The sequence below is a fragment of the Mesoplodon bidens genome, assembly GCF_964165515.1.
Source record: "Mesoplodon bidens genome assembly, chromosome: 1".
Lineage (NCBI taxonomy): Eukaryota > Metazoa > Chordata > Mammalia > Artiodactyla > Ziphiidae > Mesoplodon > Mesoplodon bidens.
The window spans coordinates 106,588,675-106,649,622 of record NC_138176.1 but is presented as its reverse complement, the minus strand read 5'-3'; the positions used below and the strand labels follow the sequence as shown (position 1 = coordinate 106,649,622).

At 57.4% G+C, this 60,948-nt stretch overlaps 3 protein-coding genes across 5 annotated transcripts; 1 reads left to right on the top strand and 2 right to left on the bottom strand.

The window, feature by feature from the left end:
* The first annotated feature begins 791 nt into the window (after nt 1-791).
* On the top strand, nt 792-26,353 carry UVSSA (UV stimulated scaffold protein A). 3 transcript variants are annotated; one of them, XM_081244430.1, is made up of 14 exons: nt 792-857; nt 1,834-1,941; nt 3,099-3,429; nt 4,753-4,873; nt 5,693-5,983; nt 6,769-6,881; nt 6,974-7,102; nt 14,949-15,066; nt 20,247-20,391; nt 20,800-20,925; nt 21,648-21,831; nt 22,258-22,369; nt 24,939-25,104; nt 26,132-26,353. In XM_081244430.1, the coding sequence occupies exons 2-14, from the start codon at nt 1,844-1,846 to the stop codon at nt 26,223-26,225; spliced, it is 2,028 nt and encodes a 675-aa protein (XP_081100556.1). In that variant the 5' UTR covers nt 792-857; nt 1,834-1,843; the 3' UTR covers nt 26,226-26,353. The 3 variants fall into 3 exon arrangements, with proteins under 3 accessions (XP_081100556.1, XP_081100555.1, XP_081100557.1); XM_081244429.1 differs by having other exon boundaries at nt 836-882; XM_081244431.1 differs by lacking the exon at nt 792-857 and adding an exon at nt 1,168-1,356.
* Nucleotides 26,354-26,951: 598 nt separating this feature from the next.
* Nucleotides 26,952-34,000, bottom strand: LOC308622821 (TRAF3-interacting JNK-activating modulator-like). The gene has a single exon (XM_081244460.1). The coding sequence runs from the start codon at nt 29,365-29,367 to the stop codon at nt 28,513-28,515; it is 855 nt and encodes a 284-aa protein (XP_081100586.1). The 5' UTR covers nt 29,368-34,000; the 3' UTR covers nt 26,952-28,512.
* A 6,216-nt stretch (nt 34,001-40,216) lies between these two features.
* NKX1-1 (NK1 homeobox 1) lies at nt 40,217-43,756 on the bottom strand (the record flags this gene model as incomplete). The annotated part of the gene is made up of 2 exons (XM_081243373.1): nt 40,217-41,070; nt 43,306-43,756. The coding sequence occupies 2 exons, from the start codon at nt 43,754-43,756 to the stop codon at nt 40,217-40,219; spliced, it is 1,305 nt and encodes a 434-aa protein (XP_081099499.1).
* Between the last annotated feature and the right edge of the window lie 17,192 nt (nt 43,757-60,948).

Sequence of the window (60,948 nt, the reverse complement as noted above, 5' to 3'; positions counted from 1 at the left end):
GGGGCCACCTGGCTGGGGGTGTCATCTGGCACCTGGGGTCCCCGGCCGCGTGAGGACCCAACGCCCAGCCCGGGGAGTCCCCGCCTCCGGGACGTTCGGCCACCGAGCGGGCGGGAGACGAACCAGGGAGGGTCTGCCGGGGAGGGTCCCCCGGACACGGCTCCCAGCGCTGCCATCGGACCCGGGAAGTGTAGCCGCCCAGGCGAGGCTAGGGCCGACAGCGGGGGGGCCACTCCTTGGGGAGGGTTGGGGGGGTCATCTGCCGAGGCCCCCAGCCCCGGGGAGCCCGCGCCCCCTCCCAGGCCCTCCGAGTGGCGCCTGGGGAAGGTCTCCGGCGCTCCCGGAGAAACGCGCAGCGGCGCCCACCCGGGCGTCCCGTCGCAGGGGCGGGGCCGGGCCGGGGGACCGCAGTCCTCCCGGCGGCAACGCCGTGAACGCCGAGCTCGCACCCCTCAGCCCGGCCCCGCCCCGGCCCCGCCCCGTCCCCCGCGCACGCGGCTCCTTTAAGAACTTGCTGCGCCCGCCCGCCTCCTTTTTCTCGCGCGTCGCCCTCTCCGGCCGCCCCGCCCCTGCCGGGAGCGCGCCGGCGTCACTGCGCAGACCTCAGCCCTGACCCCACGTCCGCGCCTCGGAGGTCAGGGCGAGCCATTGCTTGCCGAGCTCGGGGACGCGTGACAGGAGGTGGGCGGGGCCTCCTCCGGAAGGGGCGGGCTAACTTGAGAGCAGCCGCGTCGCGGCGTAGATGCTATCTTGGCCGGGCCGACCTTAGCCCCCGCGCCGCCCGGGCCAGGGCGAGCCAATGACTGTCGCGATCTGGGGCATGTGACAGGGGGCGGGTCCTTCGCCGGAAGGGTGAGGTGAGGCGAGCGGCCGGGTCGGGCGGTAGGTACTGTGGTGTTGCGCCGCCCGGCAGGGGCGACGGGGCGGGGGCGGGGGGCCGGAGGGCGAGCCCTCTCTCGGGGACGCTCCCTGCGTCCCCCCGTGATGCCCCTACCTCACTCCTCCCCGGACGCCCCCTCCTCAGTCCGGCCGCTCCCCGGACTTCAAGACGGGGGCGGAGTTGGCCCTGACAAGGCCGTGGGCAGCCGGGTGCTGGCGTGTGCTCTGGAGAGCGGCTCCCGCCCCGACCGCCGAGGGTCGGCGACGATAAACGTTACTGTTGGCGGGCGCGACGGGAGAGGCTGCGCCCACCTTCCCGGCCCTTCGTTCCACTGATGAAGCCGAGCCCTGCAGCCAGCCAGGCGTCCTCGGTGCCCCAGGCTCAGGGCGACCCCGGCCCCTTCCTTCCTGCGCAAGTGCTGCGCGGGCGCCCCGGCCTCCTCCGCACCCGGCTTCCAGGCGGCTCCCCGCGCGCAGGTCGAGTCGCAGCAGCTCGCTCCGGGTGTAGAGGCCGCCTTGTGGCCTTTGGATGGATAGTCGTGTTGGCGAGGGAAGAGGGGCGGCGGCGGTCCTGTGGGGAAGCTAATTTAATTAAGTGCATCTTAGACCGTTCTGATCCTTGTCTTACCGCAGTGCGTGGGCAGAGGCGGAGAACAGCCGGGGCTGCAGCCTCTGCCGCGCTGGTGGGGTCGGACCGTAGATCTCCAGAGCTCACGTGCTGTTGTTGCTCTTTTCCTAATTTCCACCAAAAAGGTTTTGTTGGTCTGATTTGGAACGTCAGCTTGAATTGTTGTATTTCAGCATCGGGGGTCACCTCCCCGAGGCCAGGGAGCGAGGACCCAGCCTTGCGCCCACACCCCGATTCCCAGCGCACAGTGGAGCCCAGCAAACATTTGCTGCTGAAACCCAGAGCCCTGAAGTACTAGGTGGTCATTTCGCGTGTCTGCGTTCCAGGTTTCTACATATGGATCAGAAACTTTCAGAGTTGGTGGAAGAGCTCACAACTTCAGGAGAGCCCCAAGTGAATCCCGAGAAAATGAAGGAGCTGAAGAAAATTTGCAAGTACGTCATAAGCGTTCACGTTTTAGGTGACGGCTGTCTCAGCAAGCCCGTGACAGCCCTGGGAGATTGTGGGACTCCCCCGGGGTCCACCCTCCCCTGCCTGTCCCCACGATCGACCCTCTGCCAGGAAAGAAGCAGCAAAGGGACACGCCCGGGACGTCTCCCCAGGGCCCTGCAGCGCCTGGTCGTGTTCTGGGTAGCGGTCCCAGGTGGGGCTGTGTGGCATGGGGGAGAACACAGCAGGGCTATGGTTGGTGTCTGTTTACTCTCGTGTGTGTGTGTGTGTGTGTGTGTGTATGTGTGTGTGTCCTTGAGCGCACGTGTGTGACTTATGGATTAGTTACTGTTGGAACAAAGGATGGGAGGAAGGTTAGAGGTCATAGCAGGCGGGCTCTGCAGGACCTGTTTTTCAGCACCACCCCTTCTTTTCTCCCACTGCCGAGGGCCTCTCAGATGCTGGGAACGTAAGCCGAGGAGATTTACTGATCATTCTTATCCTGTGTTTACAAAACAGGAGAACTTAAGTGATCGTGTTAGTGATTTATGTTTTGATAAAAAATAGTGTCTCAGTTCAGGTTTTGCCGCACACCCCAGAATCCCCCCAAACAGCAGGGTGTGTGGAGGGGCGGGGATAGCCGGGAGGAGGAGCAACGAGGGGTCAGGGTGTGTGCCGGCCCCGCCAGGGCGGCTCCCAGAGGCCCACAGAGCTTTCTGGGGGTGCTGGGACGTGTGGTCTCCCCTTGGGGTGGGGTCTCTGCTACGCGAGTGCAGGGCCGGCAGACCTCTACCCGCGGGCCAGCCGGGCGGGGAGTCCTTCAGGCTCCGCAGGCAGTCAAGTCTGCTATGGGCACTGGGCTGTGGACGGGCGGTCAGCCGCTGAATGAATGAATGAGCCTGGCTGGGTCCCAATAAAACTGGGCACCCACGTTGAATCTCACACATCAGGAAGTGTTACTCTTTTGACTTGTCTTAACCAATAAAAGGAAAAACTGTTCTTGGCTTGTGGGCTATGCAGAAATAGACAGGGGCTGGGTTTGGCCCACGGGCAGTAGTTTGTCCACTTTGCTCTGGAGGAAGGGCAGAGGGCTGTGGGAGGGCCCGCGTCCCTGCCACCTGTGGGTGCGTCAGGCGCCTGCTGAGGATGGCTGTGTCCTCAGGTCTTCAGAGGAGCAGCTTGGCCACACCTACCACCTGCTGATGGCCCAGCTGAGCCAGGAGCACGCCGAGGTCCGCCTCTCCGCTTTCCAGGTCCTGGACCAGCTCTTTGCCAGGTCTCACCATTTCAGGATGCTAGTCGTTTCCAACTTCCAGGAGTTCCTGGAGCTCACACTGGGCACCGACCATGAGCGGCCCCTGCCTCCCCCCAGGGAGGTGGCACAGAAGCTGAGGCAGGCCGCCACCCGGGCCATCCGCGGCTGGAATGAGAAGTATGGCACAGCCTATAAGAAGCTGGCCCTGGGCTTCCACTTCTTAATGCACAACAAACAGGTAGGCAGGCCCCAAGCTGCACCGCCCCTCCCCGCGGGGAGCCCTCCCTGGCCCCCGGGGGTACTGAAAGGGGCGGGCCTCAGGGGCTCCCAAGACAGGAGGAGCAGCTTTGGGGGAAGAGCCGCAGCTCGTCCCCACGTGTAGGTGGTGCTGAGCCTTTGGACCTGGTTTCTAGGAAAGAAGAAAAGGAGGAGGGAGATTCAGCTGTTCAGACGTAGCCCTTTTCTGTGCTGGGCTCTGCGCTTGGGCTGTCCCCCGCTTTCACTGTGAGTTGCTGCCTGGGCTGCCACAGGCTCTGGCCGGCCCGGCTGGGTGGTACCTACGAGTACCGGTAGTGCCAGCCTCTCCCGTGCCCGTGCTCCCGGCCTGTGGCTGCTGCCTTTCCTGCCGCTCCCTAGGGGTCCACTCGAGCGTTGTTCTCAGGTCCCTCGGTCCAGCCAGCAGCCTTCCTTCCCACTAATTGGAGCGAGCTTGCTGCCTGCCTGCCTGCAGCACGCGTGGGGCTGCAAGTCTTTTACGTCTTATTTTACTAGGAGACGCCGCTGGCTGTGTTCTTCCTGGGGCTTAAGTATCGCAGCTGAGCGTGTCGCTGTGTGTGTTAAAAGAGCGCATGTGAGGGCCTCCCTGGTGGCGTAGTGGTTGGGAGTCCGCCTGCCGATGCAGGGGATACGGGTTCGTGCCCCGGTCTGGGAGGATCCCATGTGCCGCGGAGCGGCTGGGCCCGTGAGCCATGGCCGCTGGGCCTGCGCGTCCGGAGCCTGTGCTCCGCAACGGGAGAGGCCACAGCAGTGAGAGGCCCGCATACCGCAAAAAGAAAAAAAAAAAAAAAAAAAAAAAGAGCGCATGTGAGCTTGAGATCCGTAGAGCTCATGGCTGTAGCTGGCGCGGCTGCGTCTTCCCTAACGCCAGTTTTTTTTTAATTTAGTTATTTTATTTATCTTTGGTTGTGTTGGGTCTTCGTTGTTGCGCGCGGGCTTTTCTCTAGTTGCGGTGACGGGGGCTACTCTTCGTTGCGGTCCGTGGGCTTCTCTTGCTGTGGAGCACGGGCTCTAGGCTTGCAGGCTTCAGTAGTTGTAGCACGCGTGCTTAGTGGTTGTGGCCTCACGAGTTCTAGAGCACAGGCTCAGTAGTTGTGACGTACAGGCTTAGTTACTCTGCGGCATGTGGGATCCTCCCAGACCAGGGCTTGAACCCGTGTGCCCTGCATTGGCAGGCGGATTCTTAATCTCTGCGCCACCAGGGAAGTCCCCTTAGGGCCGTTTTTTATTCTTGTTTTACTTGGGTTCATCACGGGCAGATCTGACCTTTACCTCAACTTCTCAGGTAGATTTCCAAGATGTGGACGCTAGGACTCTGGCAGAGAGAAAGCGAGCAGATGAGAAACAGAAGCGCTTGGATAGAATCTACAAGGAGAGGTCTGAGCAGGCTGCGCGGGAGATGGAAGGTGAGCTGTGGGGACCGGGGGTGCCCCCGTGCCCACCCGCTGCACCTTCCCAGGAGGTCTCGGGTCTCCGCCTAGCTCTCTGTTCTCCTGTCCCAGGGCCTGGTCCCCAACAGGGTGGGGGGGTGGGTGGAGGCAAGTGGGCAGGCTGGCTGGGCGGAGCTGGCTCAGGTTGAGGGCTGGGGGAGGCACTCAGCGACAGACCCTAGCCTTCCCCTCTGGAGGCCGGGCAGCAGGAGGCACCCTGCAGGCCACCCACGCCTCCCCCGCGGCCCCGGCGGCCGTGCTTGAGACGTGTACCCTGCGGTGGTCTGCGCACCCCATGCGTTTGACGCTCCCCTACCCCCCAGCTGTGGTCTTGCCGGCCTTCTCCCCAGATCTCCACCATTGGCCAGCCCTTCCCGTGAAGGGCAGCCAGGGTGGGAGCACCTGGGCAGGAGGCCTGGCCTCAGGACAGCCGCAGAGCAGGGAGAGGTGGTCGGCCCCGAGGGAGATGCCGGGAGGGTGGGGGGTGGCCAGAGTGGGACGGTGGCGGTGTGCCCCCTCGGCTGGCTGCTGTCTTCCAGAAGTACTGGCCACAGAGGCTCTCGCTGGGTGTCCATAGACGCCGCCAGGCGCCGTCGCAGCATGAGTCAGGGCTGAGGGTGGTACCCGGGACGTCCTGAAGTATGGCCTTGCCGCGGCCGGCCGGGTGGTCTCTGGAGCAGGGCGCCTGTCTGCCCCTGTGGAGGAAGTGGGGGGCGGGGCGGGCAGCTGGCTGCATCCCCACCCTCGACGGCAAAGTCCTGATGGGACCCAGCGAGCCCCGTCTCGTCCTCCCAGAAATGTCTGGGGAGATCCGGAGCTGCCTCATGGAGCTGGAGAGCTGCTTCCGACTGCTGGTGCCCTTTGACCTTGACCCGACCCCGGGGGCTGCCTTGCCCGCCACGGCCAAAGAGGGTGGCAGGGACGAGGAGCAGCCCTGCTGCAGCAAGACTCTGGCCACCTGCGCCCGCTGCCCGGGAGCCGCGGGGGCGGAGGGGCTGCCCTCGGAGGACAGCGACCCAGAGGGGTTTGTGCGGCACCACGGCCTGGGCTCCCGCGAGTACACGCTCGAGGTGGAGTTCTCCTCAGGTACGGGCTGCGCTCACGCCCGGCCGCCTTGGCCACGGCCCCGGCGCGTCCCAGAGCTTGGGCTTTTCAAGCTGTGGGGTCAGGGGTGACTCAGGCTTGTGGGTCCTGTGGCCCCCACCCCGCGGCCCTCATTGCGACACGCAGGCCCGACGGTGAGGGTGGGCCTGACGCGCCAGTGATGGGGCACCTCTGCGGAGGGGTCGGAGGGTGGCTGGGAGAAAGAAGTCATTGAGAAACAGCTTGTCACCACGTTTGTGATAACACAGGTGGTGACAGGCTGGCCTCACGTGGCTCCTGCTTTCCAGCCACCGGTGGGGCAGGGGCACTGACCCCCTGTCCGACCCCATGTGGCCCAGGCCCCTCGGGCGGGGCTGGAGGATAGCCGGGCTGCAGGAAGAGCCCTGCAAGCCCCAAGGAACCGACGCCCTCTGGCCGGGGCCATGGAGGCAGGGGCGTGCTGGAGGTTGGGGTGCCTGGCTGAGGCTTGTAGGCGTGGCAGAGCTCAGAGGGAGGACCTTGGGGCCCAGGGGCGGGTGCAGCCTCCATCCTGCGAGTAGTGTGGGGAGGGGTGTCCCGACCGCCTGGCGCGGAGGGAGGCATTGGGGTCAGGCTGAATCCATCGTGGCCGAGATCACAAGGCAGTGAGTCTCCTTAGGGAGTCAGGTTTGGGGTCCCGGGTGATGCGTGGCTGGGGCAGGGTGGGTGGCAGTGCAGGTGGCCCGTCTGGGGTGCCCAGTGACCTGCCCGGACGGTGGTCCCTCTGATGACCCGTGTGCTTGCTGCAGACAGCCTGAAGGTGCATGAGGACGAGGACAACTTGGTTATCATCCACGTGGTCCGGGACACGCTCAGGCTCATCCAGAACAAGTTCCTGCCGGCCGTGTGCTCCTGGGTCCAGGTGGGCCAGGCGTGTGGGCAGAGGCTGCCAGGGCGACCCCAGGGGAGGGAGGGAGGGTGCCTGGCCTGCTGAGTGATTCCCCGTCCTCGCAGCTGTTCACCCGCGCAGGGTTGCACGGCGGGCACTTGGAGGGTGCTATCGACCTGAAGGCCGAGCTGGAAACTGCCCTGAGGCGATCTCGGGAGCTGGACGTCATGCCCGAGGAGGGCTGCAGGAGGGAGGTGAGTGCCCCCGGCCCGTCCACCCATGAGGATAGCCAGGGGACCTTCCTCTGATACCAGCTCGGCCTCCTAAGCAAGCAAGCATCCCTGGGGCCCCAGCGTTGTTCCTTCTCTTCCTCTCTGGGAACCGACTTCCTGGAGCGGGAGCCCTGGACTGAGCACCAGAGGCCACAGCCAGGCCTTTGCCACACGTGGAGGGACTGGGACCGGGTCTTGGCAGAAGGGCGAGGGAGGTGGGCTGGGCAGCGGGCCGAAGGCTCTAGTTGGGGAGGGGACTCCCAGGGCCCAGGCAGGGATGTGCGGGAGGCGGCCTCGCCGAGACTAGGCTGCCGCCCTGCCCGAACACCTAGTAGGCCCCTTCCCGTGAACTCGGTAGCAACTTCCAGCCTCGGGCGTTTCTCCCGTCTGTGCACTGGAGCCGAGGGTGGCTGCAGGACCCGGAAAACCAGGATGTCTCTTAACGTACAGAGCAGTGTCCCAGCCTAGGGCAGCCAAGTGGGGTGGATGTGGGGACTGGTGCCCGGTTTTGGGAGGGTGCTCAAGGCCCGCCATCTGCTGGGCATATGGCGCCACCTCCCAGGTGCCATGTGGTTCAGGAGCGGGGAGCTGATCTTCGATGGCTGTGTCCCCAGCAAGGCTTGTGGGGCGGGGTCAGGTGTGTGGCCCTGGTCCAGGGGCCCTAGGGACTGGGCAGGGGTAAAACCACCTGCTTCCGGACACCAGGCCCCCGTGTGGTGACCCCGAGCCTCAGAGGTGGTGGCGTCCAGGCCCCCTCCCGTGAGCTTGCACCAGGAGCTGGACCTTCGTGCCTGAAAGGGATCGAGAGAGCTGGGTCCTCTGAGGGTGTCCCAGGGGGCCGTGGGGGGGCAGGGAGCCACTACAGCTGGAGGGTGTGTGTCGGGGGAGGTGACAGCCACAGCTGGACGTCGTCAGCGGTCAGAGCCAAGAAGCCTCTGGTCAGAACCAACGAGAAAACAGGCAGCAGAGTGCACTGCGCCCCAGGGGCACCCAGAGCCCGAACCCCACAGGGTTGAGCCGTGGCACCTGAAGGGGGAGGGAACGGGCGGGGGCAGGTCCCTCTCCCGTTTCCTGAGGAAGCCCTGGGGTGGGGAGAGTGCTGTTCCTTGCTGAGGAAAAGGTCAAGTTTGAAGCCCCTCAGACTTAGAGGGGAGAGGGACCAGCACCCTGGGCCTTGGTGCCTCGTCCTTGCCCCCAGGGGCCCGCGGGGATGGGCCCTGCAAGAGTTTCTGAGAGTTTCCGAGCTGAGGGCCGTCGTCTGCCCTCCTCTTTGCGGGTGTGCAGCCCCCGGGGACCGGCAGAGGGCGATCTTGACCTTCTCCCGCGACACGTGGGCATGAGGCCTGGTCGTCAGCTGGGGGCCTGGCTCTGCTTCCGTGGCCGCTAGGGCTTTACTCGGTGCATAACTGCACAGGAAATAAGTTCTGTGAATTTTGACCGAGATACTTGTTTCACAATGAGAAAGGGTGCTTTCTGGGCCCGGGGGAGGAATTGGTCTGGTCTGTGCATCCTCTCAGGTCTGGGGGGGGCGTGTTTCTGAGCCTCAGCGGACTCCCGGCGCGGCATCAGTGTGGAAGGCCGGGCCGAGAGCAGCGAGGGGTGTGGGGATCAGGGGTTGACACCGTGTGCCCCCTTCACAGGCACGTGAGGCCGGCCTATCTTGCTCGAAGGCCGCCTTTCCCTCACTGTGTCTGGCGGGGTTGGGGCAGCTCCCCCCTTTTCCGAGCAGCAGGCACCCTGAAGCAGCCAGGGCTTTGGGGGAGAGCCTCAAGGAGAGACCAGGCAGCACAATCTGGTCCCTCCAGGTCTGGGGCCAGCATGCACTGCCCGGGCCGGCAAGACTCGGAGCCCAGAACTGGTAGCAGAACCTTCCGGATGTCTTGACACGGCTCCCTTGAGGGCCACTAGGTGAGGCCAGCTACTGGGAGCGAGCCCTGAGCGGCCCGCTGGGTCTGGTTCCAGCTTGAACATCAACGCATCCTTGACGGTGGCCGGGCAGCCCCAAAGCCCGGGAGGCACGTGATGACACGGTCAGGTCAGAGTGCACTGTGTGCAGGGAGGCGGCTGAGGGCACGGGCTGGGGTGGCCAGGGTCTGTCGGGGTGGGTGCGTGGTCGGCTGTGGCAGTGGCGCTGCCTTGTCAGGCTCCTGCAGGAGTTGATTCCAAAGGCCCTGAATCCTTGGAGAGCGTGCTCGCTGGTTCACTAGCAGTGGCGGCGGGCCTGCTGATGGAGTGATTGGGGCTCGGCCGCTGAGTGGCAGCGCCCCGCTCGCTCGGGCAGCCTGCTTCCCAGAATAGACGCGGCTGCGGTATCTGCACATCTGCGCCCGCTCCATGCGACCTAGCAGTGATTAGAATTACGGACCAGTGTTTCTCGCTCGCTCGTTTTCACATAGAATGTCTGGGGCCTAAATCCTTTGCCTGGTGTTTCCCCATTTAGCAAGAGCTGAGCTGGGAGCGTGTGGTTAAATATTTGAGAATTTTAACAAATGTGGAAGAGACCGAAGCTGATGTGAAGGTCGTGCTGAAGCTTAGACGATGGTTTTGGCCTTGGAAAGTGTGGGTCGTGCAGGGGCTTCTCCTGGGCAGCCTGACTGCAGCCAGGCCAAGGGCCTTTTTTTCAGATTTCCTGTTTCAGTCTGTGTGTTGCCGTATTGTTTTCCTTTTGATGTAGACGTTCCGTCTTTAAAGAATACTTAAGCCAGCTTAAATACGTTTAACCGTTTGTTTTATAGAGTGTCTGTCCCAGTTTCTTGTGGAAGCGGGCCGAGGATAAATCTTAACTAGATCAATATGGAGCATCGTTTGGTAGATTTAGTTTCCAGTTCTGCTGCTAGAGGAGAGGTCTAATAATCCGTGGCTGCTACATCTGTTAAACTGATAAAAATCCTTGGAAAACTTTTAAATTGCCTGCTGTTTAACTAGCTACGATCACCACTTAACTTTGTATTGTATAATTAACAAAATATTAATCTTCCCCCAACCAGTAAGCCAGAAAAAAATAATTCCAAGCATCAGTCTGTTTAAGCTGTGGACAGTGTGGGTGTCTTCTCAGTTGTCGGGTTCCTCGCTTCCACGGCTGGAATGCCCACGCGGATGCTCTCGTTCTCACCCACTGGTGGGCTGAAGTGGCAGCCACAGGGTTTTAACTCAGACACACCCCCTCTCATTGCAAAAGTGGAGATTGCTCCTCTTAACTCTGGGTGAGGTTTTCTTCCTGTTTTGGTCGCCCAGGCGGGTGCGCGGGCCGCGGCCAGGCTGCTGTCACGGCTGTGCTGTGGCTGTGCTATGCGCTGGAGGCGTTTCTCTGCTGCCGGAGCTGAGTGCTGGCTTCCTGTAGGTGAAAAGGAAGGAGCAGGGAACAAGGGGAGTGAAATGTTGACCGCGTTGGGTGCCCCAGGGAAGCAGGGGAACTAAATCAGCCGGCAGTCAGGACCTTGTGTTCGGCAGGGCCAGTAAACAACCTTCCTGGTGACGCGCCCTCTCCATCACCACTGCGCTGAAGGCTGCTGCGTGAGGGCTGGAGCCGGGGGAGGGGGCTGCACACGTTCTCGCGAGGACTGGGACCAGGAGCGTGTTAGCTGCTGGCGGGGCTGGGGTCAGCCGTCTCCCACCGCAGCCCCTGGGCCCTCCCTGCCCTGCAGCCCAGCCTCCCCAGCACCCTCCAGGGTGGCCGCTGTCTTCCAAACACTTTTCACATGTGGTCCCGTTAATTCCAAAATCAGCCCTATGAGGTCGATTCCATTTTCACCGTCCTCTTACAGATGGGAATATTGAGTCTAGGCGTAGCCGCATGGGTCTTCTCACCAAGGCCGAGGCAGCACAGCAAGCACCTCGCTCTTGCTAGGAGGTCGCACTGAGGGAGGAGAGCGAGCATCAGGGCTGTGTCGGGGCACTCGGGAGGAGAGCGCTGCTCATCTGGATGCAGAACAGACTCAGGCCACCTGGCCTCGGCTTGGAAATGGATGTCCAGACGTTTGGTGGCCTCCTTGCGCACCCCCGGCAGGCTGGCCAGGGTGCCGGAGCAGCTCCCAGGGCTCGGCCGCATGGGAGCGGGTGAGAAAGGGACAGTCAGTCTGACTGTTGGCTCTCAGGCCCCTGTGCAGGAGGTGAGCACATGCTCCACGCCCCGTCCGCCTCCTGTTCGCGGGCCCGTGGTGGTCACCGCGCGTCCTGTGTCCTCTGAGGTGCGTCCCGGCAGTGGAGATGCGCGTGAGATATTGGCCTGGCTGGGCAATTTGCACCGCGTCCAGGGAGGGCATTAGCATATAAATAGCAGATGTGATGACGACCATCACAGCTGAGCACGTTTAATTTTTAGTTTATAAGGTAGAATGGGGTTTTAAATGCGTTGCCATCAAGCCGCGGAGACAAATGCAGCTTGGAGCTCACTTGTCTGACGAGGCCTTACATCATTTTTTTTTTTTTAAAAAGGGAAACAGACACACATGAAACTGAACAAAAGTGATTTCTTGGGTGAAAAGTAATGGAGATGGTGCCCCGAGTTAATTAGATCGCACAAAATTTATTTAATGGTCCAGCTGTATCTCGGGCGTGCCTTGGGCGGGCAGACCTGGGAGGTGGCTCTTCCTGTCCTTCTCAAGTAATTAGCAACCTGCTGCCCTACTTCTGTAAACAGATTACGTTGTATATCTTAGCTGTTTTTATTGCTTGTTTAATTATGATCGGGGAGCCTCATTTTTCTAAATCCTTTTAACTGTGGGCGAGAATCAATTTGTGTGAAACCAGAGGAAAGCCCAGGGCATCCTCCACACCTCCCTGCGGCCTTGGGAGGGTTCAGTTTGGGGCCTGGCCCTCACCCAGACGGTTGACCGCAGGGCTCAGACCGCCTGCCCGGGCCTCCGAGGCCCTGGGACTTGACCTGTTAGGGAGGGTGGGCGCACCCCCCGGGGCGGCCTGGCATGGTCTCCTGGCCCCCAGACGAGGGCGGGCTGCTTTCTTAAGCATGTCTGGTAGTCTTTCTTCCCGATTGGGAAGCTCAGCTCCAGCAAACTGCTCTTGAGAACCACTGGTGAGTCTGGCCCCGTTTTGAAGGCCACCCACCCTCAACCGATTCCTCCCTAGGGCGTGACCTCCTCCTAGGATCCTCGGGCCTCTCCTCACCCCTCCTCTGCCCGTAGTGCCTCTACCAGCACCCAGTGTGGCGTCTGACCTGATCTGTGACCTTTAACCTTGAGGGGAAGTTGCCACCGCGACTGCCTGGGACCCCTGGGCTGGCCCCTCGAGCACAGGGGGATGCTTTCTCATGGGCCTCGGTGTCCCCAGCCATGTGCTTTTCGGAGGCCTGGAGAGGACTGTCCAGCCTGCGGGCAGGGGGTTTCCTTCCTCTGAACAGGCCCTTGGCCCCAGGTGTTCCGGCCACAGGGATTGTGCCTTGGGACATCTGCACTGCTGTTCTCCCGTGCGGGTAGTGTGCCCAGAGCCAGATGCAGAAGGTCCCGCTGTGTGCTCAGGACAGCAGAGCCCAGCCCAGCCCATATGAACTAGAACTCGAGAATGGGTTCATTCAAGCTTGAGTTCAGTATCAGCAGCGAAGCCCCTGCTTCCTTCTGCAGGGCCGTGGTTTGAGGGTCACCCCAGCTGCTAAGGGGTTTAGGACGCGAGCGTGGCAGCAATGGCCAAGGTCGTACGAGGGCCCCGGGGCCGCTCACGGCAAAGCTGTGCCCGAGGACCTGGCCGGGGGCCCTAAGGAGGCAGCTCTTGAGGGCCAGACGGTCTTCCTGGGTGCCATACAGCCTCATGGCCTCGTCAGTGAGAATTTAAGAACAGGGGGAGCCAGAGCTTAGTGTTTAATCATGGGGATAAACAACTTTAGTTGGGGAGAAAGAAGGTATAATTCCTAATAGTTAGCTAAGCAGCTAATTATTTTTTAGGAAATGAAAATTTAATAAAAGTCTCAGGTGAAATTCAAGGGTGTGAGCAATAAGCATAATATTTTATGAAAATGAGCCCCATATTTAAAGTCTGGCACTATGTGTTATGCATTGTAGCACCCGGTCCCCATCTACCTTTTAGAAAATTAAAACACATAAATTCTGTTTAGTGTTTGATACGCACTGCACTAGCCGGGACCGTAATGCCCTAAAACCTTGGGCTGCTTTCCACCTTTCATAAATTCCTGGGTAGATTCTATACAAAAATAATTTTCAGGTCCGCGGCTCATTGTTATTCAAACGTGATTGATCGTCGTCATTTGCTCAGCTCTGGAGTTAAGTGCCCCTGTCATTTCCAAAGAGTATAATTGGGACGTTTCACAGGTCAGCGGCGGAGACAGGCTTCCCTTTTGATCAGTGTTAGACCGATAACAAAAATTACAGTTTCCAATGATTAATGTCTCCGTGCTTCCCATACGCACGCCGCGGGGTGTGCCCAAGCTCAGTGCATTTGCATCTGATTAGGCCTCACGGGCAGCTCCTCCATGGATTTCGGGTCCGCAGGGCATGGGGCGTCCCCGGCCTGGCAGTGCCAAGGGCAGCTGCGGCCTGGCTGGCCTCCTGCCCTGGGGGTCAGCGGGCTGGGCCCTCCGTCCTTCTTCCGATGTGCCTGTGTGCCCCTGAGGCGTTGCTGTCGAGATGGGCTCTGGAGGGGAGGGCAAGTCTGATGAATACAACCATTGGTTGCTATCACCCCGGCAGCGGGCTACCTCTCTGGACGTTTCCTTCGGGTAGGCCTGGGGGCAGCAGCCCCTCCTGGCCTGAGAGGCTGGAAGCAGGCAGCGCCCCGCGAGTGTTTCAGGATGGCGCTGTCAGCGGGGCCGGGCTTCTGGGCGCCTTCCTGCCATGACCCTCTCAGGAAGGACAGGCCCCCACGCCCTGTCCTGGAGTGTGGGGGGGTCGTTGAGGATGGGTGAGGGAGAAGGGGAGCAGGAGGCTGCTCTGGCCTTGGAGGGGCTGTGCCTCCGGCTCTGAGCAGCATGGGCTGCCAACATGTCATTCATGCTGCACGTGGCCCCAGCACATTGGCACGTGTGCGAGGCCGTCGGTCGTCCTGCTTTTTGGAGGGCCCTCTGGTCCCCACGAGGTGAGCCCTCTGTGCTCAGTGTCCCTGCTGCTCCTACCCAGCCGGGCACTGCCCAGGAGGGGGTGGGGGCAGAGGCGGAGGGGACGGGTCTTGAAAAGAACGCCCTGGGTGGTTCTTGGGTCCCTGGGCAGAGCAGGCGGGGAGGTTGGCCTTGTCCAGAGGAAGCTTCCTCTTCGGTGGTTTTTTTTTTTTTTGCAGTATGTGGGCCTCTCACTGCTGTGGCCTCTCCCGTTGCGGAGCACAGGCTCCGGATGCTCAGGCTCAGTGGCCATTGCTCACGGGCCTAGCCGCTCCCCGGCATCTTCCCGGACCAGGGCACGAACCCGTGTCCCCTGCATCGGCAGGCGGACGCTCAACCAGTGCGCCACCAGGGAAACCCCGGTGGTTTTTTAACAAGCCATCTTGAGGGTAGAGTATTCCAGAAGTGCTGTGGTCACACTGGCACCACTGGACGCCCAGGCGGGGAGCCAGCCCGGGGCAGGATGAGGTGCTTTGGCCTGGCTGGAGCTGGATGGAGGGCCGTCATCCAGGCCCTGGCTGTGCGGGTGAGACCTGCCGCTCGTGGGGGCTCTGTGGGCTGAAGCAGTGCCCATCCATGCATCTCAGAGGGCCGGCCGGTGGAGGAGCACATGCGGCTCGTGTAGTTTAGGGACAGGAGCGGACCTCAAACACGGCCATCACGGTCAACAGTAAACCCTGACTTGGAGAAAGTCCACAGAAGCAGGACTGGGGTTGTCCGGGTCTCTGCCTGTGGTGTCCACTCACAGGTCTGGGGGTGTGTCCACAGGCGGCAGCCCCGGGAGACAGGGACGAGGACGAGGATGAGGACGACAAGGACTTTGTGGAGGTCCCGGAGAAGGAAGGGTATGAGGCCTGCATCCCTGAGCACCTGCATCCTGAGTATGGTGAGTGGCCAGGTTGGGGCCGGGAGGTCCCGCTCAGGACACTGCCCTTCAGGGCAGACCTCACGTCCGGCCTGGGGCCCGCCAAGCAGGGAGCTGGCCGTGGTAGGCACCCCGAGTCTGTGCCACCTGGTCCTGAGGTTCACTGGACCCCACCCGTCGACCCCGCGGAGCCACTTTCATTGAAAACCATGTGACTCTCATTTCCTGATCGGGGCGCTCACTGGCCTGGGCCCCTCCCTGAGGCCCGGCCTGGGCTCCCGCGGTCCACTTGGTGGGCAGGCCCTGCTGCCAGTTCCTGTGGGTGCGGCCAGGCTGTCCACACACGGAGGCCTCCGACCCACCCCCACAGGCCCATGCTGACCCCCCCTGCCCTGCAGCTTCAGTTCCCACCACGGTGAGGGGCAGCCCTGCTTGGGGTCACGGAAGTCTCAGCCGTCGGGAGTGAGTCCAGGGTTGGAAGGGCACCCTCAGAGCAGAGAGCACCTCCTGGGCTTGGGGGAGGGTGTTGGGGGCACGCGGTGTGGTTCCCACGGCGGTAGGGCCCTTTGGGCTGGGAGGGAGTCGGGGGGGGACGCCACTGCCTTGGTGGGTGGGGGGCAACCACCCCACATTCTCTGGGCTCCCTTGCTGCCCAGTCTCCGTTTCTCAGGGGCGTCACGGGTCAGGCGGTGTCCTCCTTCCCGTTGATGGAGTCGCAGCCTGATGTCTGGTCCAGGAGCAATGACACACCTTGAGAAGGCATGCTACCCACGACCTGTCTTTCCCGTGTAGCATTCTTTTCTTTTCCAGAAAATTTCCAAAAGCCTCATCTGCACAGGAGGCATCTCTTTTCCAGAGGAAGCTAATAAAACCAAGATCGCATGTGGGGTTGTGGCGAAGTGGACAAATTGATTTGAATCGGAGTGTGTGAGATGAGATGTGAATTTGTTAGTTTAGACGCTCAGGCAGTTGGAGTGTGAGGACATGACCCGTTAGGTGTGTCACACCAAGTTACCATACCAGCTTCACAGCTCTCCAGTGTTTGGGTCCTGCCGTCTGCGCCACGTGACCCTCCCTGGGTGCCTGAGGGTGCACCCTCCGCCCTCCTCCTGCCCTCCTGGCCCCCGCCCTTGGTCCCGGCTGCGCTGACCGCACCGACCACGCCGACTGACCATGCCATCCCAGCAGCGGGGCTCCTCTGACCACTGGGCCACTCCCTGTGCCCTCTGTTCTGCCTCGTCCTCCAGGTGCCTGGCCCACCCCCCGCGAGGCCTCGTCCCACACCAGTGAGGCTGCCACGGGTGCTGAAGGCCCTGGGGTGCCATGACTGCCCTCCCAGGTCTCCCCTGGCTACCCCGCCTCGAGGGAGCTCCAGCCCCGCCAAGAGGCTCCCAGGTCTCCAGGCACCACTGTGGGTGACCACCTCCAGGTGTCACCGACCCGACGTTTGTCTTCCCAGCGGGGCCGCAGGTGTGACAGAGCGGAGCTGAGCCATCCCCTGGTGGTTTGTGGGCCGGGCAGCCTGGGAGCCCTTGCACGACAGGACCTGCTGAGCTCTGGGTCTGTCCTGCGGCAGTGGGGGGCTGGGTGCCGTCCCCCCGTTCCCTGGAGGGGTCTGGGGCCTGGTCTGGAGCACAGAGTTTGGGGCCACGGGGCCCCTGCAGGAAGTGCTGGGCGTGCCAGTTCGTAACTAGTTGATAGTTCATCACTGGTTTTTCAGTTAAACTCAGGTGACTCTGCAGTAGATTCGGCCTAAATCCGCAGCTGAGGAGACGGGTGCCCGTTTTCTTTCTCTGAATTTTCACTGAGGGGCTTTTATCTTCCCGTTAATCCTACGATTTCTGTCAGGACGTAATCTCTTTCTCAAATTTACATTTTAATTACAAGGCCAGCTGAACTAGGTAAAATCAATAGTGTCAGGCTCGCAGCCGAACTCCACGCGGAGCCCCCACCCCTCCATTTCCTGCCATCGATCCTGCCCGCCCCATCTGCTTTAGCGCTGCAGGCACGGAGGTGCCACTTGGTCAGTTTAAACCAGCCCAGGGGGTTTGGGCATTCTCATGACTCTTCCTCAGAGCCGCCGAGGGAGCACATTTGAGCTGAGATCTGTGTTTGAGGCAGACGCCCCTGCGCGGGTGGGTGGGGCTGGCGGGGTTCGCCGTGACCTGCGACCTCTGGTCTCCCCGGACTCAGTGTTCTCCCCGAAAGCACAGCACCCGGGGCCGGGGGACACGTCTGCTTTTTGGACTTTTACCTTGAAAGTATGTCAGGGAGATTGATTTTCTACAGCAGTGTGAGAACGGTAGTGTTTTTTTAGTGCTCTGAGTGTTTACCCTGCTTCAACATGCTCACCCATCTTTTTAATGGTTTAAAACAACAAATCGATGAAAAATATATTTCATTCTTGTAACTCTTAGGAATTCTCGTATCGATCTTTGGGTTGCGATTGTAGCCACCTACATGAGTGCCACAGCGGCCACTTATCAGTCCCACCTCCCCGTGTGTGCGCATGCCCGTGTCGGGGTCTGCACCAGTTGGTAACGCTGCATTGTCAGCATCCCGAGTGGGGGCATCTGGAAGGCTTTGTGAATGGACCCGGGATGTGTTGGTGATGGGGCCAGGTCCCCGCCGGCCTTCCGAGAGCACCCAGGTCTCAGAGCTCAGGGTGCTGCCGGGTGACCAAGGTGGACCCTGCCACGCCAAATGGCTCTGCCCCATGTCCTCCACTCTCAGCCACGGGCACCTGAGAAGCAGGGGTGGACCCTGTACTCTCAGGGCCGTGCACAAACTTGGAGGGCGTCTGGAGCAGGCAGGGCAGGCGTTTTTCGTGAAGGGCCTGGGGTAAACGTTTTCGGATTTGTGGGCAGTATGCGGCCTCTGTTGCAGCTACTCACCTGCTATCGTCTACAAAAGCACCAGACAGCATGCCGGCTGTGCCCGCGGGGAGGCCACGTGCAGACACCGGGAGGACTTGGCTGCGAGGTCTGCCCGCCCTGCTGCAGAGAGCCCGGAGCTGATGGTGGCCTGAGCCAGCCTTCCCAACCCGTCCTTTTCGCCTTTCTTCCCTCCCACCCCCTCCCACTTCCCCTTCCTCCCCCAGGAAGCACTTCCCCTGGCGTCCAGCTCTCAGTGCTGTGTCATTTCCTGTCTGGTTTCTCTCTCTAAGCGGGGGATGTTCTCGAGTCTGTGCACGTGGATGGAGGGATGGAGACGCCATCAGGAAGGCCAGGCTCGTGGCGTCGCGGGCAGCGCTTCGTGTCAATGTTGGTGCTGCTCTGCTCCCGTGGCGGGCGGCTCTTTGGCCCCTGGAGCTGCCTGCCTGGCTCTCTTGTCAGTTTTCCATGTGTCCTGGGAAGGACTTCTCAGACGTGAGGCCCCAGGGTCTGTCATAGAAGCCACGACCTACCTCACTGACCCTTCGTCCAACCCCCACTGGCCAGGGTCCGGCCGGCACTCCCAGGGCGCTCATGAGGCAGAGCCATTCACGTCCATTAACACCTTCACACACTCTTCTTATGCAGCTTTTTGATGTAAAACCCAGTTTTTTTTGTGGTGACATTGGCTGAGCTTCCTTCTAGTTCCCTTTGGCACAACGAGTGTCTTTTCATCCTTTTATTTTCTTTTAGTTTTAGTCTCTGTTAACCTTTTGTTTTAAGTGGTTCTCGCCAAAGTGGTAAATTGCTGATTGTTTTTAATTTCATCAGTGTGTCTTTTTGTTGACTTGAATCCATTGAGTTACTACTGTGTTCTCAGCTGGGGTTACCAGTTTGCTGCACATCTCTTTGCCAGCCTTCCTCTTTAGTTTGCTGTTGTTACTACTGTTTTGTTTTTTTCTTTTCCTACCTTTTATTTGCTGGGTAAACTTTTTTTCTGCTGGTTTTGAAAGTGTTCATCCAGTATAAATAAAACGATACGAGTATTTTCGCTTCTGATGGTGACGCCTGCTCGGGAGAGTTGCACTCATACTTCCCCTCGCCATGCACCTCCCAGCACGTCCCTGTCCCCACGTCCTGCACAAGATGGGGGACATGCTGGCTCCTGCTCGCTCAGGCCCCCCAACCCGGCACATTGGGTTGTCCAAGTACCAACTTACTTCTGACAGTTGCGGGTACTCAGGTTTCGGGGGAGGTGGGAGTGAATCTTACCAAGTCATTTCTTGGCCTTTTCTCTCCATGTCCCGCAAACCCTCCTGAACCTCCAGGTGGGGCTGTGTCCTTGACCTGCATGTTGAAACCTAGCGTAGCTGGGTATAAAATTCTGAGTTTGACTGTTGTTTCCGAGACCTTACACTCACTGTTGCCTGTGGGAGGCTTGTGGCTTCCGAAGGAAAGCTGCTCAGACCTTTCTGTTCATCTCTCGCGTTCCTAAACGTCCTTGTAAGAGCCTTGCACGTTCTTCCTTTTGTCTCCTTCCTGATACTCAGTGAGCCCCTCGGTCTTGCTCTGATTCCAGGAAGATTGGGCTCTTTATTTCATCCACTCCAGTTATCTTTTCTCTTTCCGGGGTCCAGTAATGTGGAAGCTGATGCCTATGTGAATGCCCTTCACATCTCTGACCAGAGAGAGCTGCCCATGGGTGTGCAGCCACCCTCCTATCCTTCAGCACGGCCTGGACTCGTCCTCTCCTCCGCTTGCCCGCTGTCTTCGTCTTCCTGGCTCCCTCTTTGTGGGGCCCTGGTGGGTCTCCAGCTCCTCTTTCTTTCTCACCTTCCAAATATTTTGTTTCTTGTTCACCTCTTTCTTGGCAGTGGTTCCCTGTCTGGAGGAGAGTTTGGGGAGGGAGGCGCTGCCCTTGCTCTCGGGATGGAGTGCCTCTGAGGTCCTAACCCACACCCTGCCCCGTGCCTCCTGGGCAGCCCTTGGCCCAGGTGCCCAGCTGGGAGGGGCTGGCAGGGGTCAGGGACAGCCCGGGAATCGGCACAGGTGGGCCAGTGGGGCCCAGTAGTGTCAGAGAAGCTGCCCTCCCCCTGCCCTGGGGACCTGGGCACGGACCCTGGCCTGCAGAGGTGGCCTGGTGGCCTTGCCGGTAAGATGCTGGCATTGGGGCCTCATCTGGCTGGCGGGGCAGGTGCTGTGCTGATGGAGGGTTCGGTGCCCTCACACATGCTGTGTCGTCACTGTAGGATGGGGACACGGCGCCCTCCAGGGGTCTGTCTGGGGTCATGGGGATGGTGGTCAAGAGCAGATATGTCTCTGTCACAGGGCTGGAGAAAGACCTGGCCACGCTGGCCTCGCAGGCGAGGAAGAGGACGGGGAGCAGCGAGGAGGCCTGCGATCCCACCTCTGCGGCCGCCCAGCTGCATTGGCTCCAGCGCCACTTGCCCCCAGCCTCGCCCCCGAGCCCCAGGTGATGCCCAGACACCTGCCCCTGCCCAGGCAGCCCCGTGTGTGCACCCCTGGCCGGGCAAGCACCTGCCAACATCTGTACTGGGGCGGGGGCTGCAGGGGCCGGGGGTCCTCAGCACTGGTGTGTAGGCCAGGCCATGGGGGCGGGCCAAGGCTCGGGGGTTCAAGGGGGCAGGCGTCAGGACACCCCTGGGCCCAGCGTGAGGACCGCAAATCTGAGGCCAGCTCCCCGTATGGTCTTGGGATGGCCAGCCTTTTCGTAGGGCTTCAGGGGCTGCCCTGGGTTCCAGGCCCGAGGTGGCAATGGTCGCAGCCCAAGTGTGTGACCAGGAGCTCCGGGGCTTGTGGAGAGGCAGGTGGCCGAGGCCGGCTCCCGGCAGCCCATCACTGAATCCTCTGCTGTCTCCAGGGTGCCGCTGGGTCCAGAGGAGGCTGAGAAGCTGGCGGCAGAGCGGGCCCGGGCGCCTGTCGTGCCCTTCGGGGTGGACTTGTGCTACTGGGGCCGAGAGGAGCCGATGGCCGGGAAGATCCTCAAGTGAGTGCGGGCGTCCCATGGGTCCTGTGGGCCACCCAGCCTGCCCCCGGCCTGGGCGCAGGGGACACAGCCAACGCAGGGCCCAGCTCTGCCGCGCAGGCCCTCACACGTCCCACTGAGCGCAGCTCTCGGGCTCTCATAGGCATGGTGTCCGGGGTCGTACAGCCCTGCCCAGAGGCCTGTGGACCTTCTTTGAACCTCCTTGTTACTCCCTGGGGGGATGTCCCCTGTTGTCCACCCTGATGGTTGGCCATCATGACAGACGGCATGAAGGCTTGTCTGCCTAGGACTGGGGTCCGGCCCGGCCCAGCCCACTGCTCCAGGCTCTCTGCCCAGGCCCTCGTCACGATCACCCTCTGGTCCTCTGACTCGGATCTCTGCGGGCCCGGCCTGGGGCTCCGCAGAGAGTTTCTGGGAAGCCGCCGCCCCCGTTGCTGCGCTGGACACTTTCTCTCCAGAGTGGACACGGGGGTGGGGGTGGGCGGATCTGTCCTCTGTTAACCTCCGTCAGGGAGCCCCTGCCCCGAGTCCAGGCCAGGCTAGGGCGTCAGGCCACCGGGGTGGGGTGCCTGCTGGTGCCCCCGCCATGCTATGCGTTTCTGCTTGTCCTGGATGGGCTCACAGGCCCAGGGGTGGCCCCTGCTCAGCCGCCCAGGCTAGCCTTGCTGCGGGTGCTGCGGTGGCCACCCCATGACGGCGCTGAGCATCCAGTCCGTGTGCAGGTCCGACTCGGAGCACCGCTTCTGGAAGCCCCGCGAGGTGGACGCGGAAGTAGAGAGTGCCGCTGTCTCTGAGTCTCTCCGGAGCCGCCAAATCACCTTTGCGGGGCGATTTGAGCCTGTGCAGCACCGGTGCCGTGCCCCCCGGCCTGACGGCCGGCTCTGCGAGCGCCAAGACCGCCTGAAGGTGAGGAGGGTGGGGGGCTGGGCAGTGGGGTGGCCACCTCGGCCAGGCCAGGATGGGGCCGGAGGGGGCGTTGGGCTCCAGGCTGCTGGTGCCAGGACCTTCCCCTGGGTGGGTGGTCTGACATGCAGGCACAGGGCTGGGTTGCTCCGTCCTGGCCCCTGCGTCCCCGCCCACGTGTGTCTCCTGAGCGCACTCTGTGCTGGGCTGGGGGTCCACGGAGGCGGCACTGCGCCAAGCAGGGCTTTGGCCAGACTGACACCAGATCTCCCTCCGCTGCCTGGCTCTGTCGCGGCTGCGCCGGAGGGCGCCTCCTTTGAGGGGTGTGTGAGCAGAGGGTGGTGTGGGCTGGCCGTCCCCGAGAGCCGTGAAGGTAGGGATGGCCAGTGGCCCGCTCCCGCCTCAGAATTGCTCTGTTCTCTGCCTCAGTGCCCTTTCCATGGGAAGATCATCCCAAGAGATGACACGGGACGGCCTCTCCATCCGGAGGACAGGGTCCGCGAGCAGAAGCAGCAGCTGCAGAGGGCGGCGGGGCGCCCAGGTAGGTCCGGGGGACAGGGTAGGGGCAGCCACGGCGTGGGGAGCACCCTGGACCCCGGCAACCTACAGGGTGACCCGTGGTTTCCACATGTGGTCGCCTGCCACCTCCCACTCAGTCATAACTCACAAGCGTGGCCGGGACACACTGTCCTCGGGGCTAGCAAGACCCTGAGCACCAGCCTGACCACATTTTCACACGGCTCCTGATGGGCGACGTGGATACACACTCACGGCCAGAAACCACCTTGTCCTCGTTTGTTTGGGTTCTGGGTTCTTAAACCTGTTTTTAAGCAAATGGAAAAACCGGGGCATGAAAAGTTAACTGGCTGAGCCCCGAGCTGCCTCCAGGACGCCAGCTGCCCCCCTCCGTCACCTGCTGTCTTGCAGAACCATGCATGAGGGGCCGGGCAGGAGGGCTGCGGTGTGTGTGGTGTGCGATTTGCGTGCACGTGGACTGTGTGTGCGTGTGTGTGGGCAGAAGGTGAGGGTCCTGCCCGGTGGTCCCAGGCATCCTTGCTGAGCCTCTGAGCCTGGGGCGCTCTCTTGGGGTCCTACTCAGGGCCCCTGTTTTCCGGCCTGTAGGCCTATTTCGTGCCAAACAGAGAGGGGCTTTCGTGCCAAAGCCACCGAGACGCTGTTCTCCGCCATTCAGGGAGCTCATCTCATCCTAGCACGTGAGCCGGTGCTGTGTTCTGGCACGAGCTGTGGGGTGGCGGCTGCCTGGCCCCCAGAGGGCCCTGAACAGCCGGGCAGGATGGTGACCCGCAGAAGCAGCATCCTTGGCAGGGCAGCACCCGGGCATGCTTGGGGTGGGGGTGGTGGGCCCACTGGGGCCGTCCCGCCTTGGGCCCCTTTTCTTAAAAGAAAGGCCAGGCCCACGGTGCAGAGCCCCCCGAGGCAGAAGGCGGCTGTGTCTGTAGGGGTGGTGCTAGTGTGGGTCTCAGCTGGGCCGTGTGTCCTCTTTAGCAGGGTTTTTCCCTTTGTCACGAGAGACAAACGTTAGATTTCGGCCTCACACCCAGGGTTGGCGCCTGGAGCCCTGGCGGGCGGCGGGGAGGGGCCCTGACCCATTAATCCGCGGGCGAGGCCTTCCCTGGTGGCCCACGCTTGGGAGCAAATTAAGTGCCTATTTTTGTGTCAGCCCTGAAGAGTATCAGGATCTGCAGCCCTCGGTGACTTGTTAACAACAGGTATCATGCCGGGGCCGTGGGCCAGCGCTGGCCAGTCAGATGTGAAATAGCATCTCTTTACTAACTACAGTATCGATCCCCGCCTCCCTCACACGCCGGGCAATTTTCTTTTCCCTGGCGTTAACCTCGGTGACAATGCGCGCGGAGCTCCAGGGCCCGTCAGCACGCAGGACGGCCCCGTGGCCCGGCTCTTATTGATTTTTTTCAAAGGCTTTTAAATTGCTCCTTCATTTTACTGAGATGCTCATTCCATCTCTACTGGGTGCCGGCGTTTTTCCGTTGTGTTTAAACAATTGCTCCATTCACCGGGTTCCTAAACTGTGACGCCTTCTCATTACTGGGAGATAAACTGTTTGGACAGTTTTCCTTAATCTTGGATTAATCGTTCCTGTATCTGGATTGTGCCACCCCGTATTCCTTCACTTCAAAAATCAACTTGGGGAGGCCTCGCTATCTGTCTGGGCGCGTGGCTTCTCCCCCCACTGGACGCGCCCTGCTTGCCACCCGGCCCCTCTGCTGCAGCTCCCCGTGGGGCTCTTGTTTGCACGGTGGGCGCCATCGGGGTTTGGGGTGTCCAGCCCCCTTCTGCCAGCCAGGGCCTGGGTCCGTAGGTCTGGGCACGTTGGGGGGCTGTGCTGTCACACTCCTGACCAGGGCGGCCTTCCCGAGCCAGCGGGCTAGATGGGGCCTGAATCTCAGGGACCTCCACGCGACCCAGCCCTGCCCCCCGACACAGCAGAAGGAGACTGAGGTGGAAGTCGCTGCCAGGGCAGTGGTGCGTGGAGTTGGGACGCTGGCCCCTGACTCCGATGCCTGTGCCTGCTGCGTTGGGACCCCCTATTTAGACAGTTAACGCTTCCCGTCTTGGCAAACAGGCACACTGACCTGTCTCTGTTGCAGCCGGGTCTGGTGAGACCAGGCCTTGGGGCTGGGTGACGTTTGTTTCCCCGCGGAGCACCGTCTTCTGACCTGAAGGGCCTGGGCCGTGGCGGGAGGAGCAGGGCTGCCTGCGTGAACCCGACACCCTCATCGCTGGAGCCTGGAACCAAGTTATCTTTGGACCAGTAAAGAGGCCGTGGCCACCCTGCTGTGCACACCCTCTGGCCAGCAGACGGGTCCGGAGGCCGGCCACGCCTGGGTTCTGGCGGGGCACCGTCAGCCTGGAGGCCGAAGCAGCCTGCGCGTGGCACTGCCCCTGGCCGCCAGCCTCGGTTGCCTTCCTGCCTAAGGGGTCAGTGGAGGCACCCACCTTGGCCTACGGGGGCCTTGTGCCCACTCCTCGGGCAGCCGGTGGCCCTCCCTGCCCCCGTGTCAGGGAGGGCTCAGGGCTCAGGTGAGGTCGGCGCCGGGAGTTTTCTGCAGTGTCGGGTGTGTTTGCAGCTTGGCAGGACCCTGAGCTCATGAGGGATGTGGAGGCAGCCACTGGGGTGGATCTTGGCTCATCCAGGCCCCGTGGGAAGGGCAGGCGGCGGCGGTCCGGCCTCACCGATCTCAAGCGGCAGGCGGACACAGCGCGTGCACGCATCGCCAAGAAGGTCTTCGCCAAGTAAGAGCTTCTCGCGGGGTCCCACCCTCCGCCCCAGGCCCGGTGTTGCTGGCAGCGAGAGTGGAGAGGCTGCCAGCCTGCGCCCCCACCCCGCTGCTCTGGCGGCCAGAGGCGCTCCTCACGGTGCTGCCAGGTGCCCTAGAAGGCACGAGGGTGTCCGTGCCCAGGCCCCATGGGCGCCGTCCACCCCGGGCAGAGGAGGCGGCGCCAGAGCCCTGCCCGAGTCAGGTGAGCAGGAGGGTGGCTTCCTGAGCACCCCCGCGGAGCCCCCACAGCTCCTCGCCGCCAGCCTGCCTTGTGTGTCTGCATCCAGGGGAGGGCTTGGCCCCTGGGCTCTGGGCACGAGGCTGGCTCCCCGTGGCTCAGCCAGGGGTGATGGTGCCATGGGTGCTGGCGCCCGGAGGAGCGGGGACCGGGGGCGTCCTTCGAGGGGCTGGGAGCTGTGGCCAGAGCCTCTGTGATCTGTGAGGGAGGTCGTGCCTGACCCCTGGAGTGGTGGCCGTGTCTGGGCCTCCTCGCTGCCAGGCCCCAGCGGCTTCCTCCCGGGCACAGGCGCTACCTCATCACGGCAGCCAGGCTGGCCGCGAGACGCACGTTCCTCGCCAGACGTCGAGCTCTGTGCACAGTGGGGCAAAAGCAAGCTGGGCTGAGTGGATCCAGCGTGTCTTGACCGCCTCTGCCCACACGCTGCTTCCTGCCCGGTTGCTGGGCAGGCTGCACCCTCGTTCTGGGGTGCACCCTGGTGCTGGCAGGATTAGGGATCCTGGGAGCTGCCTTCAGGGCTCAAGGAGCGATGGGAGAGATGCCAGGACACGGCCAAGGCCACGTTTGGGGGCAGCGCCACTCACTGTGGTGTCCGGCTCTGGACGGGGAAGCTCTGGCTATTTCCGAGCTGTGTTGCCCGTCCGTAGGGAGCGGACGGGCAGCTGGCCCAGGACCCATGCCTGAGCCCAGCCAGGCTGCAGTGAGCAGCCCGGAGCCCTGGCCGGTGCCTCCCTGATCACATCTCGCTGTGCTTTCCCTGCAGGGCCGCTGTGCAGAGGGTGGTCACAGCCATGAACCAGATGGACCAGAAGAAGCATGAGAAGTTTGCAAACCAGTTTAACTACGCGCTGAATTAGAGCGCCAGGCCGGGTTCACTCTGGTCGTCAGCTCCTCCTCTTCTGCTGATGAGCTAGGATGGGAAGGCAGACCCAGGTCTGGGCTGTAACAACAGCCACAATTATATTGTGTATTTAACGTGAAGAAATGGTGCACTTTCTCCTTAAAGTGCCCCAGAGGTGTGGACTCTCCCCTGCTGCGGGGGACCACGGCCATCGCTTACGGGTCTGACTGCCCAGTAGCCCGGGGTGAACTCGGGCAGCCGTGTCCACAGGTGGGCGTCTTGTACAGCCTGTGCCCTTTGTGGTGTGATTCAGGGTCGCTCAACGTCCAGGACGAGTGTGCAGCCTCCAGCCCTGCCCCCCAGCCTTCTCCTCCTCGGAGGAAAACCCACATTTCACGTTGACACGAAGGGGAGCCAGCTGTTTGCTCTTGGCGTTTCCAGCTCACAGACATGCTGGTGGTGGTTCCACATCAGAATGCAGGGAACTACCTCACTCTTTGTTCTTCTAAAATCAACTTTATTGAGACATAACTCATGTACCGTAATGTTCATGCCTTTAAAGTGTACAGTTTGGTGATGTTAAATACACTCACAGTGTTGTACAGTCTCCACCACTGTCTAGTTCCAGAACTTTTCATCACCCTAAAAGAAACCCTGCTCCCCCAGCCCCGGCCCCCTCTAGTCTCCTGTTTCTGGATTTGCCTTTGCTGGACGTTTCCTGTGAATGGAGTCATAGCAGCCTGTGGCCCTTTGTGTCTGGCTGCCGTCACTTAGCACAGCGTTTTCAAGATTCTTCCCTGCTGGGGCATCTGTCCGTGCTTCATTCCTTTTTATGACTGGATAACTCACCACTGTATGAACATACTGCACTTTGTTTATCCATGCATTGTGGACATTTGGGTTGTCTGCACTTCAGGGTTATTATGGATGATGTTGCTGTGACCATTTGTGTACAGGTTTTTGTGTGGGCGTATATTTTCATTCCTTTTGGGTTTATACCTAGAAGTGGAATGGCTGGATCATGTGGTAACTCTGTTTAACTTATTGATTGAATTGCCGAAACATTTTCCAAAGCAGCTGCACTGTTTCCTGTCCCCACCAGCAGTGTATTAGGGTTCTCGTTTCTCCATGTTCTTGCCAACATTTGCTTTTGTCAGTCTTTTTAATTTTAGCCATCTTAGTGGGTGTGGAGTGGTGTGTCATTGTGGTTTTGATTTGACTAAGGATATTGAACATCTTTTCATGTACTTATTGGCCATTTGTATATTTTCTTCGGTGAAACATCTAGATCCTTTGCCCATTTTGAATTGTTGTTTTGAGTTGTAAGAGTAATTTATATATTCTGGATACTAGATCCTTATATGATTTGCAAATATTTTCTCCCACTCTGTGTGTTCACTTTCTTGATTATATTCTTTGAAACACAAAAATTATGAATTTTGATGATACCTAATATATCTATTTTTCCTTTTGTCACTTGTGATTTTGGTGTCATATCGAAGCAGCTGTTGCTTACTCCAAAGTCATGAATATATACTCTTATGTTTTCTTCTAAGAGTTTTAAGATGTAGCTGTTCATTTTAGGTCTTTGGGCCATTTTGAGTTAATTTTTTAAATTTTATTTATTTATCTTTTATTTATTTACTTTTAGCTGTGTTGGATCTTTGTTGCTGCACACGGGCTTTCTCTAGTTGCGGCAGGCGGGGGCTATTCTTCATTGCAGTGCGCGGGCTTCTCATTGTGGTGGCTTCTCTTGTTGCGGAGCACAGGCTCTAGGTGCGCGGGCTTCAGTAGTTTTGGCTCACAGGCTCTAGAGCATAGGCTCGGTAGTTGTGGCTCGCGGGCTCTAGAGCACAGGCTCGGTAGCTGTGGCACACGTGCTTAGTTGCTCCGTGGCACGTGGGATCTTCCCGGACCAGGGCTCGAACCTGTGTCCCCTGTATTGGCAGGCAGATTCTTAACCAGTGCACCACCAGGGGAGCCCCATTTTGAGTTAATTTTTGTCTGTGCTTCATTCATGTGGATATTCAGTTGTCTCAGCATCATTTGTCAAAAAGATTATTCTTTCTTCCATTGAATTGTGTGCACTTTTCTTGATCATCAGTTGACAATAAATGTGTGAATTTATTTCTGGACTCTCACTTCTATTCCCTTGACCTATATATCCTATGCTACTGCTACAATGTCTTGATTAATGTAGCTTTTTTTTTTTTTGGCAGAAAAGCTAGTTTTTATTTAGAAAAGTCTGAACTTGGTTCCACTGTGGGCCTGATGATAGTCGTGGGGCAGCTGTCACCAGTTCTTCAGAACTTCAGGAAATCCTTATTGGCCAGGAACACTGCCACTGCTATAGCCATCAGTGCCATCAGCATCAGGAACTTCGGCCACATTGCCTCCTTTTCTTTGGCCAGGGGCTGCAAAGTTTTCTTTTGGAGCTGGTCTCTGAAATTCCAGTCCTTCTTCCCTGGACCCTCAGGCTCCACTTCGTTATGGGAGGGCTTTGGACTCCACCCAGGCAAAGCTTGATTCTGCAACTGCTGTACTTTGGTCACCAGGGCAAGTTTCTCCTCCTCTGACCTCTTTAGTTGATCTTGTAGGTGCTGGGTATCCGAGCTGCACAGGTCTCTGTCCCCCTGCAGGTGTTCAGTCTTGGCCTGCAGCTCCTGGCACTCATTCTCCAGAAGCCGTAGGGCCTGGTTCATCTGTAAGTCTCTACTGTCTGCTCCCTGCAGTTTGGACTGAAGCACGTGGAGCTGGCTCTCCAGCTCCCTGTGCTGGGTCCCCAGGGTCCTCCAGTCCTCCTTCAGAGCCTCGTACTGGCTCTTCCACTCTTCACACTTCTGCTCGGCCAGAGCCAGGGACCACTGTTTGCTCTGCAGTTGCTGTTCTGCACTCATTTTCCCCTCCAGCACTTTCTGCAGTGTCTCCTTGGCCTTCTGCTCATAGCTATTTTTCTGGTCTTCCATCTGGGTACAGGTGTACAGCTGGTTTTCCAAAGATCTCAGTTTGCCCTTCAATTTGTCTTCATTAAGCTGGCCCTGGGGAAGCCCGAAGCCTCCCTGCCTGCCTTCCTTACGGGGCTTAGAGCGATTAATGTAGCTTTGTGGTAAGTTTCGAAATACTCCAACTTTGTTCTTTTTAAACGTTGTTTTGGCCATTCTGGGTCTTTTGCATTTCCAAACAAATTTTTGAGCCACCTCACGTGTCTGTCCCTGTTGCTAAAAATAGTAATGGAATCTCAAAAATAAATGAATGAATGAATGAATGAATTTGTGCCACCAAAAAAAACAAAAAAAGGGCATCTGAGATTTTAGGGATTGCGTCGACCCTAGAGATCACTTTGGAAAGTATAGCTGACCTTAGAAAACCACGGGTTTGAACTACACAGGTCCACTTACACAAGGACTTTTTCAGCAGTAAATACCACAGGGCCCCGTGAGCCATGGCTGGTTGACTCCTTGGAGGAGAACCACAGATGCAGGGGCTGATGGTGCGGTTACACGTGGATTTTTGACTGCATGGAGGTAGGCTCGGTAGGGTCCCCTAAACCCTGAGATGTTCAAGGGCCATGTGTAATGTCATTTTAATATTAAATTTTGTAATTAGTGAACTTAGAATATCTTTTATTTAGGTTTTCTTTATATTTATTTATCATTTATTTAGGTTTTCTTTATATTTTCTCTGTGTTTTGTAGTTTTCAGTATACAAGTTTTGCATTTATTTTGTTAAATTTATTCTTAAATGTTTTATTCTGTTTGATGTCATTGTAAACGCAGCTGTTCTCTGAATTTCATTCTTAGATTGTTCATTGCTAATGCATAGAAATACAACTACTTTTTTTATGTTGGTCTTATATCCTGAAACCTTGCGGAACTCACTTATTAGTTCTAATAGTTGTATGTGTGTGTAGATTCCTTAGGATTTTCTATACACACTATCATGTCATCTGCAAGAGAAAGTTGTATTTCTTTCTTTGCAATTTGGATTTCTTTTATTTTTCTGTCTTGCCTGGGTGCTCTGGCTAGAGCCTCAGTACAGTGCCGGATAGAATTGGAGAGAGCAGACATCCTCGTCTTGTCCTTGATCTGAGAGGAAAAGCTTTCAGTCTTTTACCATTGAGTGTAATGGTAGCTGGTTTTTTTGTAGATGGCCTTGTATCAGGTTGAGGAAGTTTCCTTATGTTCTTAGTTTGTTGAGTGTTTTTGTCGTGAAGGGAGTTGAATTTTTGTCAAATGCACTTTCTACATCTATTGAAATGATCATGTGGTTTTGGTCCTTTATTCTTTTCGTATGGTGTGTTACATTAAGTGTTTTTCATATGTTGAACCATACTTACATTCATGGGATAAATCCCACAGGGTCAGTTTCAGTAGTCTGTATATTTCTAGGAATTTGTCCATTTCATCTAGGTTATTTGTTATCGTTTGTTGACATACAGTTGTTCATAGCATTACTTTATAGTCATTTTTATTTCTGTAAGGTTGATAGTAATGTCTCTTCTATCATTCCTGATTTTAGGAATCTGAGTCTTCTCATTAATTTTCTTGGTTAGTCTAGCTAAAGGGTTATCAGTTTTACTGATCTATTCAAAGTTGTTTTTCTCTGTTATTTTTCATTTTTTACTTAATTTCCACTTTAGTCATTATTTCCATTGGGTTGCTTTGTGTTTAGTATTTTTCATTCTTTTTCTAGTTTCTCAAGTGGAAGTTTAGCTTATTGATTTGAGATCTATCTTTGTAACGTAGGTGTTTACAGGTATAAATTTTCATCTAAGCACTGCTTTAGCTTCATCCCATACGTTTTGGTATGTTGTGTATCCATCTTTATCTCAAAAGTATTTTCTAACTTCTCTTATGATTTCTTATTTTACCCATTGTTTATTTAGGAGTTTGTTGTTTAATTTCCACATACTTGTGAATTTCCCAAATTTCCTTCTGTTATTTTATTTCTCATGTCATTCTGTGTAGCCAAAGAACATGTTTTGTGTGATTTCAGTTCTTTAAAATTTGAGACTTATGATCTATGCTGGAGAGTGTTTTATGTGCAGCTGAGAAGATGAGTATTCTGCTGTTGATGGGTGTTCTGTAGAGTCTGTTAGGTCTAGCTGGTTTATAGTGTTGTTTAAGTCTTCTTTTCCTTATTGATCTTTACCCCAGCAGTTAAATCCATTATTGAAAGTGGGGCATTGAAATCTCCAACTGTTATTGTTAAATTATCTATTTCTCCCTTGTCTGTCAGTTTTTGCTTTGTGTATTTGAAGGCTCTGTTAAGTGCATAGATGTTTATACTTCTTATTTCTTCCCGATGGGTTGACCCTTTATAGCACAGCCTTCTCTATCTCTAGTACTAAACAGTTTTTGCCTTAAGGTCTCTTTTGTATGGTGTTAGCGTAGCTTCTGGTGGTTTGCATGGTATATCCTTTTCCAGCCTTTCACTTTCATTATATCTCTGAATCTAAAGTCTTATGGACAGCATATATTTGATCATGTTTTTATATCTGTTCTACCAAGTCTCTGCTGCTTGAGTGGAGTGTTTAATCTACTTACCTTTAATGTAATTGCTGATAAGGTAAGATATATGTCTGCCGTTTTTCTGTTTTTCTACGTGTCTTTTTAAATCTTTCTTCCTCTGTTACCTTTTTTCTTGTGTGTTAAATGGCTGTTTAATTCCCTTGTAGTACTTTAATTCCCTTGAGTCTCTACCACTATTTTTTAAGTAATTTTTTTTCAGTGGTTGCTTTGAGGATTACGATGAACAACTTAATACAATCTACTTTGGATTAATAACAACTTAATTTCAGTAATGTACAAAAACTGCTCCATTAGAGCTCTGTTTCCTTCCAGCTCTTTTCTGCTATTTTTGTCATACAAATTGCATCTTAATAGATTGTAAGCCCATCGACATAGTTTTGTAATTATTGCTTTATGTAGTTGTCTTTTAAATCAGATAGGAAAAGAAGAGGTTTACAAACATAAGCACATTTATACTGTCTCTTATCTGGCTCTGTAGTTCCCTTTCCCAGTGCCCTAATTTCTCTTTGAGGATTTGAATCTGGTATCTTTCACTTCAACCTGAAGCACTCCCTTCAGTGTCTCTTGTAGGGCAGGTCTGCTAGCAGTGAAGTCTCTTCATTTTTGTCTCTCTGGGAATGTCTTCATTTCTCCTTCGTTTTGAGGAATAGTTTTGCTGGATGTAGAAGTCTTGGTTTAACAGTCTTTTTCTTGCAACACTTTTTTTTTTTTTTTTTTGCGGTATGTGGGCCTCTCACTGTTGTGGCCTCCCCTGTTGCGGAGCACAGGCTCCGGACGCGCAGGCTCAGCGGCCATGGCTCACGGGCCCAGCCGCTCCACGGCACGCAGGATCTTCCCGGACCGGGGCACGAACCCGTGTCCCCTGCATCGGCAGGCGGACTCTCAACCACTGCACCACCAGGGAAGCCCTCTTGCAACACTTTGAGTGTGTCATCCCACAGCCTCCTGGGCTGCAGGGTTTCTGGAGAGAAGCTAGCTGTTAGTCTTTGGAAAGAAGCCTTGAACACGAGTTGGGTTTTTAATTGCTACTTTCAAGATGCTCTGTTTGTCTTTATCCTCTGACTGTTTTAACCATGAAGTGTCTAGTTAAGGTCTCTTTGTGTGTGTCCTACTTGGAATTTGTTGAGCTTCTTGGTTATAGAGATTGTTTCTCATCAAACTTGGCCACTGTTTCTCCTAAGATTCTTTCTGTCCTGTTCCCTCTCTCCTCTCCTAGGACTCCCACCATGTATACACACTTGGTTGATGGTATCCATTGGCCTCTGAGGCCTGTTCATTTTTCTTCATTTTTTTTTCTGTGTCTCAGACTGTACCTGTTGACTTGTCTTCAAGGCAGCTTAGTGATTAGCTAATGATTGGACAGAGATTTCCTTAAATGCTTTGATCCAGTGAGTCTGGTGGTTTTCCGACTAGCTGTGTGTGCGTGTGTCTGTGTGTTGGGCACACCTTCAACGCTCTGCCAGCCAGTTGCTGACTCTGCCTTGGCTCTCACTTGATGAGTGTTTTGGTCTTTGCTCCATGAGAAAGTAGCATGTTATAGTTTTAATTGACGTTCCTCTTAGGAGTGAGAGCAAGCATTTTTCATAATGTTAAAGCATTCATTGTTTATCCTTTTCTGTGAATTGTATTCCATACCCTTTGCCCATTTTTCTGTTAGCTTATTGGTTTCTTATTAAACTGTGAGAGCTCTTTATTCAGTAACAAGCTGTACATGATGAGTCACAAATATTTCCTCATTTTATCTTCTGACTTTGCTTATCTTGTTTTTTGCCATGTAGATTTTTTACGTAGTTGAATTTAGCCAACCTTTCATGGCTTCTGAGTTTTGTATTCCTTCCCCACTCAAAGATTGTATTAAAAAATTGCTTCCATCTTTTCTTCTAGTACTTTTATAGGTTGCATTTTCATGTTTAAGTCAGTGATCTACTTACCATTTATTTTGATATAAAATATGGCTCTAGAAATTCAGTTTTTTATTTTAGATACCCATCCAGGTGTCCCAACACTAGTAATGAATTCGTTTGTTTTTGCAAATTTAAAATACTGCCTTTATCATTTGTTAAAGCCCCTACGTACAGTGGTTCTATTTCTGAACTTTGTTCTATCTCATCAACTCATCTACCTATTTATATATCATCATACTGTTTTAATTACTGTGCCTTGGTAGTACATGCCTATGTCAAAGACCTCTTATATTTCTGTTCTCTTTTGTATAACTTCAGGTAAAGTTAGATAACTAATGTTTTTATAAAATTTAATTCATGACTGATTTGTGACTGGTGCTCTTTGCATCATATCTTTTAATGACTCTCCATGAGTGTTTATTAAGACAAACCCACAGGTCCATGTGTTTCTGGCTGGCGGGAGCAGCAGTGGGAGCTGGGCTGGCCCTTCTGGCCAGTGGGGCCCAGTGGACTGTACCTCGGGGAGCAGGCTCCACCACTCTGAGCCCAGGGCCCCCAAGAAGTGACTTGATGCTGATGGGGTCCTGGGTGGGTCCCACTTTCCTCAGAGGCCCCAGCGGAAGCAGAGGAAGCTGCACCCCCTCTCTTGGTGCCCTCAGTGTCCCGCCTTCCCACCTGTCTTGTCACATGCTGCTTGGGACCCCATGAGTCAGGGAGGGGCAGGGGGGCCTGGGAGAGCCTGGGCAGTAGGTGGGTGTGGAGCCAGCAGGGGAAGGCTGCACCCCGTGTGCCTTGAGGAGCCCACTTGCATGTGGGAGAGCAGGGCGCCCCAGTGAGGACCTGGCAAGCAAGAGCGGGACTTCCTGGGGGATGGGGTCCCAGGGCCTCCCAAGGCCGTGTAGCAGAGGGGTGTCAGTGCTGGCGTTTGGGCTAGGCAGGTTCTCGTCAGGAGGGCGGGAGCAGTGAGTGGGGAGTCCCTGTCAGCGCGGGTGCTGTGGGGCAGTGCGGGCAGGGCTGGTGGGAGCGGGTCCTCACGTGGCACTGAGGGCTCTGGCTCCAGCCTGGGAGCATGGGGGCTGCCGTGGGGTGCGGGGTGGGATGGTGCTGTGCCCTGGTCCAAGGCAGACTGGCTGGGTGGGCTCAAGGAGTGGCAGAGGGACGGCAGGAGGGAGGACTGGCAGGGCTGTTACAGCGGCAGTCAGAGCTGGCTGCACAGAATGGAAAACTCTTGAGTAACAGTGGCTTGTGAACACAAGACTTTAAATGTCCTTCTGTTCTAAGGTGGTGCCCAGGCTGGGGAGGAGGCTGCACAGAGCCATTGGGCCTCATCCCTTCCCAGTATCAGAGTACAGGGCCTGTATCCCCAAGGCTACATCTTGGCCCAAAGTGGCTGCTGGAGCTCCAGCCATCACTGGGTCTGCAGAAGGGGGGCAGGGGTATGTGCCTTGGGCTCAGCCATTTCCTGTAAGGAGCCTCCCTGGGAACCCCTCCAGCAACATACACTCTGCTCATGCCAACTTGGCCAAACCTAGTCACATGGCGTTGTCCAGCTGCCCTGAAAGCAGGAAAAGTTGTCTTTATTCTGGGGATGGGCGCCCACTGCCATCAGCTGTGTCCTGGCAAGAGGAAGAACCTGTCAGTGCCCAGCAGGGGCTTCCCCAAAGAGGGCCACCACACAGCTGTCGGGTATGGGGTGAGACATGGCACCCGGAATTGTGGCCTGCCTACAGGGGATGTGGTCGTGGAATGGACGGGACTTACCCCTGCTACCCCGTGGACCTGTGTGCCTCAGCTCTGCACCCTCCCCTTGAGTGACAGTCCCTGCGTCCCTGAGAATGACCTGTTTGATTCCTCCCCACCCCCTCCCTGCTACTACTACCCTGCCTGCCCCAGGTGCCCCGAGTTGTCTGTCCAGTCTTGCCCTTCACCATGGAAACACCACACCCTCCAGGAAGCCACACATGGCTGGGGAAGGTCCCCCAGCTGAGTGACACTTAAGTGGTCCAGGATGGAGACCTGGGTGCCACCCTGGGATGGGGGACGTGGTAGGTCACGCTGGCTGACCTGGAGCAAGGGGTGGGAAGTGGGGAGGGGCACAGGAGGCTGAGTGATGGGCCAGCGCCACTGGCCTGGGGAGGGCTGGGGGGCCTGGAGAGGGGGCCACAGGAGAGCTGCCCTGTGGAGGGGGGACGGAGCGGGAGTTCAGTGGGTCCTGGGAGGGGAGTGAAGTGCGGCTGGGGGCACGTCTGAGATGGGGCAGAGCTGGGCTTGGCCCCTGGGGCTCATCCTTGCCTCTGCAGGACAGGGGTGGGCACAATGGGTTCCCCCGAGCTTTGAGAAGGAATCGGCAGCATCCGCAGCAGGAAGGAGCAGCAGCAGACCCGGCAAGGGTGCAGGATGGGCTGTGGGCGGGCAAGAGGGTGGCGTGATGGGCGGGGGAAGGGAAGCCATCGTAGACAGCTCTTTAGTAACTTCGGCTCGGCTCTGAAAGGGGGCCACACTGCAGGCAGCCGGAAGAAGCAATCCTGGGTCGGGTGGAGACACTAGAGCGTATTTGGACTCCAGTACAGCCCGGCAAGGAGGGGTGGAGGTCCTGGGGCTGTTCCAGTCCTCATGGCACTGGCACCAAAGTGGGACCTTGGTGGGGACAGGGATGAGGTGCCAGCAGGGCCACCGTTGAAGGGGGAGGGGAGGGCTGCGGCAGGACGGGCAGGTGGCATGAGCCTGCCGTGGGGGTGGGGCGGTGGGCACTGGGGGTCCTGAGCGGGGAAGTGAGCACAGTGGGCCAGGGGCAGGCTGCAGTCCAGGTGAGTGTCCCCTGAGGGTGTGGATGTGACTGGGTAAGGCTGAGGGTCCCCAACATGCCCAAACGGAACAAAGCTGGTTAAAGTTAAGTGGGGCAGGCAGGCAGGGAAACGGGTGCAGCTGCTAGGGTGCTCTGCAAGGGTGGCAGGTCTGTTAGCAGCCCCCACAACCGCTCCCCTTTTTACCAGGAATGAGAGCGCATCCTCTAGAAAAACTACATTTCCCAACCTCCCTTGGCTAGGAGTGGTCATGTGACCAAGTTCTGGCCAATTGAGATGTGAGCAGCTGTTACATGGGCTTCTGGAAATCACCTTAAAAGGAGGCAGTTTTGCCCCTCTTCTCTTCCTGTTTGCTGCCTAGAACGTGGATGTGATGGCTGGAGCCTCACCCTCTATATGGGTCCATGAGGAGGAGGGCCCAGCCCAGCCAGGATGAGGCAGTGGAGAGCTGGACAGAGCTGGTTCTCCAAGGACCCTGGGAAGGTGTCCTAGCTGCCCAGGGCTGCCAAAGGCCAGCATTCCCTCACACAAGAGAAAATAAACAATCTCCTTTCAACTTCTGTTCATTCAGTTTTTCTCTTTCATGCAACCAAAGCCTAACACACAGCAAGGGACCACAGCCAGCCAGCTGTGGGCTGGGCACAAGCAGGGGAGGAGGGTGGGGCTCAGCAGTCCCTGGGCAGGAGACTGGGGGGCAGTGTGGGGAGGGGAGCCCCCCAGGGCGGGCTCTGGGTGCCTGTGCTTGTCCAGGCTCATCCCTACAGGGCCTGTGTCTTGCTTGCTCCTTCCACATGATGGAAACTACTTGAGTACCATTCTGGGATTGGGGGTGTATGCTGTCTGGGGCCAGGGCTGGTCCTAGGGGCTGGAGGAGGGCCTTTCCAGAGCACATGAAGATCCTGGGGCTGTGCCAGTCCTCATGGCACTGACAACAAAGTGGGACCATGGCGGGGACAGGGATCAGGTACCAGCAGGGCCGCCACTCCCCTCTGCTTCCAGCTCAGGAACCCCAGGCTGAGAACTGGGCAGGCAGGGGCCCCCCACAGCCTATTGGGAGCAAGGGTGGTAGGGCCAGCTGGAGGGTCCCTGGGGAAGCAGCCAGAGGAGCCTGCACCCCCAAGTTACCCAGGTCCGTGGCGGATTCTGAGCACCTGATAGGAGAGTGAGTGGGAGGGCTGGGGTGGGAGCTGGGCCTGCACCCAGGAGGGGCAAGGGCACCCAGGCCAGGGCCAGGGCCTGTTTCTTCCCATGTGACCATGTGCAGATACCCGCAGCTCGGATGCCACTCGGGTGTGGGGAGGCTCAGATGGGCTGACACAGGGCCCAGCACATGGTAGGCATGCACCAAAGAGAGACTGGAGGGGCCCAGGGAAGTGACAGGGAGCTGTCCCCGCTCCCACAGCAGGGCCTGCACAGGTGCTCAGAGCAGCCCAGTGTATGCCTAGCCTGTGGGCCAATCACGGCTGTGGTATCAGCTCAGGGCTGAGTCTGCGATCCCAGAGGTGGAGCCGGGCGGGTGGGGGGCGTTGATTCCCTGCCTCATGGCTTCCAACGGCCCCCCTGCACCGGTGTCCTGAGCCATGGTTTACTGATGTTGAAGGGTCCAGCGGTGTGGCCACCTTGTTTCTGGGCGACCTTGGTGAGTGAGGGCAGGATGTGGGATGGGGAGAGGAAGGAGGCCGGAGCTGTCGTCTCGAGTCTGAAACTCCCTCCCTCTTCCTCCCCTCCTGCCCCACAGTGGACAACGCTGCAGCTGCAGGGCCAGGCCTCGTGGAGGGTCGGGGGCACTGGTCTTCCCTGACCTCTCCCTCTGTTCCAGCAGGTTCCGGCCCAGCAAGGTGGGCTTAGGGGAGGCAGAGGACCCCTGAGGGACAGGTCCAGCTCCTGCAAGGTCCTGATGGTTTGCCCTCCTCTGGCCTCTCCCCCCAGCTCCTGGAAGTGGAGGCTGTGGCTTCTTGCTTGGCAGCCCCCTGGCATCCTGTTTGGGCTAAGTGCACAGTAATGCTGATGATTTGAGGCCAAGAGCCTTCAGGAACCTTATGGAGCTTTCTGGGGCTGCTCCGTCATCTGTCTACACCCTGGAGGCCCAGGCCTCAGCAGTGAAACCAGGGGTGTCCTCACCCTTCTGCACCCCGGCCGGTTGGATTCGGGGACATTCCGGCTGCCCGCAGGTTGGGTGGAGGATTCGGATGGCGGCTAACCACCAGGAGCGAGGATACTCCGAGAATTTCAGCAGCACCAGCCCCGAGCTGACGGGGAGGGCAGAGGCGGAGTGTTGCATGGGGGGCGGGGGGGACTCGGGTCTGAGGCAGGGGTGGAGCCGCCTGCGGGAGGCCAGAGGCCCAGGCGGCGGGGACTGCAGCAGTGGGCAGGGCGGCTCCAGCTGCCTCCGCCCCTCCCCGCTGCGCGGTGGTCGGGGGCTGCTTCTCCCCCACCCTTTGCCCACTGGTGATGGAGAGGACAACGGGGGGCGCCCTCTCGTAGGTGAAGGCGGTGCGTGCGCGCCGCGGCTTCCCAGACTTGGGCCTGGACGGCGGTGGCTGTCACTCACACGCCGCAGTGTCGTCCTTCTCCCCAACCCTGCCCACGGTGGTGGGTGATGGGCTGAACAGCGCAGGGAAGAGTCCCTCTGAGAGTTCGCTAGTCGCACACGGAGCGGGATGTCCCGTCTGCGGGCGCAGAGCTCGGCCGCGGAGCAGCCACGGGGCGGGGCAGGCGCACGGCTTCACCGCGCTGGCGTCCAGCGACAGTGGACACCCACCTTGAGTGCCGACGGGGCTGCGGCGGGGACCCTCACCGCGCGGCAGTGCCCGCGTCCCCGAGCCTCGGCTCTCGCCTCGAGTCGGCCACCCGGCCCAGGCGCCGCCGCCTCTTGCCTCCCCTCGCTCCCCAGGGCTCCAGGAGCCCGCGTGGGGGCCGCGCCCAGGGCCGGGCTGCAAGCTGTTGGAGGAGAGGTGGCCGCGCCGGACTCCCGCGGGCCGGGCTCGGGGTCCGGCTCAGGCGCCGTTGGGCAGGTTGCTCCATCCCGGCCAGCCCCAGCTTTCCTCCATTGGGAAGCGGCTGGAGCCCCCTCCTCCTTGGGCCGGCCTGGTGCTCGGGGAAGGCCGCGTGGATGCGCATTGGGGCGGGGGCAGGGTCGGCGCCCAGCGCGAGCGCTGCCCTCAGGCTCCACCGCGCGGGCACTGTCCCGCTGGGCTTCCCTCACCCCCAAGCGCCCCGGGCGGAGAAGGGGGAAGGGGAAGGGAAAGAGCAGGGACCCGGGACTCCTGGACCGGAGCCTCAGCGCACACAGCACCGAGGCCGCGCGCCTGTTCCCAAGCGCGTGGGGGTACCCGGGCGACGCAGGATGGGGCGAGCTTGGCCACGGGACGCCGGGCGGCGGGGAAACCGGGGCCCAAGGCCCGCGCCGGGCCGAGCACCCCGGAGCGCCTCGGTCACGCCGAAATCCCCACCGAAGGGCGGCGAGGACGACGGGGCGCGGGCGACGCGGGAGCCTGAGGGGCTTGGGCGCGGCCTCCTGCGGTTTATTGATTGAGTAGAGTTCGGCAAAGTGCTTCCCAGAGGGCCGGGCTCGGCCCCGACGCGCGCGGACAGTAGTTTATAAACTTAAAACTCTTCTGTAGCAATCGGCTATATACAGAGTCAGCGACCGCAGCCTTACAAAAGGGCCGACCGGCGGGCGCCCTCGGGTCCTGGGCGCGGCCTCAGGGGCCCGAGGGCCGCGTGGGGCTGCCCCGCCCGGCGTCCCGTCCTGTCCCGAGGCCGTGCTCAGAGGTGCGGCGCGTAGAAGGCGGGAGCGCCGTAGGTCTGGGAGCCCAGCACGAAGGGCGACAGCACCGCCGGGCTCGACAGGAAGGGCAGCTGCGCGGCGCACACGAGGCCGCCGGGGCCGTGCGCCGGGTACCCGGCCGGGCCGTGCATGGCGATCGGCGCGCCCATGGGCGGCGACGGGCTGAGCGGGCTGAGGCCACCGGGTAGCCCCGCGCCCGGCCCGGAGCCCGGCCCCGGTGCCCCTCCGCCGCCGGTCGGCGCACTGGTATCGGCGCCCGGGTTCTGCTTCTTCCACTTGGTGCGGCGGTTCTGGAACCAGATCTTCACCTGCGTCTCGGTGAGGCTCAACGACAGCGCCAGGTTGAGGCGCTCGCACACCGACAGGTAGCGCGTCGCCTTGAACTTGTTCTCCAGCGCCACGAGCTGCTCGTAGGTGAAGGCGGTGCGCGCGCGCCGCGGCTTCCCGGACTTGGAGTCGGAGCCCGTGCGCTTCCGCTTGGGCTTCGTCGCCGTCGCCGCGCCCTGCGGGGTCGTCCCCGCGTCCCCGGGCGCCGCCGAGGCTCCCGGCGGGCCCGGGGCTCCCGGAGAATTCCCACGGGGGCCGGGGACAGCGGCCTCATCGACAGCGCCTGGGGGCGCCTCGGCCTCGCCCTGGCAGCCCGACCCGCGGGCCCCGAGGCCGCTGCCGCCTCCCCGCGCCTCCGCGCCGTGCGCCGCCCCCGCCTCGGGCGCCTCGTCCTCGTCCTCGTCGTCGGGCGCCTCGTCCCCGCTGTCCGCGCTCGGGCTGCGGCCACCGCCGCTGCTGTAGCCGTTGGCCTCGGCCTCGTCCGCCTTGCAGGGGTCGCCAGCGTCTGCGGGCGGGGACGGGGCGGGGAGGGAGGACAGCACAGTTAGGACCCGGCGCCCTCCCTTCCGCTCGCTCGCCCCTCCGGCGCCCTGCTCCCCTTAACGAATCCCTTTTCCTGTTGCGTTGCTTCTCTTCTTGCCTCCCTTTCCCCTTAGCGCATTCGTTTCCCTGCCCTCTCCCCTCCTTTCCTTCTCACCCTCCCGCGCTTTCTCTCTCCGTCCCCTGTGCATTCCTTCTCGCCAGAGGCCCCCCTTCCCGTCATCTCCCGAGCCCTGCGCCTTTGCCCCAGCAGGGCAGGACGGGGCCGCAGGGCTTATGGCGGAGGGAAAGATCCCATCGATCCATGGGGCAGATACAAACTTAATTAAACTCATTTTGCGTAATGTACAAACTAGTTAACGGTCATTTAATTTATTTCAGCGTACATTACCCTCCAATTACCACAAGGCTCCAACAGAGCCAGCCAATTACTGGGCATTTAAGAGTGGGCCGGGCCAGAGTCCTGGGGTGAGGTTGGAGCCCGCTGTGGGGAGGCGATTTCCGGGGACCAAAAAAGTTGCCCTGGATCCATCCCTACCTCAAGACTTGTGGCCCTGGAACTTGGCCACCCTTGGCCCCTCGGCTGAGACCCCAGCAGGTCCAGGCTGGTCCCGACCAGGAGGGCCTGGCCTGGGCAGTGGGGGTCTAGAGCAGTCAGTGCTGAGACCAGCCGGGATGGGAGTCCCCACTAGGTCAAGTCTGAGCAGCAGCTCCGGACCCTCCAAGCAGAGGCCCGTGCGGCGGCTGCAATCTGAATCTCAGAAATTTGGAAGAAAGCATCTGTCCTGGTCAGGGCCTGGCAGGGGTGGCGGGGAGGGGAGGGGTGTTTGTATGCAGCCCCTGCTCCCACAGGTGGTCATACAACCAGGAGAGAAGCCAGGGCAGGCGCCCAACACCATGCCGCCCCGTCGGGCACCAGGCCCCGGTCAGGTTGGCACGGAGAACTGGAGAATAAGGGACAAATTCAGTCCTGGAAGATTCCTCCAGGGTGACCACGGGCTGCGCGGAGGCCGGCAGGGCAGATATCCTGGCCCCCACCCATACCCCTTAGCAGGAGGAGAGACGGTCCCCCAGGTGACCCTGACAGCACTTTGCCATCCAGCTCCTGCTCTGTCCTGGGGTGGGCTGAGGAAGTAGGGGCCCTGACCCAGCTCCCTCCCTAAACTACCAAGAAACTGGGCCTTCCGACTGGGATGTCTTCCCCATTTGATGAAGGCTCCGAGTGGAAACTCCCAGAACCCTGGCCAGGCCGAAAGCCTGAGGGGCTCCCCTCCAGCCTTCCCGAGATTGTTCCTCCTTCATCTCCGCCCAACCGGGAGGAAGCCCAGTGCAGGTGCTGGGAGGCCCCTCGCCTGAAAAGGCCCACCCTAGCCCTGCCGGCCCTGCGTGCCTCTCCCCGAGGGGCAGAGGGCCCAGGAAGTTGGAGGGAGGAGGGCCGGTGGAGGGGGCACCAAAAGCAATCAGGAGCCGGTCGAATGCAATTCTCGATCAATAGCGGCCCCTAATAAGTGTAATAGGTTTTAATCGAGTAATTATCCGAATTTTGACCCTATAATTTAGATGTTCGGGGGGAGTTTGCAAGGTGCTTGAAAGAGATATGCATGCAGCCGTAATGGGATATCGACCAGGCCGGGGTTGCGGGCCGCCCCATTACCGGCCGCTTTCCGCCGCTAAGCACATTTCCCCTTAACTGTAATCGAAGGGATTTAATTGTTTTTCCAGAGATAACCAGTGTTTTGTCACAATTAGTCTGATTTGTCCAAAAAAAAAAAAAAGAGAGAGAGACAGAGAACGGAAAAAAAAAGGAAATAAAAGAATGGAGGGAGGGAGGTCTCCGGAGGCTGCGGTGGGAGTGGGGAGGTCACGGGCTAGCCGTCGCGCACGACTCCCCCTCCTCTGCCACCTACTGCCCTCCAATGCCGGGGGTGCGCGGTGGCCAAACCTGGGCCGGCCATGCAGTCCGTAGCCCTGGGCCCGGCCTGGGGGAGGCATCCCGGGAGGCACCGGGCGGTGCGGGCCCTGGAGTCCGGGTCGGACGCAGGCGGCGGGTGGGCTGGTGCGGGCCCCGCGCGCTGCGAACTTTCCACCGAGCCTTGGCGCCGGGCCGGTCAGGTTCGCCGAGGGGTCCCGGGAGCGCAAACGCGTAGATGCGGCCCGTTCCTCTACCCACGAGACCTGGCACCGGCCGTGCCCTACTTACGCGGCGGCTCAGCTCCGGTACCGGCTCCAGCTCCTCCGGCGGCGGCGAGGGCACGGCGCTCCAGCTCCTCCGAGCGCGGCGGGCGTCCCGGGGCGGCGGGGGCCGGGGCGCACGGGGCGCACGCCGCGGGCGCCACGGGGCCCAGCAGCACACAGCGGCGTCTTCTGCTGTTGAACTTGTTGGGGTCCAGGATGTCCAGCACCGAGAAGGAGGTGGGGCGCGGCGGCGGGCCGGGCCGGGCCGCCCCAGCCCCCTCGGGCGCCGCGGGCACCGTGTCGCTGGCGGCGAGCGGCGGGGCTCCGGCCCGCGGGAAGGCGGGCACCTCAGCGCGCCCGTCCATGGCGTCCCGGGCGGCGGCGGCGGGCGCGGGCGGTGCGGACCCCGGACTGGGCCCGGGCGGCGGCGGCAGCGCGGGGCCGTCCCCGGTAGCCGCCGGGCCGCTCGCGCTCATGCCGGCCTCCCGCCGCTCCGGCCGCTCGGGCCCCTCCGGCTACTGGGCTCCCATCCCCGGCGGCCCAGGCGCCGCTGCACGGTCTCGCGCCGGCGGCCGCGGCCGCGGCTCGGCTCGCTCCCCGTGCCGCCCCGCGGTCGGCCGGTGCTGCCTGGCGCCGCCGCCGCCGGCTCAGGAGCCCGCCGCGCCCGGCCCGCTCATTTATGGCGGCCCCGCCGGCGGCGCCCACGCGCCCACTCGCCGCACACACGTGCGCCCGCAGGCTGCCGCGGGCTCCGCCGCCCTCGTTAGCGCGCGCGCCTAATTGGCTGAGAAGGGTCCCGGGCGGAGGAGGCGGGTCCCGCGCGGGACACACGGACTGCGCCCCGGGCCCGACCGACAGACCCACAGCCCGGAGCCGGAGTGCGGTCCGCGAGCGGCTGTCGCGGTTCGCGGCGTGCCGCTTTGCCTCCGCTGGTCCGGAAACGGCGCGCCGGCCTCCTGGGCGGAGGGGGAGGGGACAGCCCCGGCTTTTAAATAATTGCGGGATCCGTCTGCGGACGGGCCGCGGAGGTCCCCGGGCGCGACTTAAGAGTTGGCTGGGGCATCCCGGCGGCCGGCCGGCCTTTCCCCCGGCTCCCGGCGCTCAGGGCCCTGGCGCCCTGGCGGCTCCCGAGGCTTCGGCGCCCCTCGGCGGCTGGGGCGAGGAGTGGGGTCCTCGCGGGCCGACTCTCGGGGTCTTCGCCGCGTCGTAAGCCCCCTCCCAGGCGTTCCGTGGACTTCGGTCCTGCCTCTCTCCGTCGCTCCGCTCGAGGTCTCCTCTCGTGTCTCGGGGTCTCCCTCGCTCAGGGTCTCCGGCCCTCTGTCCCCTCCCGCCCCCGCCCCCTTCGCGTCGTCAAATTAGGGCCTGGCCTCGAGTCCCCGCCGGGGGCGGGGCCGGCGGCCCCCAGGGTCGCTCATTAGACGTGGAATCGAAAATGGGGACGGCTGGAGGGCCCTCCCGTCCCCGCCCCCCCCCAAAATGGGGACCGAAAAAATCGTACAGACGGCAGGAGGCCTACACAGAAATCGATAGCCTCAAGGAAGGAGAAACGTCGCAGCAAACTCCCCCTTCCCACGCCCGGAGAAATAAGTCCTTCGTCCGGATCTTTATGTGTGTACATTTGTCTACAGCGGCGAGGTTTGCACCCCAGGGCCCTGGCCCTCGGGGTGGAGGGACCGGCTGCCGTCCGAGGGCGGAACCGCCGCTGTTCCCTCTGCACTGCGCCCGCCAACGGGCACACCGGCCGACCGCGGGACCCAGGCGGGAGCCGGCAGTGGGGGTGCGCGTGCGAGTGTCTTCAGGGTGTGCGGCTGTGTGCGCGCGGGCGTGTGCACGAGCGGTGTGCGCCGCCTCACACTGCGGTCCCCGGAGCCTGCTCTGTTCACAGGGACGGGTCCTTTGCAATTATCGCGGGCAATGATCCTTTGGAAGCAGAAATTAAAAGTTGGGAGAAATAATGGGGGACCGATTGGCTGTAATTTGGGCCAAGCTCGGACATGCTTAGCCTCGAGGAGGCGGGGGGGAGGGGGCGGCGGGGGGGGCAGGCAAGACCTCCCCTCCCCCAGCCGGTTCCCCCCCCACGTGCTGGTCGGTCCCGAGATTCTAATCAGACCCACAACACTGTGTCCTTCCTTGCCAGGACTTGATTATTCTTTATCTTTAAATTATAAATCACCTCTGGGGGAAGGAGGGTGGATAATCTCTCATCACAGAGAGGTAATTATCTCCTTCCCACCCCCACCTTCCTGGAGGGACTCTTAGGCTCTCTCCACCCCTCCCCCAGCAAAGTTTGAATATAGATGTGCACACGCATTCACACGCACTCACACAAACACGCATTCTCCAGCACGTGCCACACACGAGCGCAAATCCATTCATGAGCACCCGGGCACACCGTGTGGAGCTTGTGGCTCATAAATGCACCCACCAGCTCGGGGCTGGTCTTGGAGGAGGGGCACACAAGGTCCCCTGCCCCCTGAGCTGCTGCCTGATCCCCCATGAGGCACGGCTACTAGGCATCCTAAGGGGCCAAGTCCCAAGGGCTGGGCCCTGACCTGGCTCTGGGTGGCCGAGTCTCAGTGTGACATAGTGTCACAAGCTCCTCAAAGGCATGCTCACACTCCATTCCTGTCCCTCCGCAGGTCACCAGGCGAGGCACAAATACAGCAGTCCAAACTGCCACACCTTGCTGGGTGGGCAGGGGGCGGGCAGGGGTCTGCTTTCACCCCCGTTATACGCACACGTGAGGAAGAGAAACGTGAGCTCTCTTGGTACAACTTTCATTCAACATGAACACAAACACACATAAAATGATGTTTTATATAATGTGGATGTAGTATAATGTATGGTGATTACCACTAAAGCATAGTAAGTAGAATACAATGCTAAGTACGATATGTAATAAGCATAATGGAATACTATACTGTAATATACAACCACACTGTGCTCCTCTTCAAAGCACATGCCCACACTCAGCATAGCAAAGTGCTCTCCCTGCCAAGAGGTGTGGGCTGATCCAGGGCTGAGTGCTACTTGGATGAAAGCACTGTGCCTGTCCTGGAGTTTGGAGGTCCTTCCCTCCCCTTTCTTCCCTGCCCCTAAACATTCTACTGGGAGCTTGGCAGGCAGGGAGTGAATTGCGAAGTCTGCAGTCTGCACTCTGGAGCAGGGGCAGGGCAGTGGGGTGTGAGGGGGACCTCCAGAGCTACACAGGAGACCTTGGGGCGCTTTCCCATAGGGAGGGGGGCTGCTGTGCATGGACAAGGGTCAGGAAGATCGTGGCATCCTCTACTGCCCCACCCCTCTCCCATCTCTAAGGAGCAACCTGTCGTGGAGAGGCACACACCCCTCCTCCTCTCCCAGATACCTGGAAACAACCTCCCATCTCCCCGACTTCAACCTAGAGCATCTGGGTCTATAAAGACGTCCTTTTGCTCCTAATCACAATTGATTGTCAATTAGACCGTCATTTGTGCAATCTCTGCCCATCTGCCATATCAGGTTATCTCCAAGCCACCAGTTTCACTTGTGGGGCCCCAGGTGGGCAATGACAGGTGAAATCAGTGCTTAAGTTGGGGATGCCTCCACCCACCCAGTGGACAGGAAGCCGCCTTCGCTGCTAAGCCCACACACACTGCACATCGGTCAGGGCCAGATGGGGTCATTGGCGGGCTGGCGGGGGGAGGGTGTCAAGGCAGGAACCGACATGGACAAGGGTAGAAATCTGGGGAGAGACTGGTGATAAAAGGCCTTCAAAGTGGACCCGGGAACATGAGTGAGTGGGGGCTGAGACTATGCAGAAGAGGGGAGGGAAGGGAGGTGTTGGAAGGGGAGGGAAGGGGGAGAGCGGAGCACTCAATCTTTTCAACCCGTCGTCAGTATCCTCTCCTCAGAAACGGAGTTTTGGGAGGTTTTGGAGCAGGAGGGAGACCCACCATCTCTGCCATTAACTCACCATGTGTTTGTGAACCCCCTCCTCAATTTTTCATCTGTGAATTATGGGGGTTGGATTCCATATGACCTCTAAGGTCCCCATATCCTCAGCTCGAAGGTCGAAGGGTGACAAGATTACAGCCTTCATTGTACATGGTGGTGGGATGAGGGGCCTCCCTTCTCGTCTTGCACCTGGAAGGGCAGCAGTGCTTAGGTGTCCTCAGGGCGCATGGATAAGTAACGCCAAATTTGAAGTTTGATTCATGCAAAGCTCACCCCACTCCAGACCGCCCAGGGTCCTCTCAACATCGCTGTGAAATATGCAGGGCAGGGGTTACCATCCCCTCTGCAAATTAATGCTTCGGCTCCTCCAGTCCTCCTGGGTCCCGCGGCTGACGCTGTGCTCTCTCTGAATGGGCTGCTGTCCTGTGCACGTGTGGGAGGGGGCAGAAGGTGGAGGCAGAGCCTGGAGACAGAAGCCCCCATGCTCCCTCCTCCTGCCTCTCCACCCCCAAATGACCCACACAACCGCTTTCTCACCTGGAGTTTGGCAAGTGAAAGGGGAACTTTCTGCTTATTTGTGTCCTCATCTTCTCTAAGGTATACCTCTCCTGGGGTCTCCTGACTACTCGAGAAAGTGTAGCCCACACTCAGAACACCAGAGAAGGGAGAGCATACGGGCTGCTGCCCTGCAGACCTGGGGACAAGAGGGCCCCAGCCCTGCGCAGCCCGGGCATCGGGGCGTCTTCAGAACCATGGGCAGTGCGTGCGGAGCCCATGTTCAACACCGCGGACAGCGCCCCAGGCGCCTTCGCCTCCCGGCACTGTCAACGCGCTGTCAGCAGCCCATTCACCAAGGCCAAACCACGACCTACCAAAGGGCAGGAGTTTTCACTGCCTGGGTTTGAATCCGCCTGCTTGTAAGCTGCATGAGTTCAGAGAAAGCATGTAGCGCTGGGCCTGGTTGGAGGCAAGGAATCAGATACAAAGGTGAGGTTTAAACCCTTTAAACAGGGCTTCCCTGGTGGCGCAGTGCTTAAGAATCCGCCTGCCAGTGCAGGGGACACAGCTTTGAGCCCTGGTCCGGGAAGATGCCGCGGAGCAACTAGGCCCGTGTGCCACAACTGCTGAGCCTGTGCTCTAGAGCCCGCGAGCCACAACTACTGAACCCGAGTGCCACAGCTGCTGAGGCCCGCGTGCCTAGAGCCCGTGCTCCGCAACAAGAGAAGCCGCCGCAATAAGCCTGCGCACCACAACGAAGAGTAGCCCTCACTTGCCCAAGCCTGCGTGCAGCAATGAAGACCCAATGCAGCCAAAAATACAACAAATTAAAAAAAAATCCATAAACCCTTTAAACAAAACCAAAAACAAACAAAAATCAACAACTGGGAGTGATTTCAGGCTGTGGGGGACCAAGGGTGCTGGTGTGGAGGGCAGGGTCACCTGGCTTCGGCACCCGGGCTGTAGAGGCAGCGGCCAGCTCCCTCTCCCAGCCTCAGAGGGTACCCTGGCTTCAACAGGCTTTCTGACCAGAGGGCAGGCCAAGGGTGGGAGTCACCACCTTGCAGACGGGCAAACTGAGGCTGGGGATGGGTGATGTGCTCACGCTCAGCCAGCCGGCAGGTGGTGGAGCTTTGATGTGAATGCTGGGTCCTTCTGGTGCCAGCATCTTTAACATGCACAAACAGGTGCCACAGGGAAGATAGTTCAGGTGGGGTGCCCGGTGTGGTGGGGGAGGTCCCTGCCTCTGCAGGCCTTGTCCTTCCTTGTCCCCCTTGTGGCCTCTGTGCTCTCCAGCCTCTTTGCCTATCGCTGTCCATCTCTGAGAGGCAGAAGAGGTGTCCAGGTTTGACCCTGCCCAGCATGGCCACCTTCCCTCCTGTCCCTCAGGGTCCTGCCAGTACCCAGAGCTCCAAGCTTAGGCATTTTCACTGTCAGTGGTCTCTAGAGTTATTTGGGGTTTCTATGGATGTTTTTTTCCCAGGGTAATGCCCAAGACCCCTCTGTCTGGAGGTGAATGGTGAGAAGACCCTCCCGAGTGGAGGGACTGGGGTGCCTTTGGCCCTGGGTATCAGGATCTTCTGCTGGTGACCGCCTCTCCTGCCCCTGCCAGAGCCCAGCCCTCCAGTCTATCCCCATCATCCTAAAACACAAATCCAGTCACACTCCTCCTCTTCCGGAAACTCCTTAAGGCTGCCACGGCCCAGGGCCGACTCTGGGCTCTGCAGCCTGGCATCAAGGGCTTCCTGACCGGGTCCTGTGGGATGTGCTGCCTGGCTCCAAAGTCTGCATCCTGTGCCCAGAGTTACCGATGAGCCTGGATGGTCTGGCTGCCCAGTGCCTCCATGGGCGGTGCCCTTGGCTGTTGTCTACACAGATGCTTCCTACCCACCTTGGTGGCAGCACCACACGGAGGGAGGCACCATCTTGGGTGCCCATCCAAACCCCGAGCTTCACTCCGTCATGTCTTAACATGTCGTGAGAGCTTTATGTGTTCACTTTTGGCTCTGGCCCCAGACTGTGGGCTCTTGGACATTATGTGTGTGTCTCACTCAACTCCGTGTCCCCCATCAAAGCAGATGCAGGATGCAGAATGCAAAAGCATGTTTACACTGATGAGGAAGATCGGAGGAGGGACGTAGGGGGCGGAGCCTGCGGCCGTGCATCGCACGTCCACCCCCGTAGCGCTCTGACTCCCTTGTCTGTCTGTCCTGCCCTAGCCACCTTGGCTCTGTCCTCCACTGACAGTGTGACCTGGCACTGATCAGTTTTCTGCCTGGTGCAGTGGATGCAGGTGGTGCCCTGCCCAGACCCCCAGTTCTAGCTGCTGAGTATGATGGGTCAAGCTCACACCATGAGCTGCTTGGGAGAACTGGCCCTGGCTAACAGGCGGTACCTGTCCGCAGGGACCACCCTTCCTCCAGGGGCAGGGCTACAAGAGGGCATCCTTGCTCTGTTCTGTCCCTGCCTTTCCTGCACTCCCTCCTGGATTTCTCCTGCCTCAGTGAATCCCTGGCGCCTGAATCGCTGCCGCTGGCTCTGCTCGGGCCTCCCCGGGGGTCAGTGGTCAGGAGACTGACCTGGGGAGTCTTTGTACAGGGAGGAATTCCACCCCTGCTGTGCCGAATGCGTGTGTGGACATTTACAGTAATACGTCTCCCCTACCCCTAGCCCCATGCAACTGGAAAAGCTCCAGTTAAATCAGAAATGTCATCGATTGGATAATTTAGCCCCAGCTTTCCCTTCCCTTCATTGTCCCTCCCCGCCAAGGCCTTCCAATGGGGAAAGGATGCTTCCCACCTGCTGAAGCTGGGCTTGACCACGTGACCTGCACGGGCAGCAGTGACCAGGTCTTCTACACTCAGGCCTTCAGGGGCCTCTGAGTTTCTGCCCCTTGCAGCTTCCAATCTCTTCCATCAGAACCTGCTCCAGAGCGCTGATGGTCCCTCAGCTGGGAATGGGAATGAAGGTGTGGAGGCTGCCTGAACCCCACCTGATGAATCCGGCAGGGGAGGGGGTGCCAATTGGCAACTGATCCTGGTCGGCCAACAGGAAAGGAATGACCATTGCTATAGACCACTGAGAGCTTTGGGGCCGTTTGTTACACAGCAGGATTGCAGCAGAACCCTGACTGATATAGTCCACGCAGCAGGGCTGAGAAAACGTGGCCTTGTCAGCACCCACCCACTTGTCTGTTCGGTTCCCGGCTCACGTGGCTCTCCCATCCATTTCTCCCTCTGTGACCAGACCTCCACCTGTCCACCAGCTGGCTCAGCCACCACGGTCACAGTGTGTCCCTCCCGTATGCCCATGCTTCTGCACTCCCCACAGGCCTGACAGGGTGAGTCCTGGCTGGGTCTGGAGGCAGCAGAGAGCAAGATGGGCAGGTCTGCCCTCGAGGAGCCTGGGCAGTCACCCAGCCACCAGGGAGGGCAGGTGGAGACCACCCACCCGACACCACCTGAGGGAGGGCGGGTGGGAGGTGAAGGTCAGGGAGGTGAGAAGGTGCCCTTTCTGGCCCAGAGAAGAGGAGCAGGGAGCTGGGTGGGTGCTGGGAGGAAGGGGTGGGGTGGGTAGGGAGCGTCCAGTGGGGTCTGAGGGTGCGGGGAGGGCGCGAAGGCCGGGTACATAGGAGGCGCTCAGGAAATGAATGCACAGGAGTCGTAGGTGCCCAGCGGCCCTACCACACTCACAGGGCCTGCGGGCCGCGGGTCAGGAGGGCACGTGGGGGGGAAGTCAGGCGGCGTAATGAGCTTAATTGAGGTTAATGCCCCCTGCGAGGCTCCCTGATTATTAAATTATTATTATCACACGCATGAATCATAATTAGAAGTTTGAGTAAGGCTCTGGGAAGCCTCAGAGCAGCGACTCTGGCGCTGCGCAAGGGCCTCCTGGAGTCCCGGGGCGGGGTCCGCGGTGGGGAGGGGCGTGTGCACTTGGGGAGTTGTTGGCGGCCGGGGAGGAGGGGAGACTGCGCGCCCAAGAGGAAGTGTCCGCGGGGTGGGGAACCTTGTCTGCGGGGGGTGGGATGGGCGTGTGTCCGAGGACGGCTGCGCGATCACCACGGGACTACGTGCGCGCCCCTGGGCCGCTGAGCCGCAGGACGGGACCGGAGACGCGGGTGGGGCGGGCTGGGGAGAAGGGGCCCCCGCGGCCCCGCCTTCGGCTTCCCCACGCGCAGCTGCCCTCCTGGCCCGAAGCCGGCGAGGGGGGAGGGGGAGGCTTCGGGGTGACAGGCCGGGAGGAGCTCACGCTTCTCCATCCCTCCTCTCCCGAGGCCCCCCTCCCCTCCCCCCTCCACGGTCCCCTCACGGGTGAGATTCATCCCTCCCCCGATTCTGTGTCCGCTCCCAGGAGGCCAGAGGTCCCGCAGTGAGTCGACACGGTTGAGGATGTGTCCCTGTGGTCCACGCACCGGTGCCAGTGTGTCCATTCACACGTGTGACTCTGTGTGTGTGTGTTTGGGTGTCCACGTGTTTGTGTGTGTCCATCCATGTTGTGTGACTATGTGTATGTGCCCAGAGTGGATCTGTGTGTGTGTGTGTGTGTGTGTGTGTCTGGGTGTATACGTGTGTGTGGTGTGGGTCTGACTCTCCATCTCTGTAACCTGTGTGGGTTTGGGGAGCTCTTTGGGGTGCAGACCAGGCGGAGGCCACCCTGAGGGGCCCTGGTGGGCTCTCCCTCTCCAGGCCAAGCTGCAGCACGTCTTGTCCGTGTGTTTGATTCTAACCCCTCAGCCCTGTTCTTCAGCCCCCTCCCCCTGCACAGCTCAGCCAGGAGAATCTCTGAGAAGATGTGCTGGGGAAGGGTGGGGGGAGCCAGGGGTCCCCAGGGGAAGAGACAAATCGGTCCTCCCTCCCTGTCCTGAGAGCGCCCTCCCCCTCCCTCCCCCCTCCCCCGCCCTCTCTCTCCCTCTCTCTCCACTTCTCTATTTATTTTCCTCTGTTGCTGAAACATATTGAAGGGGGAGAAAAAGGAAACATTAAGATCCACTGTGAGCCGCACAGTGGTTTAACGATTTCAAATGAGCGCCGGCTTGGGTGAGGACCTGACAATTCGCCGTCAGGATGGCAGATGACGGCTAAAATTACCCGGAATCAATATTCTCACCGGGTGTCCCGGGCTGATAAGCGCCGCCAAGACAATGTTGACTATTAAAGTCGACAGCTTGAGATATTACACTATTAGTTATGCTATTTTTAATAATCTATAATATTTGGGCTATAATTAATTAATTATACGGGTCAGATAATATCTCGGGCTGGAATGAGGTCTGAAGGACCTATTACGGTGGTAATGAGAAAGGAGGAATCTAATCTGGGGACAGGTGCAGGAGGGCCGCGTGCAGGCCGAGGACGCTGCCGCCCACCGCGCTGGCCTCCCCCGGCTGCCCGGGCCCCGAACCCAGCCCAACACAGCTGGCTCCCTCGAACCAGGTGTCTGCGGGGTCACGGGCTGTGGGGCTGCTGTGAAGAGGGTCTCTGCCTCTGAGCAGCTGGGGGAGAGGGAGGGTCTGCAGGCCCTGCAGGGATGTCCTGGTCCCCGCCCACCCCCACTGCTTCCCCATCTCTCTCCGGAAGTGACAGCCTGGACCAGAGGGCTCCTGCCACCGAGGTGCTCGGAGCACGGCTCGCGGGCCTCACCTCATGCTCAGCCAACCTCTTCCCAGCACAGAGAACAAAACCCAAGCCTGCTGCCTTGGTCTGAGGGGCCTGCTCCACCTGCCCAGCCCACCCCCTCTCGTCTCCCTTCCGTGGGCTCCCACACCCCTGCCAGGAGGCCTTCCTGCTGCTGCTCCAGGGTCTTTGCACTGGCTGTTCCCTTGTTCCGTCGCCCAGCCCCCCATCTTCTCGTTGACACTCATGTCGAGTGGCCCCTGCCTGAAGGCCCTGTCTCAGCTACTGCGCCGTGTCTGCCCAAAATGATGGTTCTTTGTACGCTGTGGACGGAGGGACGACGGGCTGGTGCTGCTGCCTCTGAGCGGGGTGGCCTTTGGTGAGCACAGTTGTCCTTGAGCAAAACCAGGACACAGCGGTCTGGACGAGGGCCACGTGCAGGTGCATCGCCCACAGGTGTGCTCAGCGATGCTGCTCCTTCCCTGGCCCATCCTCCCGCTGCAGGAGGCCACCCTGCTCTCCCTAGGATCCTCCCCTAAAACTGTGGTGTCAGCTGCTTCTCAGGAGTCAGGCCCCGAGAGGATGGGCCGCTGGAGGGGCGGGGTGGCCCTGGGCCTCAGAGGAGCCCGGGGACCGGACCCTCTGTGGATGCCCTGAGGGGGCAAGGACCTCTGCAGCGCTGTCACCCTTCACGGCTGGTGCCTCCCCTTCCCCGTCAGCCCCCAGGCCTCTGCCCAGCTGGCCCTCTCCTGCCCCTTCCTCACGGCTGGACTGCTGCTGTGTGGGATGGTGGGAGGAGGGCACCGTCTGCAGGGATTTTAAAACACAAATAAAGCCAGCTAGCAGGCTGTCCTCTTCCTGCTGTCACCAGCGCAGCGATTCTGAACAATGTCAGTGATAAATACTCCTACCCAGAAAAAAGTGTTTTGTCGGCCCAAGTTCTAGACAGCAGCTGCGGCAACTGTACAGCTTGTAGGGATGCCTGTAACCCTCCGACTCCACATTATCACCTTGCGCTTTGTAAGCATCATCTCACTCGAAGCCAGTTAGGAATCCAGGGTCTCCAGGCCCCAGACTGGCCAGGACTGAGCACCACCTTGCTTCAGGCCACGCCTGTCTCCATCCTTGTGTTCTACCCGTGACCACGTGTAAACAGCAGGCCACAAATAAAAAGACACAGAGACGGAGATGCAGGACGTGGTGACCTCACTATGTCTTTCTAGGCGCCATCCCCACGACTCCTGGAGCGGACCCCACGGCGCCCTCTGGTGCCGGGTGATGTCCTGGCCCAGATCCTGGAGCAGGGAAAGGACGTCAGTGGGAGAAAGTTGATGAAACCCCATCTGGGTTTTCCTTAATAGGTTCCCAGCCCTGATGTCTCCAGGGACAGGCATGCAGTGGGCGGCGGGGAGGTGCTGACCCCGGTGGGTGAGTAGGAGGAAATCAGAGCTTTTTGCCCTACTTTGCAACTCTTCTTTGGACCTAAAATTATTCCCAGATTAACAGTTTACTAAATACGTTAATATGATCTAAAAGTACCAACCCATTACCTTTTCCTTTTTTGCATGGTAGTATTAAATTGGTTACTTTCTTACCGACGATATAAAAAATTCAATAAAAGAAAATTCTCACCATCGGCATTTACTGTCTGTTGGTTGCTTCGTTTCCCAAGGATTGCTGGAAAGAGCTCTGTCCACGTGCTCCTGGTCTCAAATATTGGGTTAGCCAAAAACTTCATTCAGGTTTTTCTGTGATATCTTAACGGAAAAACCCGAACGAGCTTTCTGGCCCACCCAGTACTAGAGGTGGAGCCCGGTGGCTGCCTCTTTGAGCCCCAGGGCAGATGCCCCTGTTGTGCCCCCCGGGACTCCTCCCCGCACCTCTTCCAGGCGCCCTCTGTCACCGCACCCATGGCACAGGTGAGCGTTTGGGTCCCCTCCCGCCACCCTTGATGCTGCAGATGTGGGAACAGCTCAGGGCACTGTAAGCAGAGAAGGGGGCAGGTGGCATACCCAGGCCTGCAAGGTGGAGGCCAGTGGGGACCAAGGGCCAGGAGCGATGGTTTGGGGGCTACGGCTCCCAGCTGAAGAAGGGAGCCCCATGGCTCCCTGCTGACCCAGCCTGGCCTTGCCGCGTTCTTCTCTAACTGTAGAGGGAACACGTGCTGACAACAGTGCAGAAAAGCCAAAACGTCTCCCATGATCCCACAGCACAGCCGTGGCCCCGCTCACATCTCACCTGTTTCTCTCTTATCCTGTTTTCTGCTTTTTGGAAACACACACGTTGGTGCTGTGTGTCCAGCTGTGGCAGCCAGTCTTCTACCCCACATTACATCACAAGCCAAGACGGCACCATCTGCAGCCACTGCCGGGCCCACTCCATCCCAAGGCCAGAGTTCGTCATCACTGGGTCGCCTCAGGGTGCTCTGTGCGCGGTGGTGGGGGCCCTGGTTTAGGTGATCCCCTCTGTAAGAGGAAACAGACACGAGCTGCTGGGTTAAAGGGAAGGAACTGGACGATGCCTCCAGCAAGGCCCCGCTTGGCCGGAGCTCCCAGGCTTGAGGCGGGCAGATCTGCTGTCTTGCTGTGATTTTTGTTCTGCGGACGCTGGTGAGGACACTGGTCCTGTGTTCGTCTTTCATGAACTGCCTTTTGCCTTTTTCTATTTTTTCAGCTGTTGGGGTTATTGTGTTGTAATAGATTTTTAAAAATTCTTTATTATAAAATATTTCAAACACACGCAGAAAAACAGAGAAGAGTACAGTCAGCTCCCCTGTACTGTCACTCAGATTCAACAATTATCGACGTTTTGTCACTGTGAGTTCATCCATTCACAGCCACACTTTTCTTTCTGGAATATTTTAAAGTGTATCAGCTATCAAGTCCCTTCACCTGTAAATATTTCAGGCAAGAAAAACAAGCCAAAACAGGGTATCCAGATTGGGAAGGAAAAACGAAACTACCCCACGTACAGATGACACCATTACCCACACAGAAAATCCCAAAGACTGACTTCCCGGGACTCAGAAACTAGGAGGCTCAGAAGATATGACCTCAAAAAGTCAATCACATTTCTATCTACTAGCAATCGACCACTGGAAACTGAAATTTAAAAAATTTACGATAACCATGGGCTTAGGAGTTCCTTCCTATTCCTAGTTTTCTGAGTTTTTATCATGAATGGATGTTGCATTTTATCAAATGCTTTTCTGCATCTACTGATGTGATCATGTGGTTTCTTTGGTCTGCTCCTGTGGTCAATGGTGATAATTGGTGTTGCAATGTTGAACCAGTCTTGCATTCTTGGGATAAACCCCACTTGGTCATAACATTTTTGTTCTTTTTATATGCTGCTAGACTTGATTTGCTAGTATTTTGCTGAAGATTTTTGCATGGTTGTTCATGAGAGGTATTGTTCTGTAGCTTCTTATCTGGTTCTGTCTCTGTCCGCTGTTGGATTTGGGATAATGCTGGCCTCATAAAATGGGAAAGTGTTATCTCTTCTATTTCTCAAAGAGATTAGGTAGAATTGGGGTTACTTTTATCTTTAGATATTGTGTAGAATTTGCCAGTGAAACTATCTGGGTCTGGAGTTTTCTCTTTTGAAAGGTCATTAGCTACGGATTCAATTGCTTTAGTAGATAGAGGGATATTCAGGTTATTAGTTCTTGGGTAAGTTTTGATGGTTTGTGGATTTCAAGAAATTGGTCCATTCATTGAAACTGTTGAATCTGAGTGTGTGGAGTCATCTCTAATCGTCCTTTTAATGTCTGTGGGCTCCGTAGTGATGGCTGTCTTTTACCCCTGTTATTGGTAGTTTGTATCTTCTCTCTCTCTTTTTCTTTTTTTCCTTTTCGGTCTAGCTAAAGATTAATCAATTTAATTGACTTTTCCAAAGAACCAATTATTGATTTCATTGATTTTATCTAAAGTTTCTCTGTTTTTAATTTCAATGATCTGGGCTTCATCTTTATTATTTCCTTTCTTCTGGTTGCTTTGGGTTTCTTATGCTCTTATTTTTCTAGTTTTATAAGAGGGAAACTTAGATCATTGATGCAGTCTTCCTCTTTTCCAATAGAAACACTTAATACTATAACTTTTCCTCTAAGCACTGCTTTAACTGCAATCCACAAATAATTTTGATACTTAAAATTTTTCTTTTTCATTTAGTTCAAAAATGTTTTCTAATTTCCCCTGAGACTTCTTCTCTGATCCATGAATTATTTAGAAGTTTGTTAACCACTAAGCATCTGGGGTTTTAAAGATATCTTACTGTTATTGATATCTAGTTTAATTCCACTGTGGTCAAGAACATATTTTTATGTAAGTTGAATTCTTTCAAATCTCTTAGGTTGGTTTCATAGCCCAGGATGTGGTATCTCTGGAGAGTGTTCCATGTGCACTTAAAAAGAATATGTATTCTCATGTCGCTGGATGGAGTGTTGTTCTATAATGTCATTTAGGAACATTGGTTGATGGTGTTGTTCAGTTCTTCTACTTCCTTGCTGATGATCTGTCTGCTTGTTCCACTGATACTGAAAGAGGACCGTTGAGGTCCCTGCATAGTTATGGGTTTGCAATTTCTCCTTCCAGTTCTGTGAGCTTTTGCTTCATGTGTTTTGAAGGTCATGTTGGTTATGTTGTTAAGTGAATACACATTTAGGCTTTTATGTCTTCTTGATTAATTGGTCCTTTTATCATTATGTAATATTTCTATTTACCCCTAATAGTTTTCCTTCATCTAAAATTATTATAGCCACTTCAGCTTTCTTCATTACTGTTTCCATGGGATCTTTTTTATTTATTTATTTATTTATTTATTTATGGCTGTGATGGGTCTTCGTTTCTGTGTGTGGGCTTTCTCTAGTTGCAGCGAGTGGGGGCCACTCTTCATCGCAGTGTGTGGGCCTCTCACTGTCGCGGCCTCTCTTGTTGCGGAGCACAGGCTCCAGACGCGCAGGCTCAGTAGTTGTGGCACACGGGCCTAGCCGCTCCGCGGCATGTGGGATCCTCCCAGACCAGGGCTCGAACCCGTGTCCCCTGCATTGGCAGGCAGAACCTCAACCACTGCGCCACCAGGGAAGCCCTCCATGTGATCTTTATTATGTTGAGGTATGTTCCCTCTATAACCACTTTTTTGAGAGGTTTTTTAAAAATCATAAATGAATGTTGAATTTTTTTCAAAAGCTTTTTCTGCATCTATTGAGATTATCATGCGATTCTTATTCCCTTATTTGTTAATGTGGTGTATCACACTGATTGATATTGAACAATCCTTACATCCCTGGGATATATCCCACTTGATCATGGAATGTGATCCTTTTAATACATTGTTGAATTTGGATTGCTAATATTTTGTTGAGGATTTTGGCATCTATGTTCATCAGTGGTATTGGCCTGTAATTTTCTTTTTTTGATATCTTTGTCTGATTTTGGTAGCAGGGTGATGCTAGTCATAGAATGAGTTTGGAAGGATTCCATCCTGTGCAGTGTTTTGGAATAGTTTGAGAAGTACAGGTGCTAACTCTTCTCTAAATGATTGTATAATTCACCTGTGAAGCCATTTGGTCCTAAACTTTTGTTTGTTGGAATTTTTAAAAAACTACTGATTCAGTTTCATTACTGGTAATTAGTCTTTTCATGTTTTCTATTTCTTCCTGTTCAGTCTTGGGAGATTGTGCGTTTCTAGGAATTTGTCCATTTCTTCTTGGCTGTCCATTTCATTGACATATAATTGTTCATAGTAATCTTTTATGATCCTCTGTATTTCTGCGGTGTTAATTGTAACTTCTTTTTCTTGGCTGTGCTGCACAGCTTGTGAGATCCTACTTCCCTGACCAGGGATCAATCGAACCCACACCACCTGCATTGGAAGTGTGAAGTCTTAACCACTGTACCGCCAGAGAAGTACCTCCCTTTTCATTTCTGATTTTATTGATTTGAGCCCTATTTTTCTCTTAATGAGTCTAGCTAAAGGTTTATCAATTTTGTTGATCTTTTCAAGAAACAGCTCTTCATTTCATTGACCTTTTCTATGTTTTTTAGTCTTTATTTCATTTATTTCTGCCCTGATCTTTATGATTTCTTTCCTTCTACTAACTTTGGGTTTTGTTTATTCTCTTTCTAGTTCCTTTAGGTGTAAGATTAGGTTGTTTATTTGAGATTTTTCTTATTTCCTGAGGTGAGATTTTATTACTATAAACTTCCCTCATTGAACTGCTTTTGCCATGCCCTTAGATTTTATTTTTGCTTTTTGTTTTTGGGGCGTTATTTTTGGCCATGCCACACAGCATGTGGGATCTTAGTTCCCCAACCAGGGATCAAACCTGTGCCCCCTGCAGTGGAAGCAAAGAGTCCTAACTACTGGACCACCAGGGAATTCCAGATTTTGGATCGTTGTGTTTTGGTTTTCATTTGTCTCCAGGTATTTTTTATTTCTTCTCTGATTTCTTCAGTGATCCACTTGTTGTTTACTAGCATGTTGTTTAACCTCCACGTGCTTGTGTTTTTGTTGGTTTTTTTTCCTCTTAGAGTCGATTTCTAGTCTCATAGCATTGTGGTCAGAAAACATATGATTTGATATGATTGCTATGATTTCAGTCTTCTTAAATTTGTTGAGATTTGTTTTGTGGCCTACCATGTGATGTGTCCTAGAGAATGTTCCATGTGTGCTTAAAAAGAATATGTATTCGGACTTCCCTGGTGGCGCAGTGGTTGAGGGTCCGCCTGCCAATGCAGGGGACACGGGTTCATGCCCCGGTCTGGGAGGATTCCACATGCCGCGGAGCAGCTGGGCCTGTGAGCCATGGCCGCTGAGCGTTTGGAGCTTGTGCTCCACAACGGGAGAGGCCACAACAGTGAGAGGCCTGCGTACCACAAAAAAAAAAAAAAAAGTGTATTCTGCTGCTTTGGATGGAATGTTTTGTATATCTCTATTACGTTCATTTAATCTAATGTGACATTTAAGGCCAGTGTTTCCTTATAGATTTTCTGTGTGGATGATCTGTCCATTGATGTAAGTGGGAAGTAAAAGTCCACTATTCTTATTGTGTTACTGTCAATTTCTCCCTTCATATTTGTTAGTATTTGCTTTATGTATTTAGGTGCTCCTATGTTGGATATATATATATATATATATATATATATATATATATATACCTCATGGAAACCACAAACCAAAAGTCTATAATAGATATACACACAAAAAAGAAAAAAAGGAGTCCAAACATAAAACTAATGATAGTCATCAAATCACAAAGGCAGAGAGCAAAAGAAAAAAGGAACAAAAAATAATTATATATATATATATATATATAATTTTTACTCCCCCCACCCATTTAATGTTTTTACATCATATTTTACATTATTTTATTTTATGTATCCCTTAACTACTTGTTGTGGATATAGATGATTTTTACTGCTTTTGTCTTTTAACCTTCTTACTAGCTTTGTAACTGCTTGATCTATTGCTTTTACTGTATATTTGCCTTTACCAATGAGATTTTTCCTTTCATAACTTTCATATTTCTAATTGTGGCTTTTTCTTTTCTGCTTAGAGAAGTCCCATTAACATTTCTTGTAAAGCTGGTTTTATGGTACTGAACTCTTTAACTTTTGCTTATC

Bases quoted from the DNA above. Each gene is read 5' to 3' on its own strand.
- UVSSA (XM_081244430.1), top strand. From the start codon at position 1,844: ATGGATCAGAAACTTTCAGAGTTGGTGGAAGAGCTCACAACTTCAGGA. The intron at 21,832-22,257 runs GTGAGGAGGGTG...TCTCTGCCTCAG, and splicing joins AGCGCCAAGACCGCCTGAAG to TGCCCTTTCCATGGGAAGAT. The intron at 25,105-26,131 runs GTAAGAGCTTCT...CTTTCCCTGCAG, and splicing joins GCCAAGAAGGTCTTCGCCAA to GGCCGCTGTGCAGAGGGTGG.
- LOC308622821 (XM_081244460.1), bottom strand. From the start codon at position 29,367: ATGGCCAAAACAACGTTTAAAAAGAACAAAGTTGGAGTATTTCGAAAC.